Here is a 72,089-nt window from a genome sequence, read left to right on the forward strand (position 1 = left end):
ACATGTGCTTTAAGAGCTGATTAATGGTGAAGTTGCAGTGCATTATCATCATGTGATTATTTGCAATCACACTGCCATCTAGTGGGAAGTGTAGAGCATTGTGTGGCCCTGTGGGTTTATTCTTCATGCTGAGCTGGAAAGAGGCCTTTTTAACCAGACCATTATGACAAGTGCTTCTAGCTGAAATACCATTATGACATGTGTTTCTAGCTGAAATACCATTATGACAAGTGCTTCTAGTTGCAATACCATTATGACAAGTACTTCTAGTTGCAATACCATTATGACAAGTGCTTCTAGTTGCAATACCATTATGACAAGTACTTCTAGCTGAAATACCATTATGACAAGTGCTTCTAGTTGCAACACCTTTATGACAAGTGCTTCTAGTTGCAATACCATTATGACAAGTGCTTCTAGTTGCAATACAATTATGACAAGTACTTCTAGTTGCAATACAATTATGACAAGTGCTTCTAGTTGCAATACCTTTATGACATGTGCTTCTAGTTGCAATACCATTATGACATGTGCTTCTAGTTGCAATACCATTATGACAAGTACTTCTAGTTGCAATACCATTATGACATGTGCTTCTAGTTGCAATACCATTATGACAAGTACTTCTAGTTGCAATACCATTATGACAAGTACTTCTAGTTGCAACACCTTTATGACAAGTGCTTCTAGTTGCAATACCATTATAACAAGTACTTCTAGCTGAAATACCATTATGACAAGTGCTTCTAGTTGAAATACCATTATGACAAGTGCTTCCAGTTGCAATACCATTATGACAAGTACTTCTAGCTGAAATACCATTATGACAAGTGCTTCTAGTTGAAATACCATTATAACAAGTACTTCTAGCTGAAATACCATTATGACAAGTGCTTCTAGTTGAAATACCATTATGACAAGTGCTTCCAGTTGCAATACCATTATGACAAGTACTTCTAGCTGAAATACCATTATGACAAGTGCTTCTAGTTGAAATACCATTATGACAAGTACTTCTAGCTGAAATACCATTATGACAAGTGCTTCTAGTTGAAATACCATTATGACAAGTACTTCTAGTTGCAATACCATTATGACAAGTGCTTCTAGTTGCAACACCATTATGACAAGTACTTCTAGCTGAAATACCATTATGACAAGTGCTTCTAGTTGCAATACCATTATGACAAGTACTTCTAGCTGAAATACCATTATGACAAGTGCTTCTAGTTGAAATACCATTATGACAAGTACTTCTAGTTGCAATACCATTATGACAAGTGCTTCTAGTTGCAATACCATTATGACAAGTACTTCTAGTTGCAATACCATTATGACAAGTGCTTCCAGTTGCAATACCATTATGACAAGTACTTCTAGTTGCAATACCATTATGACATGTGCTTCTAGTTGCAATACCATTATGACAAGTGCTTCTAGTTGCAATACCATTATGACAAGTACTTCTAGTTGCAATACCATTATGACATGTGCTTCTAGTTGCAATACCATTATGACAAGTGCTTCTAGTTGCAATACCATTATGACAAGTACTTCTAGTTGAAATACCATTATGACAAGTACTTCTAGTTGCAATACCATTATGACAAGTGCTTCTAGTTGAAATACCATTATGACAAGTACTTCTAGCTGAAATAGCATTATGACAAGTGCTTCTAGTTGCAATACCATTATGACAAGTACTTCTAGTTGCAATACCATTATGACAAGTGCTTCTAGTTGCAATACCATTATGACAAGTACTTCTAGCTGAAATACCATTATGACAAGTGCTTCTAGTTGCAACACCTTTATGACAAGTGCTTCTAGTTGCAATACCATTATGACAAGTGCTTCTAGTTGCAATACAATTATGACAAGTACTTCTAGTTGCAATACAATTATGACAAGTGCTTCTAGTTGCAATACCTTTATGACATGTGCTTCTAGTTGCAATACCATTATGACAAGTACTTCTAGTTGCAATACCATTATGACAAGTACTTCTAGTTGCAATACCTTTATGACATGTGCTTCTAGTTGCAATACCATTATGACAAGTACTTCTAGTTGCAATACCATTATGACATGTGCTTCTAGTTGCAATACCATTATGACAAGTACTTCTAGTTGCAATACCATTATGACATGTGCTTCTAGTTGCAATACCATTATGACAAGTACTTCTAGTTGCAATACCATTATGACAAGTACTTCTAGTTGCAACACCTTTATGACAAGTGCTTCTAGTTGCAATACCATTATAACAAGTACTTCTAGCTGAAATACCATTATGACAAGTGCTTCTAGTTGAAATACCATTATGACAAGTGCTTCCAGTTGCAATACCATTATGACAAGTACTTCTAGCTGAAATACCATTATGACAAGTGCTTCTAGTTGAAATACCATTATGACAAGTACTTCTAGCTGAAATACCATTATGACAAGTGCTTCTAGTTGCAACACCATTATGACAAGTACTTCTAGCTGAAATACCATTATGACAAGTGCTTCTAGTTGCAACACCTTTATGACAAGTGCTTCTAGTTGCAATACCATTATGACAAGTGCTTCTAGTTGCAATACAATTATGACAAGTACTTCTAGTTGCAATACAATTATGACAAGTGCTTCTAGTTGCAATACCTTTATGACATGTGCTTCTAGTTGCAATACCATTATGACATGTGCTTCTAGTTGCAATACCATTATGACAAGTACTTCTAGTTGCAATACCATTATGACAAGTACTTCTAGTTGCAATACCATTATGACAAGTGCTTCCAGTTGCAATACCATTATGACAAGTGTTTCTAGTTGCAATACAATTATGACAAGTACTTCTAGTTGCAATACAATTATGACAAGTGCTTCTAGTTGCAATACCTTTATGACATGTGCTTCTAGTTGCAATACCATTATGACAAGTACTTCTAGTTGCAATACCATTATGACAAGTACTTCTAGTTGCAATACCTTTATGACATGTGCTTCTAGTTGCAATACCATTATGACAAGTACTTCTAGTTGCAATACCATTATGACAAGTGCTTCTAGTTGCAATACCATTATGACAAGTACTTCTAGTTGAAATACCATTATGACAAGTACTTCTAGTTGCAATACCATTATGACAAGTGCTTCTAGTTGAAATACCATTATGACAAGTACTTCTAGCTGAAATACAGTTATGACAAGTGCTTCTAGTTGCAATACCATTATGACAAGTACTTCTAGTTGCAATACCATTATGACAAGTGCTTCTAGTTGCAATACCATTATGACAAGTACTTCTAGCTGAAATACCATTATGACAAGTGCTTCTAGTTGCAACACCTTTATGACAAGTGCTTCTAGTTGCAATACCATTATGACAAGTGCTTCTAGTTGCAATACAATTATGACAAGTACTTCTAGTTGCAATACAATTATGACAAGTGCTTCTAGTTGCAATACCTTTATGACATGTGCTTCTAGTTGCAATACCATTATGACAAGTACTTCTAGTTGCAATACCATTATGACAAGTACTTCTAGTTGCAATACCTTTATGACATGTGCTTCTAGTTGCAATACCATTATGACAAGTACTTCTAGTTGCAATACCATTATGACATGTGCTTCTAGTTGCAATACCATTATGACAAGTACTTCTAGTTGCAATACCATTATGACAAGTACTTCTAGTTGCAACACCTTTATGACAAGTGCTTCTAGTTGCAATACCATTATAACAAGTACTTCTAGCTGAAATACCATTATGACAAGTGCTTCTAGTTGAAATACCATTATGACAAGTGCTTCCAGTTGCAATACCATTATGACAAGTACTTCTAGCTGAAATACCATTATGACAGGTGCTTCTAGTTGAAATACCATTATGACAAGTACTTCTAGCTGAAATACCATTATGACAAGTGCTTCTAGTTGAAATACCATTATGACAAGTACTTCTAGTTGCAATACCATTATGACAAGTGCTTCTAGTTGCAACACCATTATGACAAGTACTTCTAGCTGAAATACCATTATGACAAGTGCTTCTAGTTGCAATACCATTATGACAAGTACTTCTAGCTGAAATACCATTATGACAAGTGCTTCTAGTTGAAATACCATTATGACAAGTACTTCTAGTTGCAATACCATTATGACAAGTGCTTCTAGTTGCAATACCATTATGACAAGTACTTCTAGTTGCAATACCATTATGACAAGTGCTTCCAGTTGCAATACCATTATGACAAGTACTTCTAGTTGCAATACCATTATGACATGTGCTTCTAGTTGCAATACCATTATGACAAGTGCTTCTAGTTGCAATACCATTATGACAAGTACTTCTAGTTGCAATACCATTATGACATGTGCTTCTAGTTGCAATACCATTATGACAAGTGCTTCTAGTTGCAATACCATTATGACAAGTACTTCTAGTTGAAATACCATTATGACAAGTACTTCTAGTTGCAATACCATTATGACAAGTGCTTCTAGTTGAAATACCATTATGACAAGTACTTCTAGCTGAAATACCATTATGACATGTGCTTCCAGTTGAAATACCATTAAGACTGAGCACATAGGCCTCCCGGGTGGCGCAGTGGTTAAGGGCGCTGTACTGCAGCGCCAGCTGAGCCATCAGAGTCCCTGGGTTCGCGCCCAGGCTCTGTCGTAACTGGCCGCGACCGGGAGGTCCGTGGGGCGACGCACAATTGGCCTAGCGTCGTCCGGGTTAGGGAGGGCTTGGTCGGTAGGGATGTCCTTGTCTCATCGCGCACCAGCGACTCCTGTGGCGGGCCGGGCGCAGTGAGCGCTAACCAAGGTTGCCAGGTGCACGGTGTACCCTCCGACACATTGGTGCGGCTGGCTTCCGGGTTGGAGGCGCGCTGTGTTAAGAAGCAGTACGGCTGGTTGGGTTGTGTATCGGAGGACGCATGACTTTCAACCTTCGTCTCTCCCGAGCCCGTATGGACTGAGCACATAGAACATAGAACATCACTAGAGACAATAGAGGAAGTTAAATTGATTCCCAATGAAAAACAAAAATAAGCATGACATGGCTTTTGGAATAAGTGCAGATTTGACAAATATAATGCATTCCCATGAATCAGTCAAGACATATGTCAGCTGAGTGGTGACATTCCTGTCCTTTACACCTGAAACAAAATACACAGACAAGATAAGTTAGTGTGTTTGGATCATTTTGTGTGTGTGTGTGTGTGTGTGTGTGTGTGTGTGTGTGTGTGTGTGTGTGTGTGTGTGTGTGTTTTTGTGTGTGTGTGTGTGTGTGTGTGTGTGTGTGTGTGTGTGTGTGTGTGTGTGTGTGTGTGTGTGTGTGTGTGTGTGTGTGTGTGTGTGTGTGTGTGTGTGTACCTGGGTGGGCTGGACCGAGGCAGCCTGCCAGTACATGTATGAGCATGCGAGCTACGTGGGAGCCATGTGTGTGTCTGATGAACTCTGCACAGTGCTCCCTCACCACGCGACACAGTGACAGAACCTGGGCCTCCAGTATCCCCTAATCCTCCCCTTCTGTCTCTGTATCTCCTTCTGTGGTGGCTGACTTCTCCTCCGATGAGCTCTTTTCTAAGAGAAATAAACAAGTAAGATTCATTGTAAGTGTTATGACCTTAACGAAGTTACCTAACACAAGACATTTCAGGGCCTAGACGATGTTTTCAGATTGGTAACCATCAGATTCACCTCTCCATCTAGGCATCTGTCTGAGGGCCCTCTCCACGACGTGACCCCCACATTTTTCACATGACATTGTCTTGAACTCCAACCCGGATTCTCCGCCGAGCTCGGCCAGCACCTCCCCCACCAGGCCAGGGCTAGTCAACGGGAGCAGCTGCTGGCGGATGACACTTCCAGTCACATCCATGGCAACCAGGGTGGCCTTTCCTTTGATCTCCGTCAGCACGTTCTCCACAAAGAGAACTACAAGGAAAGGAGGAAGAAATTAAGATATGAAGCCATGTTGTATAGACCACAGAAATGTACATTTACACACACACACAATTTCTAACCCAATCACCTCCCCCTGCCCAAGGTCATTCATTTCACCTCTCTCCTCATCCTCTGAAGCCTTCACTGAGTCTCTCTCCCACTCTGAAGTAGCCCAGAGTGGGAGAGGCATCCAGACGCTTCTTGGCACCTCCTTCTTCAACTCCTCCTCTTCCACCCCTACCTCCTATTCCACCCACTGCTCTCTTTCTCGCTCCATCTTCTCCTCATTCACCAGCTTCTCCTATCCTTCTCTCGTCATCCCTTCTTCTTCCTTCTGCTCCTCCTCTTCCACCCCATCTCTTTAGCTCCTCCTCCTTCATCTCTCCCTAGGAAGCTACGAGTTAACTGACAAGCCAAGATCATTTTTTGTCAAGTGAAACATCTCATTTTGACCAATTTCGTTTAAGGAGCGGTCAACAAATGAAGAATATGTATGATCTGAATCTGCCTCTGGTGAAGCTAGCTAACGTTATAGTAGCTAACAAGAAACCATGGTCGTGGAAGCCAGCTACAACCCCTCTCTACCTATTCAAATCGCCTACATGGTTGATCTTTATTAATATCTTATAAGTTTACCATATGAGTCAAATTAGTAACAAATACAGATTACAATATAAATGTTACAAAATACAGTCAGCAAGCTAGCTAATGGTATAACTCACATGTATAGTGATATACAAGATAGTTCATCTGTGTCGTTTACAGTGGGAGCAAATGAAACATAGTGGACAGAACAAGCAATGAGGTGGGCGTGTATTTGTAGCGTGTATTTGCATATTTCCAGTAGGCAACGCCTCCTCTGAAGTTCGCGTGTGGCCAAATTCAATGTTTCTAAACAAAGCAATTTTTTAAAACTTTAAAACTTTGTCTATAAAGTCTATAAAGTCTTTGTCTATAAAGTCTATAAAACTTTGTGAACTGTGTCCATAACAGATTGTAGTTTTGGGAACATAAACATTTATTGAGATCATATGTTTCGTCGATAAGAACATTTGCAGAAAATCGGCCCTAGTTCCACACTCTTCCACTACCCGCGACTACCTCTCACTACCATATTTGGTGGTGAGAAAACGTTAAACGCATGCTTCAGCATTGTAGCTCCTGTGACTTGTCTGGCAATGGGGCGTTTTTGGGGCGTGAAGTAAACTGTCAGGAGGCTCTTGGCTTTGTGTCATTGTTTTATCCCCAGGGTAATTTAGTGAATCATGAATAGTGGTTGTTGGTTGGCAAATACAGTATGTGTGTTTTATGAATGGGTTGATAAAAATTAAAAATAATAATCGTCATCACATTGTCTCGCATCCCTTGACTCACACACAAATGCATACACATTTCATCACATTAATGTAAGACTCACAGCGTGGACATCACCCGTATGATGTCACCAGGGTAATAGCTAGAACTCTTGATTGCAAAATCCCTCCACTCCCCTGACGTAAACCCTTTACACAGCAAAGACATGACACAATAAAGCACGATAAAACATGCACATAGATCATCGGTTTTTACTCATTTATTTAATCATTCCCTCACTCCCTTCCTGACCTTAATAATGTTGCTGAGTTCTCTTCATCTATAGGTTCTCTCTCTCTCTGTGTAATCTACAACATATGAAACATTTCCCTCATTTAAATGTCCAAAATGTGTTTACCTTAATCTACAATATATTTATATTCCATACATTTCCAATGTGGCCCTCTCCTCTTGGTTGTCTGTCAAAATTATCCCCAAAGCATTCACCTGTTGAATATTCTTCATTGTGTTGGTTTGCCTTCTTAAAAACCAGCCCAACAAAACATAAGTCACTATATTAAACAATTCATTGTTTGCCTATTTCCGTTTAATGAATTTCAGGGCTCCAAAGTTACAAAGTCAAATCAAAATCCAATCAAATTTGATTAGTCACATGTACAGAATACAACAAGTGTATACTTTACCATGAAATGCTTTACCCTTCAAACCCTTAACCAACAGTGCAGTTTTAAGAAAGTAGAGTTCATATCTACTAAATAAACTAAAGTAAAACATGAAAAAAATATACTAAAAAGGTAACACAATAAAATAACAATCATGAGGCTATATACAGGGGTTACCGGTACCGAGTCAATGTGCAGGGGTACAGGTTAGTCGAGGTAAATACCCATGCTCTTCAATATGCTCTATTCAAATATTTCAGCTCTTTAAAGACTGTAATGGGCTATGGCCAATGTTTTACAGTACAGTGGCTTGCAAAAGTATTCACCCCACTTGGCATTTTTCCTATTTTGTTGCCTTACAACCTGGAATTAAAATTGATTATGGGGGGGTTGTATCATTTGATTTACACAACATGCCTACCACTTTGAAGATGCAAAATACATTTTATTGTAAAACAAACAAGAAATGAGACAAAAAAACAGAACACTTGAGCGTGCATAACTATACCACGCAGTCCTCATACCACTCACTTCATCTCCTAGAGATGAAGGTACTTTGGTGCGAAAAGTGCATATCAATCTCAGAACAACAGCAAAGGACCTTGTGAAGATACTGGAGGAAACAGGTACAAAAGTATCTATATCCATAGTAAAAACGAGTCCTAAATCGACATAACCTGAAAGGCCGTTCAGCAAGGAAGAAGCCACTGCCCCAAAAGCACCTTGAAAAAGCCAGACTACGGTTTGCAACTGCACATGGGGACAAAGATCGTACTTTTTGGAGAAATGTTCTCTGGTCTGATGAAACAAAAATAGAACTGTTTGGCCATAATGACCATCGTTATGTTTGGAGGAAAAAGGGGGAGGCCTGCAAGTCGAAGAACACCATGCCAACCGTGAAGCACGGGGGTGGCAACATCATGTCGTGGGGGTGCTTTGCTGCAGGAGGGACTGGTGCACTTCACAAAATAGATGGCATAAGGAAACGTGGATATATTGAAGCAACATCTCAACACATCAGCCAGGAAGTTAAAGCTTGGTTGCAAATGGGTCTTCCAAATGGACAATGACCCCAAGCATACTTCCAAAGTTGTGGCAAAATGGCTTAAGGACAACAAAATTAAGGTATTGGAGTGGCCATCACAAAGCCCTGACCTCTAGAAAATCCTCTAGAAAATTTAGGGGCAGAACTGAAAAAGCGTGTGCGAGCAAGGAGGCCTACAAAACCTGAGTCAGTTACACCAGCTCTGTCAGGAGGAATGGGCCAAAATTCACCCAACTTATTGTGGGAAGCTTGTGGAAGGCTACCCGAAACGTTTGACCCAAGTTAAACAATTTAAAGGCAATGGTACCAAATACTAATTGAGTGTATGTAAACTGCTGACCCACTGGGAATGTGATGAAAGAAATAAAATCTGAAATAATTCATTCTCTCTACTATTATTATGACATTTCGCATTCTTAAAATAAAGTGGTGATCCTAACTGACCTAAGACAGAGAATTTTTACTAGGATTAAATGTCAGGAATTGTGAAACACTGAGTTTAAATGTATTTGGCTAAGGTGTATGTAAACTTCCGACTTCAACTGTATGCACCAACCCCTTTTCAGTTATTAATTTAAAAAAATGTTTTTAAATAAGTCATTTTTTCATGTCATTTCACCAATTTGGACTATTTTGTGTATGTCCATTACATGAAATCCAAATAAAAATCCATTTAAATTACAGGTTGTAATGCAACAAAATAGGAAAAACGCTGAGGGGGTGAATACTTTTGCAAGGCACTGTAAAAACCAGCCCTGACCCAACCCATATCCTGTTAGAGAAACATTGATACTATTATAGTCCAGTGATGATATAGAATCAATACCTGAAAGACCTGCTCTGACCCTGGCTTGGCCTTTCCTCAATGCTTGTTTTATTTAACCTTTATTTAAACAGGTTAGTCTCATTGAGATACAAATCTATTTTTCAATAGAGACCTGGACCAAGGCAGCAGCATCAACACAACCGTTTCAGACAAACAGGCACATAACATCAACCAGACGAAGATACATCCGTATAAAAAGCCACACGCCAGTAAAGGACATGTAGACAACACAAGTCTACGTAAGGCAATGCTGACTAGTGATATTGGGTGACAACTAGAAACAGCTACATGACTCACCAAGCTGTTCATCTATTTGACCTTTGAACTCCTCTAGGGACACCAGGTCCTGTGGCTTTCAAATCAAAATCAAATCAAATCAAATGTATTTATATAGCCCTTCATACATCAGCTGATATCTCAAAGTGCTGTACAGAAACCCAGCCTAAAACCCCAAACAGCAAGCAATGCAGGTGTAGAAGCACGGTGGCTAGGAAAAACTCCCTAGAAAGGCCAAAACCTAGGAAGAAACCTAGAGAGGAACCAGGCTATGTGGGGTGGCCAGTCCTCTTCTGGCTGTGCCGGGTGGAGATTATAACAGAACATGGCCAAGATGTTAAAATGTTCATAAATGACCAGCATGGTCCAATAATAACAAGGCAGAACATTTGAAACTGGAGCAGCAGCACGGCCAGGTGGACTGGGGACAGCAAGGAGTCATCATGTCAGGTAGTCCTGAGGCATGGTCCTAGGGCTCAGGTCCTCCGAGAGAGAGAAAGAAAGAGACAGAGAGAATTAGAGAGAGCACACTTAAATTGACACAGGACACCGAATAGGACAGGAGAAGTACTCCAGATATAACAAACTGACCCTAGCCCCCCAACACATAAACTACTGCAGCATAAATACTGGAGGCTGAGACAGGAGGGGTCAGGAGACACTGTGGCTCCATCCGAGGACACCCCCGGACAGGACCAAACAGGAAGGATAGGTTGGCTTTAGGTTGGCTTGGAGGGAATTCCAAGACCCAGGGGCTTGGTAATGAAAATACTTTCTTTTTTTCATGTTTGGAACTGTCAGCATAAAACAAGATTAGGATCTGAGCTTGTACATGTATGTGTTTTCGTTTCAAGCTAGAAGAGATGATAGATAAAATGGCAGTTTTACTAAAATGGCATTATAAATAAGAATGTACCCGTGTTTGAGTCTGCCTGTTGCTTGCGATGTCCACCCGGCATTGTAAAGTTTACAAAGGTGAGTTAGACATCTCTGGTTAGTGACAAAACGAAGGATGCATGATAGACAGTCAAGAGCCTTCAGTGTAGAGCTTGAGGCTTGCACATAAATATTATCACCATAATCCAACACAGAAAGAAAAGTACAAAGAATCAACCCCCTTTGTTGGCAAAGACAAATAAAGCCTTGTGCCGTTAATAAAACCCCATACGCAACTTGAGTTTCCTGACAAGGTTCTACATGGTTAGTGAAGCTCAATTTGTCATCTTATCCAAACTCTATGGAATGTCCTTCCAATGTAGTACTGACATGGTTATCAGTGTTTACTATTGGGAAAAAACATGCATTTTGATTTGGAGGGATTTAGAACAAGCTCCAACAAAGATCTTTTAAAACCATTCAACAGAATATGTACGAGTAGGAGCTGTTTGAGCCTTTTCAAAAGTCAAACTGCTGCCACTAAAGTAGAGAATAACGGTTTCAGCTAAAAATGTACAACAGCTGACTCATACCGCTCTGCATTTCACTGCTGGCTTGCCTCTGAAGCAAAGAAGTGTTGGTCTGGCTGTTTTGTGGATGGGAGACCAGATGCTGCTGTAAGTGGGGCTGGAGGGCCAGTAGGAGGCACTCTTTCCTCTGGTTAAAAAAATTATAATCACAAATCTGTCTTTCAGATGGAATGTTGAACTGGTGTTCTGACTCTCTGTGGTCACTAAAGATCTAAGAGTAGGGGTGTTATTTTTGTATTCTTTATTTAACTAGGCAAGTCAGTTAAGTACAAATTCTTATTTACAATGACAGCCTAACCCTGATGTCCTGGCTAAATTCACAATCGGGCCCTCATACCATCATAGCCACCTAATCATCCCCAGCTTCCAATTGGCTCATTCCTTTCCCATGTAACTATTCCCTAGGTTGTTGTTGAGGATGTGTTCTTATTCAACTTATTTGGTAAAAAAACAAACAATGGATAGATAATAAACAATAGGAGGCCTCAAATGCATCCTTCAGGCACACCTGAGCACAGATCTATGGTACAACCATCTGCCTTAACAGATGGTTGTACCGTAGTTCACAAACCACTCCATAGCATGATCAGTAATCCCGATACACTTCAAACTCTGCACAAAGACAGTATGGTCGACAATGTCAAAATCTTTCGAAAAGTCTATGAACACAAGATACACAATGCAACTTGTCATCCAGGTCACAGTGGATATCATTCAAAACATTCAAGGTTGCTGTCGCAGTGCTGTGGCTTGACCTGATACCTGATTGCATGCCACTCAGAATGTTGTTTTCCTGACGGTAGACCATAAACTGTATATTGTCTAGGGACTACTTTTGCCAAAACAGACTATTTAGATATGGGCCGATAGTTGTTCAGTTGAGTGGGATCTCCTCCTTCCAAAAAAGGTAGGACAAATATGCTGATTTCCATAGTTTGGGGATTTAATTACTTTCTAAGGTGAGGTTGCAGATGCATGTTAAAGGCATAGCAATGATGTCAGCAGCCAATTGTAGAAGGCGGGGGTCTAGATCATCAGGGGCAGGGGATGATTTTGACATCAATTTGCCATCAGGTCTCTAGACACCTCTGAGACTGAGAAGGGTGAGAAGGAGAACCTGGAGAAGGAATAGACAGGGGTATCAGGTAATTACACAGGGTGCTCATTTTGACATTTAACACTTTCAAATAATTTGCCTGTGTCAAGGAAATGCTGATTGAAAGAGTTCAAAATAGAGGTTTTCTCACTTACCGCTTATGTGTCTACCAGCAGTTGTTTAGGAAGTTGTGCATTTTTTTTGCACTCCAAACCTTTCACTACTTGCCAAAATTTACAGGGATTATTCAGATTCTATGCAGTAGACTTGAGGTAGCGGTCAGCTTTCATCTTTCAGGTCTTAGTCACAACCTGATTCCAAAGATGTTTGAGCTGCCGTTGACCACTGAATTTAAAAAAAAACTTTCCTTACACCGTCAGCTGCAGTAGTAATGGGAGAGGTGACTCCGTTATTATTTAACAAAGTGTCAATATGGCACATACCAATCGTGACTCTTGACCCTCAGCCTCAATCACAAGAAGTCTAATTCTAGACTGTGTTTGGTGTACTGTAGTAAGACAAGCATACATTTTTTTTTACAATATACATATAAACCTGAGATTTAAAGAGTGGGTGGTTTTGTGAGATTTTGTAGGACAAAGGTTTTGTAAGAGAATCTATTCAGTGCATCCTGATTATTACCTTCTTCATCACATTCAATTACGTCAACATGATGTTAAAGGTATTATTTATCACTCTGCAAGGGCAAGTTTAGACAGGACAGGGTAGGGCAGTTTGTGATGATAAAGTAAACCACAGACCTGCCAAGTCATACTTTCCCCTCCACTGCTACATGACAGGTCTCTGTGAGGACATACTGGGCACAAATGTCAATTCAACGTCTATTCCACGTTGGTTAAACTTCGTTTAATTTAAATGACATGGAAGCAATGTTGATTCAACCAGTGTATGCCTAGTGGGTGGGAACATCACCGGGAGACATGGAACTCAGGTGTTGGTGACAGGTGTTTTCATTTACCTGATGAGTTGAATGTGGGAAGAGTTTTCTGAGAGCACACATTGGACACAGGTCTTGACAAAAACCTACAGTATAGACTAATAAATTAGATGTTCTCATGTCATCATGTGTCATTGTTTCTGACTGAATGTCATTCTGAAAGACCCACCTTCATTTTTATTTTTATTTTTATTCTGCTCAAACTCTCGATCTGCCTCAGCTTGACATTTCAGCCCCATGACCAAAAAGGATAATGATCCAGGATATGACTTTCTGAGAAGATTACGATAGGAGGAACTCAGAGGAACTCTTGTCACAGATGGGGTCCAGCTTGTGAGGTCATGAGTTATGAAAAAGTGAGGCAGGGGTGTAAAGTAAAACAGAACCGAAAGTCATTAAGGGAAGTTGACAAGGAATGAGACCATACTAACCTTTTTAGGGATGTGTGTGTGTGTTGTGCGTAGGCCTACTGTTTAGCTCACTCACTGTCTTTACATGCATTAGGATATAGTGATGAGTTGTATCCACATTTAGAGAGGGAATGAGAAGACCTACAGTATTATGTCAAGCAGCCACTCAGGTAGAGGTTAAATTCGTACATTGGAGATGCTAAAATGTCCTTTGACTTAGTTTAGAATGGACAGTTTATATTCAGCTGCCACTGTATCCAAAGGTGATGGATATGATCATCACAGTCCACCCACTGTAGATGAGGGTAGGGTAGGGTGATGACCAGCCTTTGTTACTCACTTCCTTCCCTATGTCACTTTTTTTTCTTACCACATTCTTTTATTCCCTCCACTGCCTTTCCCTGTATTTCCCCTCCCTTTCTGCATTGGAAACAAACGGCCTGCTATTGCGTAACCTGCGGGTTTGCTATGCTGTGCCTCGATGCTCCACACGGGACATCCTGGGCTACAATGGTTCATTTGATATAGCCTACTACTGTGCTAACGGTGACTGGAGGGGCGGGGGAGGGGAGGTTTGAAGCAGAGGGTGTGTCAAATCAAATGCCGTTTGCATTCCTTAGGAGTGTATAAACCAGTATCTAAGACGCGTATGTAAGAGACATAGGAACTGGTAAGACAAACTTTTAAACCTGGTAAGAAAAACGTTTAAACCTGATCATACAAGAACGGAGAGCCATTGAAAACTTTAAAACGCACTCAAACTTTTTTTGGTGAATCAAGAAGTCATCACCCAAGACAAAGTAAGGATTTTTTTCATTAATTCGTATTTAAATGACCTATTTATAAAATGCGCTTACAACTCCTGACAAATAGTTACACTGTGGTAGGATACTCATGTGATGAGGTTTTCCACAACTGTATCAGTCGGGATGGGATGCGTTTTGCTGATTTGCGAACCGTTAGACACTCACTGCAGCGAGTGAGAAGCTCATAAAAGGCAGGCAGAGGAAAGTGCTCATGTAGCCTATTGATCATGTAGCCTAAGCAAAATACCAGGCAATTAAATGGTAGATAGAGACAGAGTTATTAGCTCAGTTGAAAAATATAACGTTTCACTTGACATAGGTTGATGGGTGTTAGGCCTATTGGCTCCAGTGTCACAAGGCTCTTCTGCTCATTAAATGATGTATTCCCAATTGCAAACTTAAGTCCACAGAAATATTTCAGATACCATGCTGATATTAAAACACATTTTTCTCTCCCTAAGATAAGGTTGTCTTGTTCCCTCACATCATGTTGCCTAGCTAGCATGTGGTTCCTTGGAAGTTGTGGGAACCTATGTTTCTCATTTCCCATTGGTTCTGGGAACCAAGCTATAGGTTTCCTGGGAACCAAGCTATAACGTTCTGAGAACTGAAGTGAACATTTGGCTGTTTTGGGAATGTTAATTTTTAGGTTGCAGGGAGGTTCTGAGAACATTTTAAAGTTTTCCTGGGAGGTTTTATTAACGCTCTGAGAATATAAACATTATTTTGAGTTTCTTATTTTATTTTATTTAACCAAGTCAATTAAGAAAAATAAATACTTGTAACAATGACTCCTTAAAACTGTCACTGAATGTTTCAATAAGACTTAATAACACTGCTAGATTATTTTGGGTTCACTTTTTAGAACTCCAAGCACAGATTGGATACATGGAAATTCACTTCCTTAGGCATTAATCATGCAAACGCAGTTATTTTTTTATTGTGCCACGGCATCAGATTCAAACATAATCTTCTCTTCTCTATCCATGTAATTATTCCACTGTGCCACCAGGATGGAGCTAGCATGTCAAGTAGACCTCATTTCAATGGAAACAAGCACTCATTAAGATCAGGTGTGGCCGATTTGTGGGTGCGGCCAACACACCTGAACACACTTAACAAGATAGAAGATAGAGTTTTGTTGATGCTGAGAACGGATTGTATATGTTTTTAAATAACATTATTAAAACATTATCTGAACGTTACTAAAGTTTTCTTGTGTTTAAAAAAAAAAGTTTCACTTAAGATTCTCTGAACAATTTGAGAACTTTACTTTCAATAGAACCATGGGGAAATCTATAGGAAACATTATGCTAAAGTACTGAAATTCCCACAGAAAAACATTGTTTTTTAACATTCTCTGAACAATTTGAGAACATTCCCAATGTCAAACCAGTTGGAGAACGTTCCTAGAACATTACCAAAATGTAAATGTTTGAATTTTTAACCTTCTGTTAAAGTAATGAAGTACCAAGAAAATAAAGTTCCTTAAATGTGCTGAGAATGTTCCAAAGCCAAGCAACTATCCTGCATCATTTCCAGAAAGTTGTGGGAAGGTTGTATGCAAAATAACCACAGGACAACCACACTCTGACCAAGCGCTAAGAAACAAATGGTTCTCAGAACATTATGTGCTAGCTGGTGTGCTTCGATAACCAATGAAATATCATGTGCCATTTTTACACTTTATCCTATGACCTCTGCCATCATTTCACCTCTCATGTGGTCTATTGACCTTTGTTCTCAAACAAGTGGAGATAGATTATATGTTGCATGCCATTTCATTTTTAAACAAATGCTGATCGTGGGTGTTATCTACATCAGGCATCACTTTGAGGGATGTTTTATGTGAGTTGGGGAAGCAGGCTTCAACTCATTGTATTTGGGTGTTATTGTTGGAAAAGTGCATTGAATTAGAAGCTCTTATCTCAGTGGCCCGTGTGCATTCCAATCATGCTAGCAAGGTGCTAACTGCCAAAAACAAACCCACTGTGCGGGAGGGAAACATGTGGAGGGACAGGGGCAGGCACGGGTGAAAGAGAGGACCATGGAAACATCGTGGAGTGGGGCTAGAAACAGGGTGGTTTTGGGTGGGGTCCCAATTGTATGTTGCAAGCAATTTTGACTTTGGCATTTGCATTTGTCATCATTGTTACATGATAAGTAATGCTTCTGACATGTATTGCTCTTTTTCAAAAACACAATACGGTCTCTTTCTGACAATTCTTAGGACATTTGGATGACTGTAAGGGAGGGGAACATTATTGGACCAACATGTGGACTGAGGAGTTTAGAAATCAGTCACTCACACATGAATGCATTCAACTATAAACACACACACACACCCAGTGCTATAGTTACTAAGCCCATCATGACTGCACACCCATCTGCTACACCCGCTCGCTGTTCACTCTACTCCCTCTGAGCTTCTCCCTATGTTCTTTCTGTTTTGCTCTCTTAGCAGTCTTAATTATCAAAAGGTTTGTGAAACTCTTTCACTAGCCTCTAGTCTACACACATTAAAGTGTATTTTATGTTTAGACACAGCAGATAAAGTACAGATGGAGACCATGGTTGGAAACTCCTCGTGGTTTTCTTTAAACATGCTTCATGTTCCTCTTGTTTTTAACTCACCTGACCTCTGACATTTGTCATTGAACTCCCATTATGTTTAGAGTTGAAGCCTGAACTCTAGCCTGGATCCACTCAGATTCATAGTCTCATGGTTCCCCTAACCTTTCAGTTTGATGAATGGCGGTCTAAAAAGAGGAACTAGATGTAACTGGGATTAATTAATGAAGTGCTCTGCATTGTCATGAAAATATGATTATTGTTTCCCATCATTCCTAGAGATTACACACATACATCTGTGGCTAGGTGGGGCTGTAGGGTCCGGTATCAATCATTGAGTCAAGAGTTATGCTGGGGTGTTTGGGGAATTTGGGGAGTGTCTGACCTGGGACAAAAGGCTAACTACCCTGGCATGCTTTGGGAAAGGCAGACTGTTGAAAAAAGTGTGAGTCAGGAATGTGGTAATTGTGAGAAAAGATTAAAAAGAAAACAAGCTAGTTTCTGGAATGGAGGGAGGAAAAGATGTAAGCGGAGAGAATAAAAACCAAGTTGATCAAGTATAGGAATAGTAATGTTACTATAGTTCTCAGTGGATTATTGTGCAGTGTTGTCCAACAGTGTTGTCCAAGTAATGTGTGCACTTAACCTCTCCAACATTGAATTGTTGACATGCTTTTGTATCTTCATTTGTTGTTATTTTATAGATTTTCTCAGTCAATTGCTCTTGTTTTCTATCCTTTCATTTTTTGATCTCGGCACTCTCCAATATGAGTACTATTTATCTCTGTCTGTATCACCCCTCTAACAGTCTCATCTCATCTCTAACTTCTGTATCACCCCTCTAACAGTCTCATCTCATCTCTAACTTCTGTATCACCCCTCTAACAGTCTCATCTCATCTGTAACTTCTGTATCACCCCTCTAACAGTCTCATCTCTAACTTCTGTATCACCCCTCTAACAGTCTCATCTCATCTCTAACTTCTGTATCACCCCTCTAACAGTCTCATCTCATCTCTAACTTCTGTATCACCCCTCTAACAGTCTCATCTCATCTCATCTATAACTTCTGTATCACCCCTCTAACAGTCTCATCTCATCTGTAACTTCTAACAGTCTCATCTCATCTATCTGTATCACCCCTCTAACAGTCTCATCTCTAACTTCTGTATCACCCCTCTAACAGTCTCATCTCATCTCTCTCATCTAACTTCTGTATCACCCCTCTCAGTCTCATCTCTAACTTCTGTATCACCCCTCTAACATCTCATCTGTAACTTCTGTATCTCATCTCTCAATCTCTAACTTCTGTATCACCCCTTCTGTAATCATCCCCTCTAACAGTCTCATCTCATCTCTAACTTCTGTATCACAGTCTCATCTCTCTAAATCACCCCTCTAACAGTCTCAGTCTCATCTCTCTGTATCATCTCATCTCATCTCTAACTTCTGTATCACCCCTCTAACCCCTCAGTATCACCCTCTAACAGTCTCATCTCTCAGTCTCATCTCTAACTTCTGTATCACCCCTCTAACAGTCTCATCTCATCTCTAAGTCTCATTCTGTATCACCCCTCTAACAGTCTCACTTCTGTATCACAGTCTCTGCCTCATCTCATCTCTAACTTCTGTATCACCCCTCTAACAGTCTCATCTCATCTCTAACTTCTGTATCACCCCTCTAACTCTCATCTCTAACTTCTGTATCCCCTTAACAGTCTCATCTCATCTCTAACTTCTGTATCACCCCTCTAACAGTCTCATCTCTCTTCTGTATCACCCCTCTAACAGTCTCATCTCATCTCACTTCTGTATCACCCCTCTAACAGTCTCATCTCATCTCTGTCAGTCTCATCTCATCTCTAACTTCTGTATCACCCCTCTAACAGTCTCATCTCACCCCTCTAACAGTCTCATCTCATCTAACTTCTGTATAACTTCTGTATCACCCCTCTAACAGTCTCATCTCATCTCTAACTTCTGTATCACCCCCCTCTCAATAGTCAGTCTCATCATCATCTCTATAACTTCTAACAGTCTCATCTCATCACCCCTCTAACAGTCTCATCTCATCATCTGTATCACCCCTCTAACAGTCTCATCTCATAACTTCTGTATCACCCCTCTAACAGTCTCATCTCATCTCTAACTTCTGTATCACCCCTCTAACAGTCTCATCTCATCTCACCCCTCTAACAGTCTCATCTCATCTGTAACTTCTGTATCACCCCTCTAACAGTCTCATCTCATCTATAACTTCTGTATCACCCCTCTAACAGTCTCATCTCATCCGTAACTTCTGTATCACCCCTCTAACAGTCTCATCTCATCTGTAACTTCTGTATCACCCCTCTAACAGTCTCATCTCATCTCTAACTTCTGTATCACCCCTCTAACAGTCTCATCTCATCTCTAACTTCTGTATCACCCCTCTAATAGTCTCCTCTCATCTCATCTCTAACTTCTGTATCACCCCTCTAATAGTCTCGTCTCATCTCATCTATAACTTCTGTATCACCCCTCTAACAGTCTCATTTCATCTCTAACTTCTGTATCACCCCTCTAACAGTCTCATCTCTAACTTCTGTATCACCCCTCTAACAGCCTCATCTCATCTCTAACTTCTGTATGACCCCTCTAACAGTCTCATCTCTAACTTCTGTATCACCCCTCTAACAGTCTCATCTCATCTCTAACTTCTCTATCACCCCTCTAACAGTCTCATCTCTAACTTCTGTATCACCCCTCTAACAGTCTCATCTCATCTCTAACTTCTGTATCACCCCTCTAACAGTCTCATCTCTCTCTGTATCACCCCTCTAACTTCTGTATCACCCCTCTAACAGTCTCATCTCATCTCTAACTTCTGTATCCCCTCTAACAGTCTCCCCTCTAACAGTGTATCACCCCTCTAACAGTCTCATCTCATCTCTAACTTCTGTATCACCCCTCTAACAGTCTCATCTCATCTCTAACTTCTGTATCACCCCTCTAACAGTCTCATCTCATCTCTAACTTCTGTATCACCCCTCTAACAGTCTCATCTCTAACTTCTGTATCACCCCTCTCAGTCTCATCTCATAACTTCTGTATCACCCCTCTAACAGTCTCATCTCATCTCATCTCTGTAACTTCTGTATCACCCCTCTAACAGTCTCATCTCATCTCTAACTTCTGTATCACCCTCTCTAACAGTCTCATCTCATCTCTAACTTCTGTATCAGTCTCATCTCATCTATAACTTCTGTATCACCCCTCTAACAGTCTCATCTCATCTATAACTTCTGTATCACAGTCCCCTCTAACAGTCTCATCTCATCTCTAACTTCTGTATCACCCCTCTAACAGTCTCATCTCATCTCTAACTTCTGTATCACCCCTCTAACAGTCTCATCTCATCTCTAACTTCTGTATCACCCCTCTAGTCTCATCTCATCTCATCTCTAACTTCTGTATCACCCCTCTAACAGTCTCGTCTCATCTATAACTTCTGTATCACCCCTCTAACAGTCTAAGTCTCATCTCTAACTTCTGTATCACCCCCCTCTAATAGTAGTCTCATCTCATCTATAACTTCTGTATCACCCCTCTAACAGTCTCATCTCATCTGTAACTTCTGTATCACCCCTCTAACAGTCTCATCTCATCTGTAACTTCTGTATCACCCCTCTATCAGTCTCATCTCTAACTTCTGTATCCCCCCTCTAATAGTCTCGTCTCATTTCATCTGTAACTTCTGTATCACCCCTCTAACAGTCTCATCTCATCTGTAACTTCTGTATCACCCCTCTAACAGTCTCATCTCTAACTTCTGTATCACCCCTCTAACAGTCTCATCTCATCTCTAACTTCTGTATCACACCTCTCAGAATGCCAGGAGACCGGTCGACGGTGAGTGGTTCTGTTGTGGGCCGTTTCCATGGTGTCGCCCCGACCACAGTGCAGATAACCAACCAGAAGGAGGCGGAGTCTAATTCTAAGAAGCAGGGAGGCTGTCGCCGTTGGTTTCAGAAGATGTGCCCCTGCTGCTGTCGACGTCAGAGCAGCTCGTATGACATCACAGACACTGTCATCACGGATGACGGGGTGAAACCAGCCACGCTCCCCGAGCCTCCTCAGCCCCACACTGGAGACAACGAGCTGGAAGGTAGGTTACATGAAGCAACAGAATCAGTCAAATTCATTAGTTCATAATGGTAACCCCATAGGACAAACCCCTGGCCCTATATATAAGCAGTAAGCACTGACCATTGCATTATCTTTTTAAATCTCTCTCTCAGAACTGATGTTGTCGGTGCGCTCAGTGGATCTACTGAGCTCTAAGACGGGTCAGAACCGCCTGGAGCATCACACCAACCTTTACCATGGCAATGAGCTCATCATCCGACGTGGCCAGACGTTCCAGATGGAACTGGACCTGTCGCGACCTTTCAACTCCAACACAGACAAACTCCACCTGGAGCTCAAGACAGGTCAGTTTGACTTTGAGGACTCTCACAAAAAGGCTATTTTGTTATCCTTGGTACAGTATGTCCTTTACATGAAACATGATATACTATCAAGTTGTAGGATGTGTCCAGCTGTTTCCTGGGTCCCCAAGACACAAAAAAGGAAGGCAGCTAGGCAGCTGTTACATTAGAATTAGAATTGTGAACATTATTTACACCGCTTAAGACATACAGTGAACTCCAAAAGTATTGGGACAGTGTGATTTGTTTCTTATCAGGTGAACCGTATCAGGTGATATCAGGTGAACCGTTTAGAAATATCAGCCCCCCCAAGTATTGGTACAAATTCCCTTATGTGTATTAATGTAGTAAAAAGTGAAGTATTTTGGTCCCATATTCCTAGCACACAATGACTACATGAAGCTTGTGACTCTATAAACTGGTTGGATGTGTTTGCTGTTTGTTTTGGTTGTGTTTCACCTTTACTGTAAATAAGAATAGAATATGTTTCTAACCATTTGTACATTCATGTGGATGCTATCATGATTACAGATAATCCTGACTGAATCATGAATAATGATGAGTGAGAGGGTTACAGACGCACAAATATCATATCCCCCCAACAAATGCTAACCTCCCCTGTTATTTTAGTGGTGAGAGGTTAGTATGTCTTGGGGGTAGGATATTTGTGCGTCTGTAACTGTCTCACTAATAATCTTTCACGATTTATTCAGGATTATCCGCTAGCCGAGCCCCTAGTTGGTATTTATGACTTTGGTAGTATATTATGGCTAAAGCTCACAAGTAATTCCATTACTCTTACTCCACCACATATTGCTGTTTTGATGTGGCCAGGAGTTTTTCCTGATCTTGTGAGCTGACCAGGAAGAACTCCTCTTCTTTCATACCAACTGCTGCAGAGGTGAAGGGTCAAAGCCCTTGTTACTCAGGCTCTATATATAGCCCAGTTTCCTGTCAGTCATATGGGCAGGAAAAACACATCTTTAATTCACTTTCACAACTATGATTCATTCTAAGAAGAGGAAATCATATGATATGAAAGAAGGATGCTCTATAGTTGTTACCTTGAATGACTTCCTGAGTGTGTCTGACAAAACCTTGGAGGTCTGAAAGAGAAAAAGATCTCCTGCACACTATGTCTATTTGCAAATTGACACATGCAATATTTCCGTCATAAGGAATCCAAACTATGGAGACTAATAAGGATTCAGTGGCTGTCCTTACTAACAATGCTAGTAGAGAGAGACAGTGTTTGGATAGATTACCTCTCAACAAGCGCTTAGAGAGACAGAGAGAAACCCATTAGCTTAAAGCAAAACCAGCCTAGAGATGCGATAGGCCTACGCACACAGGCACACGTACTTTCTGAGGTTCTATATGTTTGTGAGGACGTTCTGTGTCTATGCTCTCAGTGGACTTTTCACAGTACTACACTGTGTTTATCTCAGCTGAACTGAACTGTATGACAGTGACACATTTGTGATTTACACTTGGTTTGGCCCTGTCACTCTCTGGGACAGCAGACTATGAATTGCAATGATGTGGACACTGTGGTTTTTCTCACTTTTCTGCATACAAGACTACACATTACCATTAAAGATAGACCACTGTCATTCCACTATCTTACCTTATTTCGTATCTTTTAAGGTAAATTCAATGAAAACGTTTCACTGGTTTGCAGAGCTTTCTCTTGCTCTTTCACACATGCAAGTACAGACAAGCAAGCACACATGTACATACTCCTTCACACTGTATAAATAGTCAACATTGACATTTGCCAAGTAGAGTGTGATGGTATTGGAATGGCCATCTCCATGGTTACGAGAGGAATGTGATTTCCTGCCTCTACAATAGAATGTGTATGCCAGTCATGTGCAGCTGTTAAGGGTGCGTGTGTATGTTTGAATCTATGCACATTTAAATGTTGGTTTAGTGTGGTCCTTTTGTGACTGAAGAGTGAGCCCTTTGACATGTTCAGGAAAGGTAGGAATGCAATGTGGGTTGGCTCAGTTTCCATCAGAGACAAGAGAGCAATCCATATCTATCTGGGGTGTGTTCAGAAATTACATCTGGAGTGCCAGAGTGCGCTCTGGGCATTCGTAAACTCAGAGCTTTGTCAGATTGTAGGTTTGTAAATTCAGAGTGTTTCGCTCTCTAAGCGTTCAGAGCGCACAATGGACGCTCTGGCCGATGATTATGGTTGATCCAAGTGTTCTGACCTCACAAAGGCAGTCAAGCACCCATGCTATCTGGCTAACTTTGGCTAGCTTGCTAGCTACTTCCAGACAAAAATGAGAGACCATCTCACTCTGATCATTTTACTCATCCTATCAGAGCTGGTTAGGCTGTTTTCATGTTATCCAGAGCATTGGTGACTGTAACTGTGCTGCTGGCAACAATTGAATTATGCTTTTGTGCTGACGTTTACCAACACCAGCCATATTCAACAGGTGTTGAACGTTGGTAAATTCATCAGTTATTCTGCGCTCTGGCACACTCAGACGAGAGTGCTCTGATATTGAAGTAGATAGCCAGAGTGCATTTACAAACGCACCCCTGTACATTGCGTAGTTTGTTGAGGTGGGTTTCAGGCACCACTACACTGTTATTATACCGATATTACACTGTTATTACATTGCTATTACACCGACATGACACACTGGTACCGGAGTGCCAAGTCTAGGACCAAAAGGCTCCTCAACAGCTTCTACCCACAAGCCATAAAACTGCTGAACAATTAATCAAATCACCACCGGACAATTTACATTGACCCCCCCTCCCTTTTGTACACTGCTGCTACTCTGTTTATTATCTATGCATAGTCACTTCACCCCCACCTACATGTACAGATTACCTCAACTAACCTGTACCCTCACACACTGATTCGGTATCGGTGCCACCTGTATATAGCCTCGTTATTGTTATTCGTATTGTGTTACTTTTTATTTTAGTCTACTTGGTAAATATGTTCTTAACCAACAGTGCAGTTCAAGGAGAGTTAAGGGCTTGTAAATACGCATTTCCCGGTTAAGTCTACACTTGTTGTATTCGGCACACGTGACAAAGTTTGATTTTGATTTAAATTACACTGTTATTACACAAATATTACACTGTTATGACAATGCTATTACATCAATATTTCACTATTAGTACACTGTTATTACAACAATATTATGAGTTATTACATAATATTACACTGTTATTACATGGATATTACACTGATATTGCACTGTTACGACACTGCTTAAATCACCCTGAAACTTTGTTTTACTACCCTGATAATTGTAAACTAATCATTTATTCATTTGTCTGACAGGACCCGCCCCCATGGTGTCTAAGGGCACACACATCATAATTAAATTGGTGGAGGAACTGGAGGACCACAGCTGGGAGGCTAAGATCGTGAAGCAGAACGGCAACAGGATCAAGTTGTCCATAAACTCGCATCCCAAAGCCGTGATTGGCCAGTACAAGCTCACTGTGATGGTGAAGTGCCCTAAGCAGGAAGTGGCCGTCACACACGACCCCAGCAAAGACGTCGTCATGCTGTTCAACCCATGGTGTGAAGGTAAGGATGAGTGGAGTGTTACGAGACAGCAGAAGGTAGAGAGAAGAAGAGAGGAGGTAGATAGAGAGACAAAAGTTGCGCTTTGATTAGCTTGCCTAGCAAACTGGGTGGGCGGAGTTTGCATGTTGCGGGACCATTGCCACTGACGTCCAAACAACACCCACCCGTGTTCACCGACAGTGTGAAACAAGTCACAATTCAGCTTCGATGCTGTATATAGGTCTAGTATTTCAATGTTGTTATTCCATTGCAATAGGGACAGACAAATTCAAACACCAGGGCCAAGTGTGACAGATCCCAGAGCAGACACAGAGGAGGCTGGTTCTGAGACTACAATTTATCCTCTTGGTCTCTCAGAACAGCACTAATGTAAATGTACACATAGGCAGGGCATGTAGCTCACTGCCCAATAACGTGTTGCTATCCATCACAAAAAGAGTCACTGCTTGACCGAGAACATTTGTTTCATTCTCTGGCTGTGAGTCAAGACCACACGTCCATTTGCTTGGGACTCTGGTCTTTGCCAATTGATGTTGACCTGCTTTACCGTTGTCTCTAACTGTTCAATCAAAACCTGTATTTTGAGGTCTCTGGAATTAAAACACTTTCAGGATGTGCGTTTTGATTCATTAAAACTAAAGATAAGAAAATAAATTGAAACTGGTTATATTGATTTAAATATGCTTTGTTTCATCTGATTAAGATGTTTGTTCTGCCTTCTGGAAAGGGTTTTGATTGAATAGCGCTATCTGTCTTTAATTGTACTGATTGGCAGGTAGCCCAATCCATCCTTTCCTGTCATAAAAGTTGACATTCCACAATTACTGTACAAACTGCCTTAGGACCATATGATGGAAGCACAACAGCTGGTCTCTCTCTCTCTCTCTCTCTCTCTCTCTCTCTCTCTCTCTCATTCTCTCTCTCTCTCTCTCTCATTCTCTCTCTCTGATTCTCTCTCTCTCTCTGATTCTCTCGGAGCGCTTGTTGAGAGGAAATCTATTCAATGCAGCCCTATTCCCATAAATGAGCTAGGCCCCTCTGAGAGCTCCAGACATTGTGTTAGTAACAGTTAACCCTCTCCTGGCTACACTGACTCTCCCTGGTGTTTATCAAAATAGTAATTTAGTACTTAAGTCAGATATGACAATGTTGTGGACTGTGAATGAAACAACATTTAAGAAATGTCATGCAAAAACATACACATTTCACCTGTAACTCCAGGAGTGAATAAATGTATACCTAATCTTTGTCCCCTGGTTCTCTCTCTCTCTCCTTAGTTGACACCGTGTACATGGATGACGAGGAGGAGAAGAAGGAGTATGTGCTGAATGACATAGGAAGACTCTACTACGGTACAGAGACACAGATTGGAGCTCGCACATGGAACTATGGACAGGTATTAGACAGGGAGGAAATCAAGTGTGGTTGGATTGAAATCTTTCTGCAAACCCCAGTCATTCTGCAAACCCTAGTCATTTAAGAAGCAGCCTCTGTTTATTCCTTGTTTTGACCTCCACCCTCTCTCCCATCTCACTGTGTCTGTCTGTTTCCTCCTGTTTGTGCTGTTCAGTTCCTTGAGGGGATGCTTGAGGCCTGTCTCTATGTGCTGGAGAAGAGTGAGATCCCTCCGTCTGGTAGAGGAGATTCTGTCAACGTGGTCAGAGTCATATCTGCCATGGTGAGTTACTGGTCAACTTATTCAGTAGTGAACGTACAACATGTTTCTCATACTCCACATACTTTCAATGTATTTATGCCTGTCAAATCATGTGTCATATCATCTTTATGAACGATTGATCTGAATTATGCTGATCTCAATTTCATTACCATTACTGTATTATTGTAGAAAGATGTGTTCTCAATAACTTACCTTTTTAAATAAACCGCCTGCTATACTTTATCTTACTGTAATCATCATAATATTTATATATTCCTTAATTCCATTAGTTTACTTTTAGGTTGTGTGTATTGTTGTGAATTATTAGATATTACTGCACTGTTGGAGCTAGAATTTTGCTGCACCCACAATAACATCTGCTGAACATGTGCAACTGACCAATACAATTTGATTTGACTCATTCTAATTCTCTCCCTTTGATGCATCAGATCAACTCCCCAGATGACAATGGGGTCCTGGCAGGAAACTGGTCAGGGAACTATGTGGGAGGAGTTTCCCCTACAGCCTGGAGTGGCAGTGTGGACATTCTGATGAAATACCACAAGGAGGGAGGCCAGCCTGTCAAATACGGACAATGCTGGGTCTTCTCTGGCGTTACCACCACAGGTGTGTGTGTGTGTGTGTGTGTGTGTGTGTGTGTGTGTGTGTGTGTGTGTGTGTGTGTGTGTGTGTGTGTGTGTGTGTGTGTGTGTGTGTGTGTGTGTGTGCCCGTACTAGTTTCTACACATGTGTTTTGCATACATAGACACAGTGGCAATATGATGATCCACACAGGCCCGTATGTTGTAGTGAAGCGCGGGTTGACTCATAACCCGCAGTCCCCTGGTTATAGCGGGTGGGTTTAGGGTCATTAAGTATTTTGTGGATGAAGGGCGGGTGGGTTGAATAAAGAGGAAGCAAGCAAAGAAAGCAAGGTTTTTCTTTCATTATTTTAGGCTATCTGGTATTAGTGCGTAAGCCTAAGCTTTAAGGTCAATAACTGTACACTCGCCTAATAGCTTACATGCTAATCATCAAATGCTTTTACGAACGAGCAGAAAAAGTATTTGGGCCTGAGCTACAGACATTATATTGGTCCCCTAAAACAGGACTAGTAAAGGCCCAGTGCACTACATTTTAACACATTCTTTTCTAAGACTTTAATTTTTATTCTGATTTTTTAGGGGATGCTGCAGCACCCTCAGCACCCCTACTTCCAGCAGCTATGTACACGGTCCATAAACATCTTTGCTCTGCAAAAGAAACAGAGATGACAGAGAACTTGATCGATTTCAACTAGATTGAAACATTCATTCTATCGATTTATGACATTCTGGTGAGCAAGGGTTTATTTAGTCTTCTAGGGCCAACATATAATGACAGAAGAGAAGCTGCATGTATCTAATGATTATAAACAAGTTACAACTAACAAATAGCCTACCAAAATGTCAGAAATGATTAGCAGAAACATATCAATATCAGAATATCAGGCAGGGAAAAAATCCTCCACCCCCTGTCAAAAAATCATTCCCCTTCTCTGATGGGTTATTAGCAATTGCGGGCAGGTGTTGGTGAACAAAGAGTTGACCTGCGCACAATTAAGGCTGTGTGATGTCTCCTGTTTGCTTGCTTTTCATATCTATGGTCACTTAACTTCATATACACTCTTTTTTACCTGGTCTCGTTCTCTCAAACCCCCCCCCCCTTCTCCATCTCTCAGTGCTCAGGTGTCTGGGTATACCATGTCGTAGTGTAACAAACTTCCAGTCTGCCCACGACACAGATGTCTCACTCACAACAGACGTGTATCTGGATGAGAATATGGAGCCGCTGGACCACCTCAACTCTGACTCTGTTTGGTGAGTTATAGTCCAAATGAAGTAGAGCCCGGTTTTTCCTGGCCAGGTCAAGTGCATCTAACCTGCCACAGGTTAAGAGTTCTCCACTTCAATCCAGGCCACATGAGTGTATATTTGGCTTTGCTCTAAATACACAGAAATGCCTTGCCACAAATCATACTCTATAAAAAAAAACACCAGGCTGGAGTTATAGAAATAAATGTCTTCGGTAAAACGCAAATCAAATTGTATTTATCACATGCGCCGAATACAACAAGTGTAGACTTTACCGTGAATTGCTTACTTACAAGTCTGTAAACAACGATGCAGAATTTTGTAAAAAGTAAGTAAGAAAATATTTGCTCATTTATTTGAAAAAAAAAATCTAATAAAGTAAAAAAAGTTACACAATAAAAATAACAATAACAAGTCTATATACAATGTGTACCGGTACCGAGTCAATGTGCGGGGGTACAGGTTAGTCCAGGTAATTGAGGTAATATGTACTGCACATGTAGGTAGGGGTAAAGTGACTATGCAAAGATAATAAACAGTGAATATCAGCAGCGTAAAAAAAGGGGATCAATGCAAATAGCAGTCTTATGGCTGTTAAGGAGCCTTGTGGACCTAGACTTGGTGCTCCGGTACAGCCCATGACTAGGATGGCTGGAGTCTTTGACCCTTTTTAGGGCTTTTCTCTGACACCGCCTGGTATAGAGGTCCTGGATGGCAGGAAGCTTGGCCCCAGTGATGTACTGGGCCGTAAGTACTACCCTCGGTAGCGCCTTGCGGTCAGATACTCCTAACTGTGTAATCCTAACAACCCCCTTCTCTGTGTAGGAACTTCCATGTATGGAACGACTGTTGGATGTCCAGGCCAGACCTTCCTCCTGGTATGGGTGGCTGGCAGGCACTAGACTCCACCCCCCAGGAGACCAGCCAGGGGACCTTCCGCTGTGGCCCCGCCTCTGTCACCGCCATCCGCACCGGCCAGGTCTACCACAAATATGACACGCCCTTCGTCTTCGCTGAGGTGAGCTCTATGGGAAGGAGATGGTTGAAGATCTATGATCAGTTGTGAATACTAATAATAAAATATGCCATTTAGCAGATGCTTTTATCCAAAGGGACTTAGTCATGCGTGGCCCTGGGAATCGAATCCACAATCCTGCCGTTGCAAGCGCCATGATCTACCAATTGAGACATACTTCATCTTACACATCACAGATCTCAAATTAGAGAAGAAATGGCTAAACTGACCTTGGATAACTTCCCATCTTTTATCAAATATTACACACTTTCCCTGTTTCTCCATGAATGAATGGTGCTGATCCTGTCTGTGTCTCCTCAGGTGAACAGTGATAAGATCTACTGGCAGAGGAACCTGGACGGTACCTTCACGCAGATCCACAGTGAGAAGAAGGCTGTGGGACACTTCATCAGCACCAAAGCTGTGGGCTCTGATGAGCGCGCTGACATCACACACCTGTACAAACACACCGAAGGTACAGTGATGTCATCATGCACTTCAATACACTGTCAGAGGGTCGCTTGGTAACCGTATTTACACATGGAATAACACTCCGGTTGTAAGGGTGACATCACTCACCTGTAAAGACAAGACTAGGTAGCCTAGTGGGGGTTGGCAGGTAGCCTAGTGGTTAGAGCGTTGGGCCTGTAACTGAAAGGTTGCTAGATCAAATCCCAGAGTTAACAAGGTAAAAATCTGTCGTTCTACCACTGATCAAGGCAGTTGTTCAGGGGTAGACCCCACTGTTCTTAGGCCATCATTGTAAATAAGAATTTGTTCTTAACTGACTTGCCTAGTTAAATAAAGTTTAAATAAAATTAAATCATCTGAGATCAGGCTATGACACTCGGTCAAAAACAACAACCCTGTAATGAACAGCATTTTCAATATAGACATCAGGGATAGTCAGATAATCACACTGTCATTACCTGGGATAATGAGGTTTTTGATTGAAATTAGCACACAAACAATAATCTCCCCTCTCTGATCCCCCCACTAACCAGAATCAGAGGAAGAGCGCATTGCTGTGGAGACGGCCAGTCGCTATGGCACCAGGCCTGATGTATACTCCTCGCCGATGGCGAAGGACGTGAGCGTGGAGGTGAAGATGGCGGGGGAGGGGCCTCGTATGGGGGAGGATGCCCAGCTGACCATCGTGGTGACCAACCTGAGCTCCCAGCCGCGCAGAACCACGCTCCACAGCCAGGTGGCCGTCATGTATTACACCGGGGTGCTGAAGGGAACCGTCCAGAAAAACAAACTGCCTGTGGAACTCATGCCCAATGAAGGTGAGTCGGCAAGGGGAATAGTTGGAGGATGTTGCCCCTAACTGCTACAGGGTCAGATAATTGTAATCTGATCCTAGACCTGTGGCTTAGAGCAACTTCTATCTCAACCCAACTGAGGCCAGCACCATTCCCCGCTAGCACCTTTTCAGCTCAGTAACAATATTGTCTCCACTCTGCATTTGCTGTTACCACATGTGTATCCTCAATCCTCTCATCTGACCCCTGTACTGTAGAATGTGTATCTCAATTTCTCTTCCTCCTCAGTGAAGACCATGCAGTGGGTCCTTCCCTACCAGAGCTACCAGAACCAGTTGGTGGACCAGGCTGCTCTGATGCTGACTCTGTCTGGACGGGTCTCTGAGACCCAGCAGGTCCTTGCCACTCAGACCAACTTCAGGCTACGCACACCGGACCTCAACATCGAGGTAAGACGCAACTTAGCTTTAGCACAACCTGTCACTGGATTCCTATGAGGTTCAAATTGGAATTCAAAAAGTTATATTTGAGCAACAGTACTGTATACAGTATGCTGGTTATGTTCAGTTCTTTATTTAAATATACAGTTGAAGTCGGAAGTTCACATACACCTTAGCCAAATACATTTAAACTCTGTTTTTCACAATTCCTGACATTTAATCCTAGTAATAATTCTCTGTCTTAGGTCAGTTTGGATCACCACTTTATTTTAAGAATGTGAAGTGTCAGAATAATAGTAGAGATAATGATTCATTTCAGCTTTTATTTCTTTCGTCACATTCCCAGTGGGTCAGAAGTTTACATACACTCAAATAGTATTTGGTAGCATTGCCTTTAAATTGTTTAACTTGGGTCAAACATTTCAGGTAGCCGTCCACAAGCTTTCCACAATAAGTTGGGTGAATTTTGGCCCATTCCTCCTGACAGAGCTGGTGTAACTGAGTCAGGTTTATAGGCCTCCTTGCTCACACACGCCTTTTCAGTTCTGCCCACAAATTTTCTATCGGATTGAGGTCAGGACTTTGTGATGGCCACTCCAATACCTTGACTTTGTTGTCCTTAAGCCATTTTCCACAACTTTGGAAGTATGCTTGGGGTCATTGTCCATTTGGAAGACCCATTTGCGACCAAGGTTCAACTTCCTGACTGATGTCTTGAGATGTTGCTTCAATATATCCACATAATTTTCCGTCCTCATGTTACCAACAACATGATGCTGCCCCACCCCTGTGCTTCACAGTTGGGATGGTGTTCTTCGGCTTGCAACCCTCGCCCTTTTTCCACCAAACATAACGATAATCATTATGGCCAAGCAGTTCTATTATTGTTTCACCACACCAGAGGACATTTCTCCAAAAAGTACGATCTTTGTCCCCATGTGCAGTTACAAACCGTAGTCTGGCGGTTTTGGAGCAGTGGCTTCTTCCTTGCTGAGTGGCCTTTCAGGTTATGTCGATATAGGACTCATTTTACTGTGGATATAGATACTTTTGTACCTGTTTCCTCCAGCATCTTCACAAGGTCCTTTGCAGTCTCTGGGATTGATTTACACTTTTCACACCAAAGTACTTTCATCTCTAGGAGACAGAGCGGGTCTCCTTCCTGAGTGGTATGACGTTTGGAAATTGCTCCCAAGGATGAACCAGACTTGTGGAGGTCTACAATTTTTTTTCTGAGGTCTTGGCTGATTTCTTTAGAATTTTCCATGATGTCAAACAAAGAGGCACTGAGTTTGAAGGTACGCCTTGAAATACATCCACAGATACACCTCAAATTGACTCAAATGATGTCAATTGGCCTATCAGAAGCTTCTAAAGCCATGACATCATTTTCTGGAATTTTCCAAGCTGTTTAAAGGCACAGTCAACTTAGTGTATGAAAACATCTGACCCACTGGAATTGTGATACACTGAATTATAAGTGAAATAATCTGTCTGCAAACAATTGTTGGAAAAATTACTTGTGTCATGCACAAAGTAGATGTCCTAATCGACTTGACAAAACTATAGTTTGTTATAGTACAGACTGCATACAGATGTCTTGACTAGCGGCCATGGTACAGACTGCATACAGATGTCTTGACTAGCGGCCATGGTACAGACTGCATACAGATGTCTTGACTAGCAGCCATGGTACAGACTGCATACAGATGTCTTGACTAGCGGCCATGGTACAGACTGCATACAGATGTCTTGACTAGCAGCCATGGTACAGACTGCATACAGATGTCTTGACTAGCGGCCATGGTACAGACTGCATACAGATGTCTTGACTAGTGGCCATGGTACAGACTGCATACAGATGTCTTGACTAGTGGCCATGGTACAGACTGCATACAGATGTCTTGACTAGCGGCCATGGTACAGACTGCATACAGATGTCTTGACTAGCGGCCATGGTACAGACTGCATACAGATGTCTTGACTAGCGGCCATGGTACAGACTGCATACAGATGTCTTGACTAGCGGCCATGGTACAGACTGCATACAGATGTCTTGACTAGCGGCCATGGTACAGACTGCATACAGATGTCTTGACTAGCGGCCATGGTACAGACTGCATACAGATGTCTTGACTAGCAGCCATGGTACAGACTGCATACAGATGTCTTGACTAGCGGCCATGGTACAGACTGCATACAGATGTCTTGACTAGCGGCCATGGTACAGACTGCATACAGATGTCTTGACTAGCGGCCATGGTACAGACTGCATACAGATGTCTTGACTAGCGGCCATGGTACAGACTGCATACAGATGTCTTGACTAGCGGCCATGGTACAGACTGCATACAGATGTCTTGACTAGCGGCCATGGTACAGACTGCATACAGATGTCTTGACTAGCGGCCATGGTACAGACTGCATACAGATGTCTTGACTAGCGGCCATGGTACAGACTGCATACAGATGTCTTGACTAGCAGCCATGGTACAGACTGCATACAGATGTCTTGACTAGCGGCCATGGTACAGACTGCATACAGATGTCTTGACTAGCGGCCATGGTACAGACTGCATACAGATGTCTTGACTAGCAGCCATGGTACAGACTGCATACAGATGTCTTGACTAGCAGCCATGGTACAGACTGCATACAGATGTCTTGACTAGCGGCCATGGTACAGACTGCATACAGATGTATTGACTAGCGGCCATGGTACAGACTGCATACAGATGTCTTGACTAGCGGCCATGGTACAGACTGCATACAGATGTCTTGACTAGCAGCCATGGTACAGACTGCATACAGATGTCTTGACTAGCAGCCATGGTACAGACTGCATACAGATGTCTTGACTAGCAGCCATGGTACAGACTGCATACAGATGTCAGTGCCCAGATAAACAGCAACACTGTAAAGTATGATGTTGTATTTGTTTCCTCAGCCTGAAGGGGACGCGGTGGTGGGTAAGGAGATGGCAGCCAAGATCACGTTCACCAACCCTCTGCCACACAAACTGAGGGGTGTGGTGTTTAGGGTGGAGGGACTGGGCCTGCAGAAGGTCCGCGAGGTGGTTGTGGGGTAAGATCATAAAATTAAGAATTAGAAAACAAGTCATTTAACATGATCTCTATGGGCAAGACCCTGTAACCATCTCAATGTACAGATGAAGGATCTTAATTTGAGCAAGTTTGCTACTGCAGGAAAATAATCCTGCAGCAACAGGAAATGTGAATTATTATTATGTGGATTATATTTAGGGGTTTGTAGGGGTTGATACTTTTTGCTGGGGAAAATCAAGTCTGAAATGTGTAAGTGGAAATGTAAAACTTTAAAAGCATTTTTAAAACTCAAACAAACTACATGTTTGCATTTCCTGCTTGGCAGGAAAATTCTCTGATAAAATGTTATCCTTGCCTTTTCTCGGTCAATTACGCTCACATCTGTCTCTGTATTAAACCCCTCTTTGACCCTCTTCTAAGTAATATTAACCCCCTTACTCTCTGTCTCGCTCTCTCAGTGATGTTGGAAGCCACTCCACGGTGACTCTGACAGAACACTTCATCCCTACCCAGGCTGGGCCCAGGAAGTTGGTAGCGGCTCTGGACTGTAAACAGCTGACACAGGTGCACGGCGTTGCTGACATCGACGTCCAGAACCAATGAGAGGGAGCCTGCAGCTCTCTCCTGTCCACTTACCTGGCCTTTAATTCAAGTCTCATCATAGAAGATGGGAAACATTTTATTCAGTTCTCCCAAGGCATAAGTATTGTTTGATATATTTGATATTTCATGCTGTCATGTAATTATGGAAATATCCTGATCTTTGGATGAAGTTGTAAACGATTGTTAACAAGCGCTAATCTTTTTGATACTCACGTAATATCCTAGAACCACCAGTGCGCTTTGTTCTGAAATTGATTTGCTGGTACTGTAAGGGCTGTCCACACCTATAAAGAAGAAACATCAAACTATTGTTGGGGCCATTGAAATAGTTTATGAAAAATCCTGTGGTAAATGTAATTATCTAGCTGTACATTATCTAATGTTACTGTATTTTTTAACAAACAATGTCATGGTGCTGTCATCAAAACATTTGATAAATGCACTGTATACATGCATTATATTATTCCATTATGTTAGTGTTCAAGTATTTATGTTATCAACATGTTGGATAAAGTGTAACGTCTGTAGCATAACATGTGGGTCAAATTGTATTTTATATGGCTTATTTGAAGGTGAAGCTCTAGTTTGATTTTATATGAGGGTTATGCCTAAAGATGACCTTCTCAATGTGTTTATGTGAAATAACTAAAGTCAGTATTATGGCCCATTCATTGGTCATTGTGCTTCCTTGCCTTAAACTGTTCTTATGAAACAGAGTCAGCTCCTGAACATTAAGAGATGGAAACAAAGCCTTTCTTGATCTCGCTCTGCTCTCCTAGTGTTAGGGAGCTTTTTACTGCACTTAAAATACAAGGAAGTAAACTGTTTTAAAGAGTTACATTTTATTGTATTAATGTATCTTTTTTTATGTATTGTCAATGTATTTGCTAATAAAACAACTACAGAGTGATGTTTCCTATCGAGTTATGTGCATGACTCCCTGGAAGACAGGCCCCGACTGAATGGAAAGGTGTGAGATCAGAAAGATGCCATTATTCACTGTAGCAACTACATATTTATAGTAGCAGAACGTTCCATCTGCAGCCAAGTCTCTTTGTTTAATCCAGAAGTCTTGGCTTATGCATGAACCTGTTATCTATGCAACTTGTATGGCTTCAGGCAAAGGTGTGTCTTGCACACTTTATCCTGTGGAAATGGAACATTTCATGCATCTAATTGAATGTCTACAGTACATTTATAAGTTGATATGATTGGGATCAGTGTGGCTCATTCTCACACCCCTTATTGGACTCTGCACTGCACCACTCCTTTTCCGTGCCAAAGAACTCAGTGGAAACACCCTAAACCTACTGCACAGGACAGTACCTTAGGTAGCAAAATGCTGACTTCTAGTGGTCATATGAATACATATTACCATGTATTTCAAGCTTACAGAGCAGTCATGGTAACAATATCCTTAGCTTAGCTTCTGGAGAGCACAAATCTACTAACTATATACTTCACCCTTTTTAAATAATCAAAATGAGGTGCATAGCAATTACCAAAAAATGGATAGTAATGGTTGAATACCCTCGACATGGAGAGACAGACGCCTGACAAATCAATGACGAGATCAAAGATAAGCATTATTTTAATCATATACATTTCTATTGAATCCATGTAGTAGTATAAAATACAGGTATTTTGATAGTGAAGATCAGAGGTCACAGAGAACATTACAATCACATATTTACTTTCCAACTCAGGCACATGATAAAAGCATGCTGCAGTGGCATTTACCATAATTACAGAAAGAAACATAACTATATACCCTGAACATTGAGTGTTCCACCCAAACTCTTATTGCATTGACTAATTCATACAAATAACAGAATTGTGAACTTCGCTTTAGTCAGAAGGCTGCAATATGAACTAAATGACCAAGGATAACTGTGTATAACATATAGCTAGATCCTAGAGGTTTCCCAGACTACATGGAAAAACTCCTTGCCATACTTATAGGAACAGTACTGATAAAATACAACTGAATAAGTGATTGAATAGTAAACACTCCATTGTCAAGGCCTTGTCTATCATCCCAACCTGGACAGGGGAACTTCAGTGCAGGGTCTGGTTTCCCTGACAGTCATTAGTCATTGGAGCAGAACCAGGAGTTCACCAGACCATGTAACCTGCCCAGGACTTTTCCTGGTCAGGTCACATGGTCAGTTCCTGGCCCTAAGCGTTCCAATTGGTCCTGCATGGCTCAGTTGTTAGAGTACGGTGCTTGTAATGGAAGGATTGTGGGTTTGACTCCTGGGCCACCCACATGTAAAATGTATGCACGGATGACTGTTAAGTCGCTTTGAATAAAAGTATCTGCTAAATGGCATACATCATAACCACTTAGCCAACTAGTGTCCACTGATCAGAACGTAGTGGAATAGGCCCATCTTATAAAAATCTCCCACCAACATTGGAGCCATTTCTGTGGCACTAACGAGGTACAGACCAAGACACACATTATGACATCTTGGTTTGTCAGTCATGTATGCTTTTTCAGTCTACATCGTTACATATGTTCTGGACCACTCTGTTGAACTCCATTGGTTGGTCAGCATATACATGGTGAGACGCATCTTCTATCATCTGAAGAGAGATGGAGACAGGAATGATCACATGGGTATCGTATTATGTCTTGTTGTATGATACAGATTTAGGGGATAAAATGTATGTCTAAGACCTCAAAACTTAAATGAAATAAATTCCCCCCTTCCTCACCACAGTGCGTGTGGCTGTCTGGACCCTAATCTGGGCCACCTTGTCCCCTGAGGCACTGTCCACCCAGGAGCGTGAACCGTATAGCATGGTAAGAGGCATGGAGGGGGGCAGCAGGTGAACCCGCTGTAGCATGGGCCTCTTGGCCCAGCCCAGGGACTCTGACATGGCCCTGAAGCCTACCTCCCCACTGGGTATAGAGGGAAGAGAAGGAGGACAAAGAGGGTTAAGAGTGACAGAGGGAAGAGGATAATGGAATAAAGGAAGTTGTTGTCATTCTGTGGCAAATTCAGGCTAGTAAAGCCAAGTAAAGGCCATGTCCCTATGGGATCAAGAGAATGTGAACGCAGTATGCAGTTTAATAGTGGTGATATGTAATGCAAGCCAAGGAGTGACTCTACGTACCTAGGGGTCTGAGCATTACAGTGGTAGATGTACTCAGTCATGGTATCATCATCAAACAAGTCCTCAAATTTCCTCTTGAAATCTGGACGCAATCTATTTACCAACCCTGGACCTGACAGAATGAAAGGAAAAGAGAAAAAGGGAACGATGGAGGTATTGATAAAATTGTGAAAGCTTTGAATAAGTAATCTGAATGTGAATAAAGTGTCTCTCACCCCATGGACCTGCTGCTCTGATGACAGCCAGAGGGTTGAACAGTGAGACGACTGAGGCCACAGCCTTGACCCAGCGTGGCAGGGGCGGCCTCTTCACAACCTCTGGCCCCTGGCCCGCCGGGGTCTCCACCCCTGGCTGTGGGTGTTCAGGGAAACCCCATGGGTCCACCAGGATCAGGTGACTCACCCTAAAGAAGGGGAGACACAATCTAAGTTATTATTCCATTACTATAATAAAATTGGTCATGGAGTTTTTCCTGACCAGGAATCATGGTACTAATGATTAATAATAAAGTGCAGTGTAGATCCATTTTTTAACTGTCACCATACATACGGAGACATCCTGTACGTCAATCAATAGCTTTAAGGCAATACCATCATAAATACTATGACATTATCATAAATAAAAACATGGCCTCTCACCTAGAAGGGTGCTGGATGGCGTAAGATGTTGCCAGGTATCCCCCCAGACTGTGTCCCAGTAAAATCATGTTCTCCAGGCCTACAGACTCCCTCCAACGCTCCATGGAGTTGACAAACTGCTCCTCGGCCAGGGCAGCATCTGTGGAGAAGAGGGGTCGGGAGCTCCGGCCAAACCCCAGGAGGTCGAAGGCGTAGACGGGCCGAGAGTGACTCAGAGCATCCAGGTTACGAATCCACAGACCCACTCCTCCGCCAAACCCATGGACCATCACCAGAGGAGTCTTCTTAGGGGCTATGGGAGGGAGGGAAGGCATAGAAAGAGAGACCGACAGAAAGGAAGAGTAAGAAGCAGACAGAGAGACAGACGAGAAGTTGATACCAAGACAAAAGCTAATTCATATGTCAAAAGCCTAAAGGGACAAGGAGACGGTGAGAATACCTTGCTCAAGAGGTTTGTGGGGGGTCTTGTTGGTCAACGTGAGGGTCCAGATCCTGTCCTGGTTGGGTAACGTGACAAACCTGGACCACACTTCATTCTGTATACCTGACACACACACACACACACACACACACACACGTGAAGTGTTACTATATAAACAAGAAGTCAACCATTTAGCTCCTCTGAAAATATATAAATCATTTTTGTTATTAACATGGTGTTACAGGAGAGGATCTTGGCCTCTGTGCTCTTCAGGAGGGACATGGAAGTCGGACGCCAGGAAGGCCACCAGCCCCACCCAGAGTATGGCCTGGAGGGAGAGAGATCATAGACATTGTGTTACTATAACCGTCAGGAACAGGAACACTGTACTATGACACTAACGACATGATCACTACAGTGCAGACCCAGAGTAGGGTAAAGGTCTAAGCGTCAGCCTATCAAACACACATGAAGCTAGTACTCCTTGAGACCTCAGACAGTTATACAACCAGTAGTTCTCACCACGTGACCTGACCAGGGAAAACTCCTGACCCTATAATTAAAAAACAGCTGACACAGGTGGGGGGCAGTAATTAAAGTAATGCAGGGGACATGATGAAAAGTGCTGTGTCACTCACTGTTACATGTTCCCCCCCACACAGCGTCGCTGCTGCACTGCTCTTCAATGAACACAGATCGAACATACGTTGCTGTTATGTAGCCTAGTCTCAATGTCATAGTTGGCCAGCCACCATCATCATCATCATAACAAAACGTGTTTTGACAGACATTATATAGCCAGACCATTTAAAAGGTGGTATAGCATCAACACATCAACAGATTATGAAAGCAGTAGGATATGTCTGGAAGGATAGTTAAACCACATGAGTTACAACTTACTCGGTCTCAGTTTCGTGTTGCATTGGCGCTACTGTGGGATCCATAGCATGACATATTCTGATAACGATACACAAGCTGTAGCAGTAGTCTAACAAACGTCAAAAATTAGTAGGGATTTCCTCTGTTTGAGATTGCGACTCGTGTACAGTGCCAAACATCCGTGTTCAATGTTTTGTAACACGAACATTCCTAAGTCAGCTGACCCAGAAGTGGGTGGGGTTTGGTCCACAGACGTTATGATTCGTTAAGCTGGCTGTCATTTTTCTGCTTTGTCCATTATGACCAGCTTCGTTGGCTTTCTTGCCAATCGTTGATATTCGTCGGCTAGTTATACAAGTTATACAAGTCTACAATATAATGAGGACAAACAGTTGATGTCGGAAGTTTACATGCACCTTAGCCAAATACATTTCATTTAATTTCATTAGTTTTTCACAGTAGCTGACATTTAATTCTAGTAAAGATTCCCTGTTTAAGGTCAGTTAGGATCACTACATTATTTTTAAGAATGTGAACGGTCAGAATAATAGTAGAGAATTATTTATTTCAGCTTTAATTTCTTTCATCACATTCCCAGTGGGTCAGAATTTTACATACACTCAATTAGTATTTGGTAGCATTGCCTTTAAATTGTTTAACTTGGGTCAAACGTTTCAGGTGGCTTTCCACAAGCTTCCCACAATAAGTTGGGTGAATTTTGGCCCATTCCTCCTGACAGAGCTGGTGTAACTGAGTCAGGTTTATAGGCCTCCTTGCTCGCACACGCTTTTTCAGTTCTGCCCACAAATTTTCTATGGGATTGAGGTTAGGGCTTTGTGATGGAAACTCCCATACCTAGACTTTGTTGTCCTTATTCCATTTTGCCACAACTTTGGAAGTATGCTTGGGGTCATTGTCGATTTGGAAGACCCATTTGTGACCAAGCTTTAACTTCCTGACTGATGTCTTGAGATGTTGCTTCAATATATCCACATAATTTTCCTGCCTCATGAAGCCATCTATTTTGTGAAGTGCACCAGTCCCTCCTGCAGCAAAGCACCCCCGCAACATGATGCTGCCACCCCCGTGCTTCACGGTTGGGATGGTGTTCTTCAGCTTGCAAGCCTCCCCCTTTTTCCTCTAAACATAACAATGGTCATTATGGCCAAACAGTTCTATTTTTGTTTCATCAGACCAAAAGACATTTCTCCAAAAAGTACGATCTTTGTCCCCATGTGCAGTTGCAATGTGCAGCAGTGGCTTCTTCCTTGCTGATCGGCCCTTCAGATTATGTTGATATAGGACTCGTTTTACTTGGATATAGATACTTTTGTACCTGTTTCCTCCAGCATCTTCACAAGGTACTTTGCTGTTGTTCTGGGATTGATTTGCACTTTTTGCACCAAAGTACATTCATCTCTAGGAGACAGAACACGTCTCCTTCCTGAGCGGTATGACGACTGCGTGGTCCCATGGTGTTTATACTTGCTTACTATTGTTTGTACAGATGAACGTGGTACCTTCAGGCGTTTGGAAATTGCTTCCAAGGATGAACCAGTCTTGCGGAGGTCTACAATGTTTTTTCTGTGGTCTTGGCTGATTTCTTTTGATTTTCCCATGATGTCAAGCAAAGAGGCACTGAGTTTGAAGGTAGGCCTTGAAATACATCCACAGGTACACCTCCAATTGTGTCCTATACGTGTGTATATGTGGCAGGGAAGTCAGGCGCAGGAGAATCGAACTTAGTAAAATGGAGTAGTTTAATAACTTAAAAACATAGCTCCAAAACCATGACAATAATCAAAACAAAGTGGGTACGAGGACCCGACACGCACTAATACAAACAACACGATAAATGAACAACAAACAATCTCTGACAAGGACATGAGGGGAAACAGAGGGTTAAATACACAACAGGTAATGAATGGGATTGGAATCAGGTGTGTAGGAAGACAAGACAAAACCAATGGAAAATTAAAAATGGATCAATGATGGCTAGAAGACCGGTGACGTCGACCGCCGAGCACCTCCCAAACAAGGAGAGGCATTGACTTCGGTAGAAGTCGTGACAAATTGACTCAAATGATGTCTATTAGCCTATCAGAAGCTTCTAAAGCCATGACATCCTTTTCTGGAATTTCCAAGCTGTTTAAAGGTACAGTCAACTTAGTGTATGTAAACTACTGACCCACTGGAATTGTGAAGTGAAATAATCATAGTCTGTAAACAATTGTTGTACAAATTACTTTTGTCGTGCACGAAGTAGATGTCTTAACCGACTTGCCAAAACTATAGTTTGTTAACATGAAATTTGTGGAGTGGTTGTAAAACGAGTTTTAATGACTCCAACATAAGTGTATGTAAACTTCCGACTTCAATTGTATTATATGAACACATTTTCATAACTGTTTAGGCCTTCCTTTGAGTCAATATTAGCATGGACATGACTTGTGTTGTCAAAAGAAGCATTATTTCATAGTGCAAAGTTAGTAGCATTTAGGCTCAGCCTAAAATAAGCCTAAATCTGCTACATATTGTGTGTCCACATGTGGATGTTATCTAATGGTCTTGCCAGAAGTTAATGCTTCCTGTCCATGTCAACAGCTTTGGCCTCTAACCCACACTTCAGCCCTCCAACATACATTTGAGTCATTTAACTAGGGTTAAGTAGGGTTAAGTGTGTTGCTCATGGGTACATGGACAGATTTTTCACCAAGTCGGCTCGGGGATTCGAACCAGCATGCACTAATGTTTATCTGTTGTTGTGACTCACTCACACCTGGTCCAAAGTCACATGTCTAAAATATCAGCTAGTTTCATTTTCAGTGTGTGTGTGTGGGGGGGGGGGGGGGGGGGGGGACTGTGACTGTGTAATAGTGAGGGGAGTATCCAGATGGTTATAACGTGATATGAGGCCCACCTTCCACCCATGGTCATCACACACACACACACACACACACACATCATCATCACACACACACACACACATCATCACACACGAACACACACAAATCTATTAGCCACTTACCTATGTCGGTGGGGGGTAAACAGCTCCAATAACAACACCTGAGAACTAGTTAATGTCTGCCCTCCTGCCCACACGCACACCAGGTTGTTTTAGGTGAGCTTGAATGGCCAACTGCACCATGGGAATTTACCCCATTACACATTCAAGAGCGTTAAGGTACACCTCCATCTCTCTTTTGCTCTCTCTCTGACACACACACGTACACACACGTGCACACACCATAACACCACTCAATGAGAGAAACTAGTGAAGACTAATATAATGTTTTTGCACATTTTATTACAAAAATGTTGAGCCATAAAAAAACCTACATAAATACCATAACAGCAGTGAATGGGGGCAAAGCAACAAATATTCCCCCCCAGAAAATATTTGCTCTTGTGCTCCTTCTGAACAACACCATTTTTTAAAACTTTGGCAAGTAATTCAGTTTACAAAACACAGTTCACTCTGTTTGGTACAGATTGTAGTTTTGGAAACAGAAAACTGTCTGGAGATCAAATGTTCATTGATGAGAAAATTTGCAGAATGTCGGCCAAAATCCATCTCGCTCCATCTTCTCCCACTGCCCGGCCATTGGGCTTCCTCTGATCACCATATTTGATAGTGAGTGGAAACGCCAAATGGATGCTTCACATTTATACATGCAGTGAAATATTCATCTCATTATTCTATCTGTGCTATTGGTACACTCGCAATGGCCGTGCCAGTCCACCCATTATGCCGGCATCCACTAGTTGGGTGGAAGGTGGGCCTCATATCATGTTATAATCATCATGATACTCCCCTCGCTATTACACAGTCCCCCCACACACACACTGAAAATGAAACTAGCTGATATTTTAGACATCTGACTTTGGACCAGGTGTGAGTGAGTCACAACAACAGCAAAACATTAGCGCGCTTGTGTGTGCACGTGCGTGCGTGTGCGTGTGAGAGTTTGTGAATGCTGATTTGAATCTCTGAGCCGACTTGGTGAAAATCTGTCCAACATACATGTTAGTCATTTAACAGACACTCTTATCCAGAGCGACTTACAGGAGAAATTAGGGATAAGTGCGTTGCTCAAGGGTACATGGACAGATTTTCAGCAAGTCGGCTCGGGGATTCAAATCAGCATTCACAAACTCTCATATTCATTTTCAGTGTGTGTGTGTGGGGGGGGACTGTGACTGTGTAATAGTGAGAGGAGTATCATGATGATTATAACATGATATGAGGCCCACCTTCCACCCATCGTCATCACACACACACACACACACACACACACACACACACACACACACACACACACACACACACACACACACACATCATCACACACGAACACACACAAATCTATTAGCCACTTACCTATGTCGGTGGGGGGTAAACAGCTCCAATAACAACACCTGAGAACCAGTTCATGTCTGCCCTCCTGCCCACACGCACAGCAGGTTGTTTTAGGTGAGCTTGAATGGCCAACTGCACCATGGGAATTTACCCCATTTCACATTCAAGAGCGTTAAGGTACACCTCCATCTCTCTTTTGCGCTCTCTCTGACACACACGTACACACACCATAACACCACTCAATGAGAGAAACTAGTGAAGACTAATATAATGTTTTTTACATTTTATTACAAACATGTTGAGCCATAAAAAAGCATACATAAATACCAAAACAACAGTGAATGGTGACAAAGCAAAAAATATTTACCTCAAAAATCTCAGGACATTAGAAAGAACGACTGACCAGCAGACTTCTCCTTACTCTCTCACTCTCTCTCTCTCTCACACACACACACACACACACACACACACACACACACACACACACACACACACACATAATATTAGGCTATAGTCTATTGTCTCTGTTAACTGGAGTGCAGACTAGATGACTCTGACTCTGTCGTTGTGGACGTCATGGCGCCTGTTCGTCTACGTGGGACAATCTTCAGGCTGGAGGTGCGTGTAAGTGTGAGGGCGCGGCGAGCAGAACTCTTGAACCCCACTCCAAGGAACGCATAGAGCAGCGGATTCAAGCAGCAGTGCGCGTACGCCATTGGTTCAGACACCGCTAACCACACCCCCAGGCCTGACTCCAGCGTACAGCCTCGAGGGATCAGCTCCAAGCGGAGGAGAGCATCCACGGCGATGCCAATGCAGTACGGCAGCCAGCAGAGGAAGAAACAGAGAACCAGAGCTACAGTGGTCCGCACCGCCCTCCTCTTCTGTCTCTGGCCCCCCAACGGCCCCCGGGTCAGCCTAGACACAATCACGCAGTAACACACCAGCAGCACCAGGCCCGGCACCACCAGCCCCACCAGCACAGTCTGCAGGTGGAACAGGGACACCCACAGTGGGGCGTTCTCCGGTGGGTAGAGCCTCGTGCACACCATCTCCCCCTCCCCTGCCTCCTGGGTCCGAGCGAACACCATATCAGGGATGGCCAGGAGCCCAGCAGGCAGCCAGGCGCCAGCGTACACCAGCCTGTGTGCCAGCAGCTGCCGGGTGTGTGTGGTGCTGGTTACCGTGGCTTTGACCACTGCAAGGTAGCGGTCCAGACTGATGAAGGCTAGGATCAGCACACTGCCATATAGGTTCACTGTGTAGATGACGTGCACGCCCACGCACATGACCGCTCCGACGCGCCAGTCCCCGAGCGCAGCATCTACAGCCCAGAAGGGCAGTGCCAGAACGAAGAGCAGGTCAGCAGCGGAGAGGTGCAGCCGGTAGCGGTCCGTTAGGCTTAGACGGGCCTTCCGCTGGCAGCCCAGTACGAACACCACCAGGCCGTTCCCAGTGATCCCCAGGGTGAAGATGAAGCCATACACCACCGGGAGGAAGATACGCTGCACACTTGGACTCAGCAGCTCACGGTCACACGGCTCCTCAAATCCAGTGCCGAAATCCCCCAAGCCAGAACCAAAACCGGAACTTGTGTCATTGTAGTCATTATCCGATTCTGATATCACAAAGTGCTTTAGAGAGAGGAAGAAAGAGAGGATAATTGAGTAAACTTGCAAATACATGTGCAAAACTCTAAGAACAGATTCTACAATCTGATAAGTGAATAACATGATAACTGAGATTAATGTTCCAGTAATATAAAGTCCCATAAAAGTTTGTTAACATGGTCTAAATACTGAATGAAACCGTACCTCATAATAGGACATGATGGAGTCAGCTTACTCTCTGTCTCCGTTCTTTACGGCCCTTTTCTCTTTGTCTTCTCAGAGTGGAGTATAGTTTTGTACCCGGTGAGGTTAAATAGCCGTGCCAACACCGCTCCCTCACTTGCTCCACCCTCAACCCACACGCACACACACATCTGTGTCCCGTGGAAACGCTTTTCCTGTTTTCGAGGTGTCAGCTGCTGAAAGTGGCTATATCACAGGATATTGAGTGTGTGTGTGTGTGTGTGTGTGTGTGTGTGTGTGTGTGTGTGTGTGTGTGTGTGTGTGTGTGTGTGTGTGTGTGTGTGTGTGTGTGTGTGTGTGTGTGTGTGTGTGTGTGTTTGTGTGTGCCTTTGTTTATTGTTTAGGCTCCTAACATAAAATCTGTGAGAATAATATTGTTGGCAATAGCATGATGATATAACACTGTTGTCTACTTGAGAGTCAACCAAAGTAAAGAGGAAATGTTTTAAACACATTCTCACTGTACAGATGTAGTGCGTGTGTATATGGGGGTACAGCTGCACTGTGTATGTGTGTGTGCGTGTTTGTGCGTGCATGTGTGTGTGTAAGAGAGATCAACAGAGAGAGAGAGAGAGAGAGAGAGAGAGAGAACGAGAGAACTGTTTTAGTGTTGCACCTCTGAGTCCCTTTTACACAGAGCTGAACAGTCCTGCATGAGTAGCCGGAGTTTCGGCTCTGTGAGAGAATTTTCACACTTGCGTCATCTGATATGATATGGTTATGATTGTGTGCAGTGGTGGTAAAAGTACCCAATTGTCCTACTTGACTAAAAATAAAGATACATTAATAGACAATGACTCAGTGAAAGTTACCCAGTAAAAGTCTAAAAACTTTTGATTTTAAATATACTTAAATATCAAAAGTAAATGTAATTGATAAAATGTACTGATGTATCAAAAGTAAAAGTAAAAGTATAAATAATTTCAAATTCCTTATATTAAGCAAACCAGACGGCACCATTTTCTAGTTTTAGAAATGTACGGATAGCCAGGGGCACACTCCAACACTCAGACATCATTTACAAACAAAGCATTTGTGTTTTGTGAGTCTGCCAGATCAGAGGCAGTAGGGATGACCAGGGATGTTCTTTTTATAAGTGCGTGAATTGGACCATTTCCCTGTCCTGCTAAGCATTCAAAATGTAACGAGTACTTTTAGGTGTCAGGGAAAATGTATGGAGTAAAAAGTACATTATTTTCTTTAGGAATGTATTAAAAAGTAAAAGTTTTCAAAAATAAAAATAGTAAAGTGAAGTACAGATACAAAAAAAATGACTTAAGTAGAACTTTACACCACTGATTGTGTGTGATATTATAGTCATGAATGTCATGCTTATCTCATCCCATTCTCTGTTCAGTTAAATACCTGCTGGTCTCCCACAGGTCCTTTCACCCTAAAGGAACACTGTGTCTTATTACCGTGTTGCCTCTCAGTGCGCCAGTCCATGCTCCACATGCTAAAGATTGGTGCGAGATCTGGAGGCGCAGGGTGCCTTTGCTGCATTCTGGGTGCTCAGTCTACCCACAGCAGGGGGCCGGATTATAATTCCAAATCATTTGTAGACTGCAAATTGACTGCAAGAATCCCAAACAGATGTAATGTTTGACTAAAACATAATGATTTCAAATCTTGCCTACATTTGTATACAATCACGTCTCTCTTTATAATGCGTGTGTCACGTTCTGACCTTTATTCCTTTGTTTTGTCTTTATTTAGTATGGTCAGGGCGTGAGTTGGGGTGGGCAGTCTACGTTAGTTTTTCTATATTTTTTATTTCTGTGTTTGGCCTGATATGGTTCTCAATCAGAGGCAGCTGTCTATCATTGTCCCTGATTGAGAACCATATTTAGGTAGCCTGTTTTCCTTTGTGTTTTGGGGGTGGTTATTTTCAGTCTTTGTGTGTCTGCACCAGATAGAACTGTTTCGGTTTTTTATTAAAAAGATGAACACTAACCACGCTGCACTTTGGTCCTCTCCTTCTTCCACCCAAGACAGCCGTTAAAGAACCACCCACCAAAAAAGGACCAAGCAGCGTGGTAACAGGCAGCAGGAGCAGCGCTATAAGGAGGAATGGACATGGAAGGACATTCTGGACGGCAAGGGTTGCTATACATGGGAGGAGATCCTGGCTGGAAGGGATCGTCTCCCATGGGAACAGGTGGAGGCAGCCAGGAGGGCAGAGGCAGCAGCTAAAGGGAGCCAGCGCTTTGAGGAACACGGCTGGCAAGGAAGCCCGAGAGGCAGCCCCAAAAATGTATTGGTGGAGGCACACGGGGAGCATGGTGAGTTCAGGTAGGAGACCTGCGCCAACTTCCCGTGCTTACCGGAGAGTGAGAGGGAGAGGGGCACCGTGTTATACCAGCTCCTCGTATCGGCCGGGCTAGACTGGGCATTGAGCCAGGTGCCATGAAGCAGGCTCTACGCATCTGGTCTCCAGTGCGTCTCCTCTGGCCGGTGTACATTTACATTTACATTTAAGTCATTTAGCAGACGCTCTTATCCAGAGCGACTTACAAATTGGTGCATTCACCTTATGACATCCAGTGGAACAGTAGTGCATCTAAATCTTTTAAGGGGGGGGGGGGGTGAGAGGGATTACTTTATCCTATCCTAGGTATTCCTTAAAGAGGTGGGGTTTCAGGTGTCTCCGGAAGGTGGTGATTGACTCCGCTGTCCTGGCGTCGTGAGGGAGTTTGTTCCACCATTGGGGGGCCAGAGCAGCGAACAGTTTTGACTGGGCTGAGCGGGAACTGTACTTCCTCAGTGGTAGGGAGGCGAGCAGGCCAGAGGTGGATGATGGTGTACATGGCACCAGCCTTACGCATGGTGTCCCCGGTTCGCCAGCACAGCCCAGTGCGGGCTATTCCACCTCGCCGCACTGGCCTGGCTACGGGGAGCATTCAACCGGGTAAGGTTGGGCAGGCTCGGTGCTCAAGAGCTCCAGTACGCCTGCACGGTCCGGTCTAACTGGTGCCACCTCCAAGCACCAGCCCTCCGGTGGCAGACCCCCGCACCAGGCTGTCTCTCCGTCTTCTCCCTACAGGTGCTCCCGCCTGTCCAGCGCTGCCAGAGCCTTCCTCCTGCCCAGCGCTGTCAGAGCCGCCAGTCTGTCCTGAGCCGCCAGAGCTGCCAGTCTGTCCTGAGCCGCCAGAGCCTCCCGTCTGTCCTGAGCCGCCAGAGCCTTCCGTCTGTCCTGAGCTGCCAGAGCCTCCCGTCTGTCCTGAGCAGCCAGAGCCTCCCGTCTGTCCTGAGCCACCAGAGCCTACCCCGCGGCGCTGGGCCAATTCTTTCGCCACTCTATGGGACTCCATAGATACAGCCTGGAATTGAACCAGGGTCTGTAGTGACACCTCTAGCACTAAGATGCAGTGCCTTAGACCGCTGCACTACTCAGGAGCCCGAGTTAACATGGTCTTCTTCTAATATTGATTAAATACATTTTTTTCCTCATCAATCAACACACAATGCCCCATAATGACGAAGCTAAAACAGGTTTTTAGAAAAAAATTCAAATGTATTAAAAATAAAACAGAAATACCTTATTTACATAAGTATTCAGACCCGTTGCTATGAGACTCGAAATTGAGCTTAGGTCCTGTTTCCATTGATCATCCTTGAGATGTTTCTAAAACTTGATTGGAGTCCATCAGTGGTAAATTCAATTGATTGAACATGATCTGGAAAGGCACACACCTGTCAATACAAGGTGACAGTGCATGTCAGAGCAAAAACCAAGCCATGAGGTCGAAGCAATTGTCCGTAGAGACACAATCCTGTCTCGGGAAGACTACCAATTTTTTTTTGCAGCATTGAAGGTCCGCAAGAACACAGTGGCCTCCATCATTCTTAAATGGAAGAGGTTCAGAACCACCAAGACTCTTCCTAGAGCTGAGCAATCGGGGGTGAAGGGCCTTAGTCAGGGAGGTGACCAAGAACCCAATGGTCACTGTAACAGAGCTCCAGAGTTCCTCTGTGGAGATGGGAGAATCTTCTAAAGCGGCCAGATGGAAGCCTCAGTAAAAGGCACATCACAGCCAGCTTGGAGTTTGACAAAAAGCACCTAAAGACTCTCAGACCATAAGAAAAAAGATTCTCTGGTCTGATGAAACCAAGATTGAAATCTTTGACCTGAATACCAAGTGTCACGTCTAGAGGAAACCTAGCACCATTCCTATGGTGAAGCGTGGTGGTGGCAGCATCATGCTGTGCGGATGTTTTTCAGCGGCAGAGACTGGTCGACTAGTCAGGATTGAGGGAAAGATGAACGGAGCAAAGTACAGAGAGATCCTTGATGAAAACATGCTCCAGAGCGCTCAGGATCTCAGACTGGGGCGAAGGTTCACCTTCCAACAGGAAAACGATCCTAAGCGCACAGCCAAGACAATGAAGGAATGGCTTTGGGACAAGTCTCTGAATGTCCTTGAGTGGCCCAGCCAGAGCACGGACTTGAACCCGATCGAACACCTCCGGAGAGACCTGAGAATAACTGTGCAGCGACGCTCTCCATCCAACCGGACAGAGCTTGAGAGTATCTGCAGAGAAGAATGTGAGAATCTCCTCAAATACAGGTGTGCCAAGCTTGTAGCTTCATACCCAAGAAGACACAAGGCTGTAATCTCTGTCAAAGGAGCTTCAACAAAGTACTGAGTAAAGGGTCTGAATTCTTACAGTTGAAGTCGGAAGTTTACATACACTTAGGTTGGAGTCATTAAAACACTTAGGTTGGAGTCAACAATTCCACAAATTTCTTGTTAACAAACTATAGTTTTTGCAAGTCGGTTAGGACATCTACTTTGTGCATGACACAAGTCATTTTTCCAACAATTGTTTACAGACAGATTATTTCACTTATAATTCACAGAATCACAATTCCAGTGTGTCAGAAGTTTACATACACTAAGTTTACTGTGCCTTTAAACAGCTTGGAAAATTCCAGAAAATTATGTCATGGCTTTAGAAGCTTCTGATGGGCTAATTGACATCATTTGAGTCAATTGGAGGTGTACATGTGGATGTATTTCAAGGCCTACCTTCAAACTCAGTGCCTCTTTGCTTGACATCATGGGAAATTCAAAGAAATCAGCAAAGACCTCAGAAAAAAAATTGTAGACCTCCACAAGTCTGGTTCATCCTTGGGAGCAATTTCCAAACGCCTGACGGTACCATGTTCTTCTGTACAAACAATAGTACGCAAGCATAAACACCATGTCCGTCATACCGCTCAGGAAGGAGACCCGTTCTGTCTCCTAGAGATGAACGTACTTTGGTGCGAAAAGTGCAAATCAATCCCAGAACAACAGCAAAGGACCTTGTGAAGATGCTGGAGGAAACAGGTACAAAAGTATCTATATCAAAAGTAAAACAAGTCCTATATCGACATAACCCGAATGGTTGGTCAACAAGGAAGAAGCCACTGCTCCAAAACCACAATAACAAAAGCCAGACTATGGTTTGTAACTGCACATGGGGACAAAGATTGTACTTTTTGGAGAAATATCCTCTGGTCTGGTGAAACAAAAATAGAACTGCTTGGCCATAATGACCATAGTTCTGTTTGGAGGAAAAAGGGCAAGGCTTGCAAGCCGAAGAACACCATCCCAACCGTGAAGCATGGGGGTGGCATCATCATGTTGTGGGGGTGTTTTGCTGCAGGAGAGACTGGTGCACTTCACAAAATAGATGGCTTCATGAGGACGGAAAATTATGTGGATATATTGAAGCAACATCTCAAGACATCAGTCAGGAACAATGAGTCCAAGCATACTTCCAAAGTTGTGGAAAAATGGTCTACAAAACCTGACTCAGTTACACCAGCTCTGTCAGGAGGAATGGGCTAAAATTCACCCAACTTATTGTGGAAAGCTTTTGGACGGCTACCTGAAACGTTTGACCCAAGTTAAATAATTTAACGGCAATGCTACCAAATACTAATTGAGTGTATGTAAACTTCTGACCCACTGGGAATGTGATGAAAGAAATTAAAGCTGAAATAAATAATTCTCTCTACCATTATTCTGACATTTCACATTCTTAAAATAAAGTGATGATCCTAACTGACCTAAGGCAGGGAATTTTTACTAGGATTAAATGTCAGGAATTGTGAAAAACTGAGTTGAAATGTATTTGGCTATGGTGTATGTAAACTTCCGACTTCAACTGTATGTAAATGTGATATTTCAGTTTATTAATTTTTTTAAATTTTCTAAAACTTCTAAAAACCTGTTTTTGCTTTGCCATCATGGGGTATTGTGTGTAGATTGATGAGTAAAAAAACAATTTAATCCATTTTAGAACAAGGCTGTAACGTAACAAAATGTGGAAAAAGTCAAGGGGTCTGAATACTTTCAGAATGCACTGTATCTACTGTATCTACTGTATATAATTTATATATTTTTGCACAGAAAACTTTGGGGGATGGACAAATCCCTCTCCCTTTCATCACCCATACTGACTCTCCCTCTCCTCTCCTCAGAGGCCTAATTAAAGACTTTCTGTACTTATCTTCCCACTTTGCAGCTACTCTCCTTTCTCATGTACAGTGGCTTGTGAAAGTATTAACCCCCCCTTGGCGTTTTTCCTATTTTGTTGCCTTACAACCTGGAATAAAAATAGATTTTTGGGGGGGTTTGTATCATTTGATTTACACAACATGCCTACCACTTTGAAGATTCAAAATAATATTTTTTTGTGAAACAAACAAGAAATAAGACAAAAAAACAGAAAACTTGAGCGTGCATAACTATTCATCCCCCCAAAAGTCAATACTTTGTAGAGCCACCTTTTGCAGCAATTACAGCTGAAAGTCTCTTGGGATATGTCTATATAAGCTTGGCACATCTAGCCACTGGAATTTTTCCCATTCTTCAAGGCAAAACTGCTCCAGCTCCTTCAATTTGGATTGGTTCCGCTGGTGTCACGACGTCCGCCGAAGTCGGTCCCTCTCCTTGTTCGGGCGGAGTTTGGCGGTCGACGTCACTGGCCTTCTAGCCAATGCCGATCCACTTTTCATTTTCCATTTGTTTTGTCTTTGTTTTACACACCTGGTTTCAATCCCCCAATTACTTTTTTCATTATTTAACCCTCTGTTCCTCCATGGGTTCTTGTGAGTGATTGTTTGTATGTAGGAAGGTCCGTTAATGTGGGCTCTGTTTTTGTATTGCATTTAATTATGTTGAGTAAAATCAGTTTATTTACTCATATCTGCTGTCCTGCACCTGACTCCTATACACCAGCTACACACAGACTTCCTTACAGCTGGTACACAGCAATCTTTAAGTCATACCACAGATTCTCAATTGGATTCAGGTCTGGGCTTTGACTCGGCCATTCCAAGGCATTTAAATGTTTCCCCTTAAACCACTTGAGTGTTGCTTTAGCAGTATACTTAGGGTCATTGTCCTGCTGGAAGGTGAACCTCCGTCCCAGCCTCAAATCTCTGGAAGACAAACAGGTTTCCCTCAAGAATTTCCCTGTATTTAGCACCATCCATCATTCATTCAATTCTGACCAGGTTCCCAGTCCCTGCTGATGAAAAACATCCCCACAGCATGATGCTGCCACCACCATGGGGATAGTGTTCTATGGGTGATGGGAGGTTTTGGGTTTGCGCCAGACACAGCATTTTCCTTGATGGCCAAAAATATCAATTTTAGTCTCATCTGACCAGAGTAGCTTATTCCCCAAGTTTGGGGAGTCTCCCACATGCCTTTTGGGAAACACCATACATGTTTGCTTCTTTTTTTCTTTAAGCAATGGCTTTTTTCTGGCCACTCTTCCGTAAATCTCACCTCTGTGGAATGTACGGCTTAAAGTGGTCCTATGGACAGATACTCCAATCTCGGAAGCTCCTTCAGGGTTATCTTTGGTCTCTTTGTTCCCTCACTGATTCATACCCTCCTTGCCTCGTCCGTGAGGCTTGGCAGGTTTGTTGTGGTGCCATATTCTTTCCATGTTTTAATAATGGATATAATGGTGCTCCGTGGGATGTTCAAAGTTTCTGATATTTTTTTATAATCCAACCCTGATCTGTACTTCTCCACAACTTTGTTCCTTTCAGAACAGGTGTATACATACTGAGATCATGTGACAGATCATGTGACAAATAGATTGCACACAGGTGGACTTTATTTAACTAATTATGTGACTTCTGAAGGTAATTGATGGCACCAGATCTTATTTAGGGGCTTCATAGCGAAGGGGGTGAATACATATGCATGCAGCACCTTTCTGTTTTTTAATTTGAAAGTTATTTTTTAATTTCACTTCACCAATTTGGACTAGTTTGTGTGTGTCCGTTACATGAAATCCAAATAAAAATCTATTTAAATTACAGGTTGCAATGCAACAAAATAGGAAAAACGCCAAGCAGGTGAATACTTTTGCAAGACACTGTAGACTCCAAAAGATTGAAGTGAAATATTGTATTTTGATAACAATTGCAGTTGGTGGCGTTTAAGATGAGGGAGGACAATTTTTGTTGTTGTTGAGCATGGCCTTATTTCTATTACAGTATATTGGATGACTGTCATTCATATTCCATTCACCCAGTTCAATGTAACATTGATAGGTTAAGGCTATTACATGATACATTCATCTTTCCTATACCCATTATGAGTTTGCTACAACCTAGCCTATGAATTAAAGTTTACAATGTAGTTGCACAGGTTTTTTGTATTGTTGGTGACAGACAGTGACACATTCAATACCACCTTGAACACTCTTAACTGCATCTAGCTGATCTAGGGTGTAATCATTAGTCCAACAATTGCAAACAAGAGTTTCTATTGGACAAATTCAGGTATATTTATCCTCGTTTCGTTCCGTTTGCTTCTGTTTAAGAAACTTTTTCAACAGAATCGGCGCAACGAATACACCCCTGATCACACGCTAACACAGTTCACTTTCATAGCAGCCACACACAAATAGCATGATCAATTTGCTCGTTTCCATTATTTTTCTAAAACTATGCGCTCTCCTCCTCTCACCTTTTCCCTTTGCTTGTGGACTTCAGTGCACAACACATCAGCTGTCTGTGACCTGGCAAAAAAAACTTCCCAAACCAAACCTTCATATCATAACCGCTAACCGCTACACACAGCTTATATCGTTGTCACCATATTAGCTAGCTAACATCATAGTCAACATAGCAAATAGAACTAACGCATTAGTAAACCCGCTACAATGATGCAGTACAGCGTACAATCAGCTAATGGGTTAGGAGTTATATCGGCAGGCCCTGGTGTCAAAAAAATTAAAAAGACAAAAGCCTACCTTGACTTGGAAGAATTCAAGTTTTGGATAGCCATATCCAGCTAGCTAACATTGCATCCCTCTCTGTTTGAGCCGGGTGTTTAGTAGGCTAAACTAGCTAGCTGCATTGGCTAGGTAAGTAAGTGAAAGTTAAAAAAAATACTACGAAATATAACTCTCTCTTTCTCTCTCTCTCTCTCTCTCTCTCGCTCTTGCTTCTCCTTCATTTTTGAAGAAATGTGTTTGTTCACAACTTTTCAACTATTGTCTTTCTCTCTCTTTGAGTCAAGTACTCACCACATTTTATGGACTGCAGTGCTAGCTAGCTGTAGATTTTGCTTCCAGTACCAGATTCATTGGGTGGGCAAAATGTCAGTTAATGTTGCAAGAGCTCTAATAGGTATGAGGATGTCCTCTGGGAGTTGTCATAATTACTTTGACTATGGAAGGGGGTGAGAACCATGAGCCTCCTATGTTTTGTGTTGAAGTTAATGTAACCAGAGGAGGAAGAAAATTACACAACATGTACAAAAGTATGTCGAAAAACTGCTCGCTGAACATCTCATTCCGAAATCATGGGCGTTAATATGGAGTTGGTACCCCCTTTGCTGCTATAACAGCCTCCACTATTTTGTGAAAGCTTTCCACTAGATGTTTAAACATTGCTGCGGGGACTTGTTTGAAAGATGGCGCAGGAGGGGATGGTGCTATTTTGTTTGTTTTTTCACAATGTTTTTAACTTACTTTGTACATAATGTTGCTGCTACCATCTCTTATGACTGAAAAGATCTTCTGGACATCAGAACAGAGATTACTCACCTTGAACTGGACGAATAATTCTTTAATGAGTCGGCCGAGAGGGATTTACTCAAGACACCTGAACAGGCCCTCAACCTCGTCATTCGCAGGAGAAAGAGACGGAGGTGTCGCAGAAGGTGATCTTGTGAGGATCTGGCGACAAGTGGCTAATCTTCCTTTGCCATCGTAACTATTGGCCAATGTACAATCGCTTGATAATAAAGTGGATGAACTACAAGCACATATATCCTACCAAAGGGACATTAAAAACAGTTCAATCTTATGTTTCACCGAGACATGGCTGAACGACGACATGAATAACATACAGCTGGCGGGTTATACTCTGTATCGGCAGGATAGAACAGCAGCCTCTGGTAAGACAAGGGGTGGCAGGTCTATCTATATTTGTAAAAACAACAGCTGGTTAACAATATCTAAGGAAGTCTCAACGTTTTGCTAGCCTGAGATAGAGTATCTCATGACAAGCTGTAGACCACACTATCTACCGAGAGAGTTTTCATCAATATTCTTCGTAGCTGTCTATTTACCACAGTAGCGTGCCGTGGTTCTGGGGCCTGGGCCTTCAGTGAAGTCCTACACAGTCCCACCCGAATTAATCCACCTCTTATTACCATCATTATGATGCCATGGCTCTAGACACTATACATTTAGACAGAAACGCAGTATAACCAGGCGTTGCGTCACCTTGAAATTGACATTTTTATTCAGAGAATTGCAGGGGAAGAGTACAATACCTTTTCATTGTGCAGCTTCGTTGCCCTGCGCGCTTGTTCGTTGAGCTGTAGATCCACTCGGGTGTCCCCAAAAGTTTTCAAAAGCACCATTGCTTGTAAGTGCCCAGCCGTACTTTGGTGTCTCGTTGCTGCCTTGGTTAGACAACTCAGGTTTGCAAAGCCAATGTGGCTCCAAACACCAAATCCATCACTTGCAAATAATAGGCATTCCCAGCAGTACAGTTTGCAGTGCTTCTCGGAGCCTGTGAGTCATTGATAGCGCCCATAGTTGAAAGTGGCGAACGAACCCCTTTCCCGCCTGTGACAGGCTTTGTAGCGTCGGCGTCTACCTCTCCTGACAATGTCTAACTTTTCTTGAAAAGTTTGTCTTGAGAATGGCGTTATAATTATATCCTCGACCAAATCGATATCTTCTCCTTCCGCCATTGTGGGTTGAAAAAACAGCTTAGTAGTACGCGAATTAATTTGTTGATCAATTTCAGTTTCCTAGTTCTGAGACCTGCCCATATAGGACCTGCCTCTCAATATTGGTAATCCAATCAAAAGACGTGCACACACTACGCCTGCTAGCTGGCTCCTGTGTAACACTGGAGCCAGCCAGCAGGCGTAATAGCCAACTCTAAAGCTGATTGGTTGACACTAAATTTTAATTTCCATTCACTTTAAGCTACAAGCGCCCGCACTGTTGATTCTGAAGGCCCGAGGGCAGATTTTGGACCCCTGGCAACACATGATGGCTGAATATGATTGGATAAAAGATCTAACATAAAGACCAGCCCTCCAAATCTCAACCTGGGGCTGGAAGCAGTGCAACCAAGAGGAACGCTATGAAATGAAGAGTGTAACTCTTACTCTGGGGAATAATTTAATACATATTTGTGGGAAAATATATTTTAAAATGTTTTATATTCTGATGATGTTTAGGCCAGCAGAGAAGGCCTTGCTGGCCCTGACGGCCCACCACTGATTTACCACCATAAACCGATGCTGGCACTAAGACTGCACTCAATGAGCTGTATACGACCATAAGCAAAAAGGAAAATGCTAATCCAGAGTCGGCACTCCTAGTGGCCGGGGATTTTAAAGCAGGGTAATTTAAATCCGTTTAACCTCATTTCTACGAGCACGTTAAATGTGCAACCAGAGGGGAAAAAAACTCTAGACCACCTTTACTCTACACACAGAGACGCGTGCAATGCTCTCCCTGATTCCTGCTCACAAGCAAAAATTACAGAAGGAAGCACCAATGACTCTGTCTATAAAAAAGTGGTCAGATGAAGCAGCTAAGCTAGAGGACTGTTTTGCTAGCACAAACTGGAATATGTTTCAGGATTCTTCCGATGGCATTGAGGAGTGTAATATTTGTGTTGTGGAGAAATGACCAGGCAGGAGACAGGAGTACAGTTAGTTAGCACCCCAGTGCGCATGTGCATTTCCTATTAGGTGTAGTAACGTAACACTGCCGCAATGCATTACTGCTTAGTAACAGCACAGTAACTAATATAAACATATGTAGATCCCAGATACTACACTCCTCTCCCATAGTGTTTAACTCCCAGAGAACACGGTAAATATGTTAGGTAACTACTAATGCAATATCTGAACAATGCATTCTTAAACATTTTTCAACTACTGGGTTGAAGCAGACTTTTCAGAGCCCAGCACAAATCCAGGGGATTATTCTGCCCCGAAGATGGAGTTTGTGTCCTAATAACTAACCCAGGTAATGTCCTTTTTCTTTCCTTTTATCTAGGACATATTAAAGTGTTTGTTTGTTTTACTGTCTGTTACCTCCTTAACCAGCTCAACTCACAGGTCAAGCTTTTGAGGTGCCCTTCGCTGTCGAATAGGATATCTCCGCTCCTCCTGGGCTTCCTGTGGTGGGCCAGGTTCGGGTGGAAGGTCAGGCTCTGTCTCTCCCTTACGTCTAAAGTCAGGAGAATAGTCCTGGGGATCGTTATTGTTCTTGTTCTCTCGGCATGTCTCTGCTGGTGCGTTGGACCGTAGCAGATGATCCACATGAACGTTGACCTGGCGATGACCGATTTGGACTTGGTAAGTCAAAGGTCCTCTGCGTTGCAAGATCACACCTGAGTTCCACAGGCGCTTGGGGTGTCTGAAATCACGTACCATCACCCTCTCTTCCTCTTTGAATTCTCTGACAGTCTTTGAGTGTGTGTCATGAGCTTTCTTCTGCTGTAGCTGGTGCTTTGCCACAGTGCTTGACAAGTCTGGTTTCAACAATGTCAGGCGGATACGTGGTTGGCGTTTCAGAAACAGTTCAGATGGTGCACATTCCGTTACTGTGTGTGGGGTGTTACGGTAAGTAAACAGGATCCGCGGAATCCTTTGGTGGATGGGCACAGACTGAACCTCGAGTCTAGTCCAGGCCTTCTTAAAGGTTTGCACGGCTCTCTCCGCTGCTCCGTTTGATGCCCGATGGTAAGGTGGTGACAGGATGTGCCTTACTCCGTTGTTCTTGAGAAACATTTCAAAATTGTTTGACGTGAGCGGAGGGCCATTGTCCGATACGAGCTCCTTGACTAGTCCAAAGAATGCAAACAGGTGTCTGAGAAGATTGATGGTCTTCTCAGCTGTGGTCAGTTGAGTAGGGAACACTTCCATCCACTTGGAATGGACATCGACGACAACAAGGAAATGTTGCTTGTCAATTTCGGCGTAATCCACGTGGATGCGTTCCCAAGGTGTAGCAGCCCACGACCATGGATGAAGAGGTGCAGCAGCAGGCTTGTTGCGAACAGCTTCACAAGGTGAGCAGTGGCCTACATGCTGTTGAATGTCCTGATCCAGTCCAGGCCACCACAGATAACTGCGAGCGAGTGCTTTCATTCGAGTGATCCCTGGATGTCCCTCATGCAGGTCAGATAGCAGTCTCCTCTGGAATTTGTGAGGTACCACTGCCCTTGATCCCCACAGAACACACCCTTGATCAGTGGACAACTGGTCTTTCTTGTCGATGAATGGACGAAGGTTATCGTCATTTACGAAGGTTGGCCAACCGCCTAATGTTAAGTCCAAGACTTTGGAAAGCACTGGGTCTTTCCTTGTTTCCTCTGCTATGTCAGAAGCAGATATGGGCAGTTCATCAATGAGAGAGATCTGGAAGACTGCTCTATCATCTTCACTGTCGGAGTCACTATTGCACGGTAGTCTCGATAGTGCATCGGCATTTGCGTGATCACTGGATCGTCTGTACTCAATCCCGTAGTCGTAGGCTAACAATATCAGAGCCCAACGTTGCATTCGAAGTGCAGCAAGGGTTGGTATAGCTGATTTTGGTCCAAGGATGGCCAACAGAGGCTTGTGATCTGTCAGCAGTTGGAACTTCCTTCCGTAGAGGTATTTGTGAAACTTCTTCACTCCGAATATTATGCTCAGGGCTTCCTTCTCAATTTGAGCATAATTTTTCTCACTTGGTGACAGAGTCCGTGATGCAAATGCAATAGGGTGTTCTTCACCTGACGGTAGAACATGTGAGATGACGGCTCCTACTCCGTATGGAGATGCATCACACGCGAGTCTCAGCTTCATCTCTGTGTTATAGTGGGCAAGCCACTTGCTCTTTAGCAGACGCTGTTTGCAAGTCTTGAATGCTTCTTCGCATTGTGGGGACCAATTCCACTTTGTATCGGCCTGCAGCAGTTGGTGAAGCGGATGCAACAATGGGGACAAGTTTGCCACAAACTTTCCGTAATAGTTCAGGAGCCCCAAAAATGACCTCAGCTCTGAGATATTTGTGGGTGCTGGTGCGTTAACGATTGCTTCCACCTTGCTGTTGGTTGGGTGCAGGCCTTGTGCATCAATCTTGTATCCGAGATACTCCACTGAGTCCTGGAGGAACTCACACTCCATATTTCTCCAGTCTTGACATCACATTGTCCAGCACCACAAGGTGCTCTCCAATGGATGGTGCTGACACGAGGATGTTGTCCATGAAGCACACAACATGGTCTATACCGTCCAAGATCTGATTCATTGTGTGTTGGAATATCCTGGAGCTGTCGAGATTCCATAGGTCAAGCGATTGAATCTGAATAGCCCCTTGTGTGTATTGATGGTTAGATACTGTTCTGACTCCGGATCCAGCTTCAGTTGCTGATAAGCGAATGTCAGGTCCAGCTTACTGAAAACCTTCCCACCAGCTAGAGTGGCAAACAGATCTTCAGCGTTTGGTAGTGGATATTCCTCTGGTAGTATGCAGCGATTTACTGTGACCTTGTAGTCACCGCACATTCTGACGGTCTTGTCTTTCTTTGGAACTACAACAATCGGATCGGCCCAGTCGCTCCTCGCTACTTTCGTGATTATGTTATTCTTCTGTAGGCGGTCCAGTTCCTTCTCTACTGCTTCCTTAAGAGCATAGGGAACCGGACGTGGTTTGTGAAAGATAGGCTTGGTTCCTTCTTGCACTCTGACTTTTGCTGTGAAGTCTTTTCACTGTAGCCATCTTTGAAAAGTTCTTTGTGCGTCTCCAGCATGTTAGTGAGTGTAGCCTCACTAGTTTGTCATTCACTCACTGGTTTGTCATTTCTCAGACTGAAGATTTCTCCCCAGTTCAACTTGATCTTTTGTAGCCAGTTTCTGCCTAGCAAGGCTGATTTTTCTCCTTTAACAATGACAAGCGGTAGCGTCCACTCCTTCCCCTCATACCGGACTGGTACCTGGATGTGCCCTAACACAGGAATAGTGTCACCAGTGTATGAAGAAAGGCGGATGGACGTGGGCTGAAGAGGGCACTCTTTCAGTTTTTCTTTGTAGAGTCTCTCTGGAACCAGAGATACAGACACTCCGGTGTCCAGCTGCATTTTTACTGTTTTTCCCGCTAACTCCATGTTGAGATAGATTCCATCTTTTAGTTGTTGAGCTGTGTACACTATGAACAGTTCCACTACTGTTTCAGTTGTACCTTCCTCGTCTTGTGCTGCATCTGACACTTTGTGCGCTCTTACTGTGCGTTTTGAGGCCTTACACACTCTCTGTAAATGTCCAACATTTCCACAATTGTGGCACTTTTCATTTTGGAATTGACATTCACTGTGCTGGTGATTATCTCCCCCACATCTGTAGCAACTTGGATGGATTAGACCTTTGAGATGTGGGCTGCTTTGTTCTTGTGTAACCTTGAGGACGGGACTGAATTTTTTAAAACTTTTGTGAGCTTTTTTCACCACGTGCATCACTGACCTTGTGAACACCTTTCTGATGTTCTGCATGTCCCGATAGCTCAATAGTATCCCTGTGGGCAAGCTCGAGTCCAAGTGCTATATCACAGGCTTTCTTAAAGGTCAGGTCGTTCTCGGACAGGAGCCTTCTGTGATATGCTTCACCTGTGAGACCACATACAAACTTGTCTCGGAAAGCATCACCAAGAAATCGTGCAAACTCACATGTACTTGCGAGCCTTTTCAAAGCAAGGATGTAGTCAGCCACAGTTTCCCCTTGACTCTGGTGACGTTGTTAAAATCCGAAACGTTCTGCAATGAGAATTGGCTTAGGCTTGAAATACCTTGAAAGAGTTTCAGTCAGTTCTGCATAGTTCAACTCCACTGCTTTTATTGGTTCAATGAGACCTTTCAGCAATCCGTACTCAGTTGGACCCAAAACACTGAGAAATACGTCTGCTTTCTTTTCATCTTTGATTTCATTTGCAGCCAGCCAACGCTCAAAACGCTCCAAATAGGAATCAAAATCCTCTTTTGTAGCCTCCAACTCTGGTACTCGACCAATGGTTGCCATTTTCACAGTTAATTGTTCAGTTTCCTTATTCCTTGTATTCCTTAATTTTCTGAATTTTCATCTAATTCTTCACTTCAGAAATTTCTGCAATTACTTCATTCACTGCACTCATTTGTAATAATGTACACACCGTGTTACGTTCCTTCTTCCTTCTTTTTTTCTTGACAATATTTCTCCACTGAGATCGCCTAATTTCAATGGGTTCAATGACAGTTTTTTAAATTATTTAACCACCAGAGGGCAGTGTCGCTATTCTGGACTCCAATAGTCTTGCTACTTGGCAGCTCCTGAATACTGTACTAGCAGTGCTAGCAGTGCTTAGCCTTCTCTACTGGCGAAAGAAAATAAAAAATAACTGACGAATTACATTAATATTTTGAGTTTCATTACTCACGCAACATTCTTCCCTTCAAGCAATGTCCGTTTATGTAGTTTAATCACCTCGTCGCCACTGTAATATTTGTGTTGTGGAGAAATGACCAGGCAGGAGACGGGAGTACAGTTAGTTTTCGTTTAGTCAAATCCCCTCATGCTCTACAGTTCCCGGCACCCCAGTGCACATGTGCATTTCCTATTAAGTGTAGTAACGTACCACTGCCACAATGCATTACTGCTTAGTAACAGCATAGTAACTAATATAAACAGATGTAGATCCCACATACTACAAGGAGTATATCACATCAGTCACTGACTTCATCAATAAGTGCATCGATGACGTCGTCCCCACAATGACTGAACGTACATACCCCAACCAGAAGCCATGGATTACAGGCAACATCGCACTGAGCTAAAGGGTAAAGCTGCCGCTTTCAAGGAGCGGGACTCTAACCCAGACGCTTATAAGAAATCCCGCTATGCCCTCTGACGAACCATCAAACAGCAAAGCGTCAATACAGGACTAAGATTGAATTGTACTACACCGGCAAGGCAGGGCTTGCAAACTATTACAGACTACAAAAGGAAGCACAGCCAAGAGCTGCCCAGTGACACAAGCCTACCAGACAAGCTAAATTTGAGGCAAGTGACACTGAAACATGCATGAGAGCATCAGCTGTTCCGGACGACTGTGCGATCACACTCTCCGCAGCCGGTGTGAGTAAGACCTTTATACAGCTCAACATTCACAAGGCCGCAGGGCCAGACAGATTACCAGGATGTGTGCTCCAACTGGCAGGTGACCAACTGGCAGGTGTCTTCACTGACATTTTCAATATGTCCCTGAGTCTGTAATACCAACATGTTCCAAGCAGACCGCAATAGTCATTGTGCCCAAGAACACAAAGGCAACCTGCCTAAATGACTACAGACCCGTAGCACTCAGGTCCGTAGCCATGAAGTGCTTTGAACGGCTGGTAATGGCTCACATCAATACCATTATCCCAGAAACCCTAGACACACTCCAATTTGCATACCGCCCAAACAAATCCACACATGATGCAATCTCTATTGCACTCCTCACTGCCCTTTCCCACATGGACAAAATGAACACTCATGTGAGAATGCTATTCATTGACTACAGCTCAGCATTCAACACCATAGTACCCTCAAAGTTCATTACTAAGCTAAGGATCCTGGGACTAAATACCTCCCTCTGCAACTGGATCCTGGACTTCCTGACTGGCCGCCCCCAGGTGGTAAGGGTAGGTAACAACACATCCTCCACGCTGATCCTCAACATGGGGGCCCCTCAGGGGTGTGTGCTTAGTGCCCTCCTGTACTCCCTGTTCACTCATGACTGCACAGCCAGTCACGACTCCAACACCATCATTAAGTTTGCAGATGACACAACAGTGGTAGGCCTGATCACTGACAACAACGAGACAGCCTATAGGGAGGAGGTCAGAGACCTGACCGTGTGGTGCAAGGACAACAAGCTCTCCCTCAACGTGATCAAGACAAAGAAGATGATTGTGGACTACAGGAAAAGGAGGACCGAGCACGTCCCCATTCTCATCGACAGGGCTGTAGAGGAGCAGGTTGAGAGCTTCAAGTTCCTTTGCTTTCAAATCACCAACAAACTAACATGGTCCAAGCACACCAAGACAGTCGTGAAGAGGGCACAACAAAACCTAATACCCCTCAGGAGACTTGGCATGGGTCCTCAGATCCTCAAAATGTTCTGCAGCTGCACCATCGAGAGCATCCTGACGGGTTGCATCACTGCCTGGTACGGCAACTGCTCGTCCTCCGACCGCAAGGCACTACAAAGGGTAGTGCGTACGGCCCAGTACATGACTGGGCCAAGTTTCCTGCCATCCAGGATGTCTATACCAGGCAGTGTCAGAGGAAGGCCCTAAAAATTGTCATAGACTCCAGCCACTCTAGTCATAGACTGGTCTCTCTGCTACCTCATGGCAAGCTGTACCGGAGCGCCAAGTCTAGGTCCATGACGCTTCTTAACAGCTTCTACACCCAAGCTATAAGACTCCTAAACATCGAATCAAATGGCTGCCCAGACTATTTGGATTGCTCTTTTACGCTGCTGCTACTCTCTGTTGTTATCTATGCAAAGTCACTTTAATAACTCTACGAAACATGTACATATTACCTCAATTACCTCGACTAACCGTTGCCCCCGCACATTGACTCTGTACCGGTACCCCCAGTATATAGCCTCGCTATTGTTATTTTACTGCTCCTAGACGTTGCCACTTCACAATAACAGCACTTACAGTTGACTGGGTCAGCTCTAGCAGGGCAGAAATGTTATGAACTGACTTGTTGGAAAAGTGGCATCCTATGACAGGCCACATTGTAAGTAAGCGATTGTCACTGAGATCTTCAGTACAGGCCATTCTACTGCCAATGTTTGTTGCATCGCTGTGTTCTCAGTTTTTTACACCTGTCAGCAACAGGTGTGGCTGAAATAGCTGAATCCACTCATTTGAAGGAGTATCCACATACTTTTGAACCATGGGGCGGCAGCGTGGCCTAGTGGTTAAATCGTTGGACTAGTAACCGGAAGGTTGCAAGTTCAAACCCCCGAGCTGACAAGGTACAAATCTGTCGTTAACCCACTGTTCCTAGGCTGTCATTGAAAATAAGAATTTGTTCTTAACTGACTTGCCTAGTTAGATAAAGGTAAAGTACAAATAAATGTAGTGTATCTGACTACAGCATGGTGCTACCTTACAGAGTGTTGTTGAGGCTACTGTAGACCTAAACAGTGATTTAGTCATCAAACAGTCATCTCATATGTATATACTGTACTCGATACCATCTACTGTATGCTGCTCTGTACCATCACTCATTCATATATCCTTATGTACATATTCTTTATCCCCTTACACTGTGTATAAGAGAGTAGTTTTGGAATTGTTAGTTAGATTACTTGTTGGTTATCACTGCATTGTCGGAACTAGAAGCACAAGCATTTCGCTACACTCGCATTAACATCTGCTAACCATGTGTATGTGACAAATACAATTTGATTTGATTTGATTTGAGTTAATAAATTATTTGGTGTCATGTATATAGTTTTATCAAAAAATTATTACTTTTGTTTCACTATTTAAATTTTTATGAAATTCTCTGAGGAGGATGGTCCTCCCCTTTCTCTTCTGAGGAGCCTCCACTGTTTGATAGTTATCAGGCCTTGTTACATAGCTATGAACAAGTAAGTAAGGACTCAGGACACCAACACTTACAGTATAGGGGCATAAACAGTCAAATGCAGAAAAGCACACACTCAGAGGCGAGCAGGTGACCGATGCAATCTCAACCACACTGCACACTGCCCTAACCCACCTGGACAAGAGGAATACCTATGTGAGAATGCTGTTCATCGACTACAGCTCGGCATTCAATACCATAGTACCCTCCAAGCTCGTCATCAAGCTCGAGACCCTGGGTCTCGACCCCGCCCTGTGCAACTGGGTACTGGACTTCCTGACGGGCCGCCCACAGGTGGTGAGGGTAGGCAACAACATCTCCTCCCCGCTGATCCTCAACACGGGGGCCCCACAAGGGTGCGTTCTGAGCCCTCTCCTGTACTCCCTGTTCACCCACGACTGCGTGGCCATGCACGCCTCCAACTCAATCATCAAGTTTGCGGACGACACAACAGTGGTAGGCTTGATTACCAACAACGACGAGACGGCCTACAGGGAGGAGGTGAGGGCCCTCGGAGTGTGGTGTCAGGAAAATAACCTCACACTCAACGTCAACAAAACTAAGGAGATGATTGTGGACTTCAGGAAACAGCAGAGGGAACACCCCCTATCCACATCGATGGATCAGTAGTGGAGAGGGTAGCAAGTTTTAAGTTCCTCGGCATACACATCACAGACAAACTGAATTGGTCCACTCACACTGACAGCGTCGTGAAGAAGGCGCAGCAGCGCCTCTTCAACCTCAGGAGGCTGAAGAAATTCGGCTTGTCACCAAAAGCACTCACAAACTTCTACAGATGCACAATCGAGAGCATCCTGGTGGGCTGTATCACCGCCTGGTACGGCAACTGCTCCGCCCTCAACCGTAAGGCTCTCCAGAGGGTAGTGAGGTCTGCACAACGCATCACCGGGGGCAAACTACCTGCCCTCCAGGACACCTACACCACCCGATGTTACAGGAAGGCCATAAAGATCATCAAGGACATCAACCACCGAACCACTGCCTGTTCACCCCGCTATCATCCAGAAGGCGAGGTCAGTACAGGTGCATCAAAGCTGGGACCGAGAGACTGAAAAACAGCTTCTATCTCAAGGCCATCAGACTGTTAAACAGCAATCACTAACATTGAGTGGCTGCTGCCAACACACTGTCATTGACACTGACCCAACTCCAGCCACTTTAATAATGGGAATTGATGGGAAATGATGTAAATATATCACTAGCCACTTTAAACAATGCTACCTTATATAATGTTACTTACCCTACACTATTCATCTCATATGCATATGTATATACTGTACTCTAGATCATCGACTGCATTCTTATGTCACTAGCCACTTTAACTATGCCACTTTGTTTACTTTGTCTACATACTCATCTCATATGTATATACTGTACTCGATACCATCTACTGTATGCTGCTCTGTACCATCACTCATTCATATATCCTTATGTACATATTCCTTATCCCCTTACACTGTGTATAAGACAGTAGTTTTGGAATTGTTAGTTAGATTACTTGTTGGTTATCACTGCATTGTCGGAACTAGAAGCACAAGCATTTCGCTACACTCGCATTAACATCTGCTAACCATGTGTATGTGACAAATAAAATGTGATTTGATTTGATTTGATTTGACCAGTTGGTTTAGCGCCATTCTTTCAGCTGTGTAAATTAAAGACCGCCCCACCCGAAACACACACACACAGAGGAGCAAGAAAATAGTCTTTCTGCACATAAGCAGGATGTTGGTGTAAAATAAAGATAGAAAGAAACACAGTAGGGAACAATAGGTCTCACAGTACTGCTACTACCGCTGCTGCTGCTATTGCAGTCTCAAGCAGTTTGAAATTTGAGTATGTTATTTGGGAAGAGAGGTGGTCGGTGAGTGACAAGAAGAGTCCATTTTCCCAGGCCCTTTCAAGCACTTCCCATACACACACACACGGAAGTGGCAGAAACAGAAGTAGGAAGTTAACTGCCTCTCCCAGCATTAAAACAGAGCCTGTTTGTCTCAGCTTCCTGACGAAGAGAGGGAGGAAGAGGAGGATGAAGAGTGAAGGAAACAGAGAGAAGAGAGAAGGCAAATCAACACTCCTCAAAAGTACCCATACCACAAACTCAAACTCACCCCTCACCCACACACACTCTTATACAAACAAACACACACACACACACACAGATGCAATTGGCATACCCCACATCAAAAACTTCCCACTTCCAAACCCATGCAGCTGCTAATGGGTCAGTGGCACGAACACGGGTTTGGTGATACACATAAACACACAAACACACATTATTATCATCTATTTATAGAGTATTCAAAACAGGAAGGACTTCCTCTCTATTTAGGAAAAGCAAACAGCTGGGAAAGATTTCTCACACAAACATTCCTGTACACACGCAGACATACACACACATGTAAAGATATGTCTACCAGTGTTGAAACACAGGCACAAATGCCCTCTGTTTATCCCTCATTCTTTTCATCACTCCTCTCGTCTCTACTCTACAGTGCATTCGGAAAGTTTTCAGACCTCTTGACTTTTTCCACATTTTGTTATGTTACAGCCTAATTCAATGTATGAAAAGTATTTATTTATCTCATCAATCTGTACACAATACCCAATAATGACAAAGCGGAAACATAAGTATTCAGGTCCTTTGCTATGAGACTCAAAATTGAGCTCAGGTGCATCCTGTTTCCATTGATCATCCTTGAGATGTTTCTACAACTTGATTAGGAATCCACTTGTGGTAAATTCAATTGATTGAACATGATCTGAAAAGGCACACACCTGTCTATATAAGGTCCCACAGTTCACAGTGCATGTCTGAGCATAAACCAAGCCATGAGGTCGAATGAATTGTCCGTAGAGCTCCAAGACAGGATTGTGTTGAGGCACAGATCTGAGGAAGGTTAAAACATTTCTGCAGCATTGAAGGTCCCCAAGAACACAATGGCCATTCTTAAATGGAAGAAGTTTGGAACCACCAAGACTCTTCCTAGAACTGGCTGCCCGGCCAAACTGAGCAAACGGGGGCAAAAGGCCTTGGTCAGGGAGGTGACCATGAACCCGATGATCACTCTGACAGAGCCCCAGAGTTCTTCTGTGGAGATGGGAGAAACTTCCAGAAGGACAACCATCTCTGCAGCACTCCACCAATCAGGCCTTTATGGTCGAGCGGCCAGACGGAAGACAATCCTCAGTAAAAGGCACATGACAGCCTGCTTGGAGTTTGCTAAAAGGCACCTAAAAGACTCTCAGAACATGAGGAACAAGATTTTCTGGTCTGATGAAACCAAGATGGAACTTTTTGGCCTGAATGTACAGCGTCACGTCTGGAGGAAACCTGGCACCATCCCTACGATGAAGCATGATGGTGGCAGCATCATGCTTTGGGAATGTTTTTCAGTGGCAGAGAGATCCTAGATGAAAACCTGCTCCAGAGCACTCAGCACCTCAGACTGAGGTCTTCCACCAGGACAACGATTCTAAGCACAAAGCCAAGACAACGAAGGAGTGGCTTCGGGACAAGTCTCTGAATGTCCTTAAGTGGCCCAGCCAGAGCTCGGACTTGAATCCGATAAAACATCTCTGGAAAGACTTGAATATAGCTGTGTGCAGCGACGCTCCCCATCCAACCGGACAGAGCTTGAGAGGATCTGCAGAGAAGAATGGGAGAAACTCCCCGAATACAGGTATGCCAAGCTTGTAGTGTCAAACCCAAGAAGAATCGAGGCTGTAATCGCTGCCAAAGGTGCGTCAACAAAGTACTGAGAAAAGGGTCTGAATACTTATTTAAATGTGATATTTCAGTTGTTTTTTTATTGATACATTTGCAAAAAAAAAATAATAACGTTTTTCTTTGTCATTATGGAGTATTGTGTGTATGTAGATTGATGAGGGAAAAAACTTATTTAATACATTTTAAATAAGGCTGTAATGTAACAAAGTGTGTGTGTGTGTGTGTGTGTGTGTGTGTGTGTGTGCGTGCGTGCGTGCGTGCGTGCGTGCGTGCGTGCGTGCGTGCGTGCGTGCGTGCGTGCGTGTGTGTGTGTGTGTGTGGTAGGCTATTGCCTACAGATGGTCTGGTCAAGTCGAGACCGATAGTTTCCTGTTGGTGAGACTGAACAATCGTGGGAAAGTCAGAAAGAAATGGGCTTCATCTTAACAGTATAAAGGGGCTTCCTCTCCTTTATATGCTCTGGTGTGAAAGAACTGAGCAGGTAAAAGCAAACAAGCACCTGGTAAGTATCCACCATATTGCTTATCACCGGTCCGGTGTTTTCAGAACAATGTACGTGAAGGACATGGGAAAAGGTGTACATGACATCCCAATACTCCAAAGGCTGTCTCCTCTCCCTTCAACTGCATCAATGATATGAAAGACCAGGATTGGTGAATGACAGGTAGACATCATCCATATTCGTGTTGGCTACTGCTTATGAAGAAGAGATGAGAGAGGAGGGCACTTGCCAGGGTGAACTGGCAAACTATGGTCCTTGTCCTTCCTCTGTTAAAACCACAAATTCCCAGTTTTTACAAAACCTTATCACTCCAAGAATATGACAATGCTGCACTTGAGAACATGCTCTATCAGTTCAACAGCTACATCCGGTGGAGAAACCTGGAACGTCACCCCACCAACATTCTGAAATGTAGCTACCACTAGTACGCTCTTTCATTTTATGGGAAAATACACAAAGTTGCTTCTAACACGGTAACGATATTACACTTTATTAACTGTCTAAGTTCAGTTTTGCGCGTTCCACCTTTATACCAGGAGTGGGAAGGGAAGCTGGTCCTAGATCTGTCCACGCAGTCCGCTCGTCACTAGTTACCACACCCACAAAGTCATAATTATGGCTAAACCCCACCTATTTCTACAAGGTAACTCTGATTTTAAACCTAACCCTAACCTTAATCCACAATTTAACCACACGGATAATCTTATCCCTAACCCCAATTTTAAATTAAGACCAAAAAGCACATTTTTGTTTTCATGAATTTTTACGATATAGACCATTTTGATTTTGTGTCTGCGGTAACTAGTAGCAACCGCAGATGGTCATAAAGCATACATTTTTCTAGCATGGAAGCCATGGAAGGAGAAAGGTCGATATAAATTTGCATACCAACTTTTGATTGGCTATAATTCTTCATACGTTTGCATGGTTGAAGATACAACGATGTAATTGGTCGACTATGTCGCGCCAAATGTCACATGGTCCTGGTTTTCGCGCGAAAAATGCACTTTCTTTCCCACAGCGTGCGTTGTATAGTCAAAAGGAGACGGGAGTGACTTTAGAACTATTTCATATA

At 43.0% G+C, this 72,089-nt stretch overlaps 4 protein-coding genes across 4 annotated transcripts in view; 2 read left to right on the plus strand and 2 right to left on the minus strand.

Annotated features, from left to right (window-relative positions):
• The first annotated feature begins 14,587 nt into the window (after nucleotides 1-14,587).
• LOC115114690 (protein-glutamine gamma-glutamyltransferase K-like) lies at nucleotides 14,588-36,226 on the plus strand. The gene is made up of 14 exons (XM_029643144.2): nucleotides 14,588-14,805; nucleotides 21,251-21,528; nucleotides 21,662-21,853; nucleotides 25,167-25,418; nucleotides 26,696-26,814; nucleotides 26,989-27,096; nucleotides 27,525-27,702; nucleotides 28,796-28,934; nucleotides 29,754-29,946; nucleotides 30,265-30,418; nucleotides 30,948-31,232; nucleotides 31,497-31,657; nucleotides 34,596-34,732; nucleotides 35,172-36,226. The coding sequence occupies exons 2-14, from the start codon at nucleotides 21,252-21,254 to the stop codon at nucleotides 35,314-35,316; spliced, it is 2,340 nt and encodes a 779-aa protein (XP_029499004.2). The 5' UTR covers nucleotides 14,588-14,805; nucleotide 21,251; the 3' UTR covers nucleotides 35,317-36,226.
• A 663-nt stretch (nucleotides 36,227-36,889) lies between these two features.
• On the minus strand, nucleotides 36,890-40,585 carry abhd4 (abhydrolase domain containing 4, N-acyl phospholipase B). Its single transcript, XM_029643147.2, has 8 exons — nucleotides 40,399-40,585; nucleotides 39,741-39,826; nucleotides 39,517-39,621; nucleotides 39,078-39,369; nucleotides 38,655-38,842; nucleotides 38,440-38,551; nucleotides 38,038-38,224; nucleotides 36,890-37,905 (listed from the first exon to the last, which is right to left on the minus strand). The coding sequence occupies exons 1-8, from the start codon at nucleotides 40,440-40,442 to the stop codon at nucleotides 37,816-37,818; spliced, it is 1,104 nt and encodes a 367-aa protein (XP_029499007.2). The 5' UTR covers nucleotides 40,443-40,585; the 3' UTR covers nucleotides 36,890-37,815.
• A 4,420-nt stretch (nucleotides 40,586-45,005) lies between these two features.
• On the minus strand, nucleotides 45,006-46,659 carry LOC115114691 (C-X-C chemokine receptor type 4-like). Its single transcript, XM_029643146.2, has 2 exons — nucleotides 46,552-46,659; nucleotides 45,006-46,371 (listed from the first exon to the last, which is right to left on the minus strand). Exons 1-2 carry the CDS (start codon nucleotides 46,564-46,566, stop codon nucleotides 45,265-45,267), a joined length of 1,122 nt encoding a protein of 373 aa, XP_029499006.1. The 5' UTR covers nucleotides 46,567-46,659; the 3' UTR covers nucleotides 45,006-45,264.
• A 25,351-nt stretch (nucleotides 46,660-72,010) lies between these two features.
• LOC115114020 (zygotic DNA replication licensing factor mcm6-B-like) overlaps nucleotides 72,011-72,089 on the plus strand; it is a 29,982-nt gene continuing 29,903 nt past the window's right edge. Inside the window, exon 1 of the mRNA XM_065013581.1 lies at nucleotides 72,011-72,089. This exon is cut by the window's right edge and continues 128 nt beyond it. The gene's annotated coding sequence lies outside the window, so the exon portion shown is untranslated.

This window comes from Oncorhynchus nerka, linkage group LG9b, assembly GCF_034236695.1.
Source record: "Oncorhynchus nerka isolate Pitt River linkage group LG9b, Oner_Uvic_2.0, whole genome shotgun sequence".
Classification (NCBI taxonomy): Eukaryota; Metazoa; Chordata; class Actinopteri; order Salmoniformes; family Salmonidae; genus Oncorhynchus; species Oncorhynchus nerka.

Bases quoted from the DNA above. Each gene is read 5' to 3' on its own strand.
- LOC115114690 (XM_029643144.2), top strand. From the start codon at position 21,252: ATGCCAGGAGACCGGTCGACGGTGAGTGGTTCTGTTGTGGGCCGTTTC. The intron at 30,419-30,947 runs GTACAGTGATGT...CCCACTAACCAG, and splicing joins CCTGTACAAACACACCGAAG to AATCAGAGGAAGAGCGCATT. The intron at 31,233-31,496 runs GTGAGTCGGCAA...CTTCCTCCTCAG, and splicing joins GGAACTCATGCCCAATGAAG to TGAAGACCATGCAGTGGGTC.
- abhd4 (XM_029643147.2), bottom strand. From the start codon at position 40,442: ATGGATCCCACAGTAGCGCCAATGCAACACGAAACTGAGACCGA. The intron at 39,370-39,516 runs GTATTCTCACCG...TCCCTCCCATAG, and splicing joins CCACAAACCTCTTGAGCAAG to CCCCTAAGAAGACTCCTCTG. The intron at 37,906-38,037 runs GTGAGGAAGGGG...ATCTCTCTTCAG, and splicing joins AGACAGCCACACGCACTGTG to ATGATAGAAGATGCGTCTCA.